Consider the following 72,089-nt stretch of genomic DNA (forward strand, 5'->3'; position numbering starts at 1 on the left):
CCAAGACAAAAGTAGAATGAAAGACGAAGGCGCGCCAAGAAAAATATGGAAACACAAGAACTGTAAAAAGTCCTAAATCAAGGAAAAAGATGCACAAGAAAAAATCCAAGTCAATACTTTTGTAAAAGAGCGCAAGGTGCATCATGATTTATTTTAAGAGTGCCGGTTTCTTACCGGTGCAATTTGTAAAGGTAGATGGGCTGTAGGAAGGAGGCTAGGAAGATAGGAGGATAATGGGGAAAATGGCCTAGGCCACGACTGGCCATGTAAAAAAGGGGATAAGGGGATGACCACCCAAAAGGGATTTAGGGTTTTGTTTATAGAGTTGAAAAGTGAATGAGAAGCTCATTCTTGTGTGTGGCCAAAAGTGGCTTGCTTCTTCTTCTTCTTCTTCTTCTTCTTCTTGCTTGCTTGCTTGCTTGAGCTTGTGCTTGAGAGAGGAAGCGTGAGAGTGTGAGGGAGTGAGTGTGTGAGGGTGAGGGACCATGGAGGAGAAGCTCTCCATCTTCTCCTCTCCTCTCCTCTCCTCTCCTCTCCTCTCCTCTCCTCTTCTCTTCTCTTCTCTTCTCTTCTCTTCTCTTCTCTTACTCGCGGCAATGGAGCTTGGAGTGTGGAGCTTGAGGATGGAGCTCGCTTGAAGCTTGCACTTGGATCATGGAGCTACCGAAGTGCTCGGGAGAGGAGGTAACTCAATCGGACATGGAGGTAAGCTCACTACACCCGTAGAGATGGATAGCACATCGGCTATGTGAGAGGTAGCCATTAGTGCTCGGCTTGGAAGGCTTGAAGCAATAAGTGGTCCATGGGTCTTGGAGGTTGATCACCTCTACAATTGTAAACCAATGCATTCACACAATAAAAATAGGCAATAAACTTACTTAAAGAAATCTGTGGAAAACACAGATCTAGAGCATGGCAACTATGGTGACTCATAGACCAACACTAGATTCACGAGTACTTAGACATTACAGGAATCCAGACTTGACTGGAAGTACAAACACAAGCAAACCAAGTACACTAAGCTGAAGAACAAAATGACAATGACATTGTATTCATCATATATGAAAGTGACATCCAAGTACAAGTACTTGTATGGTGGCACAATTTGTTGGTCTATCTCTCTAATTTGAATCCTATAATCAACATCAACACAATTGTCAGTGAATGATCACATCACCATCACCAAGTGTGAAAAAAAACGAGTACATGGTCTTATGCTTACCCAAAGCTCAATCTCTTGCTTGGGCATATCATCCAATGGGCACTCATGGCACTCCCATAGTGTTAGTCCCTACTCTAGCATTGTCTTCGAATACATGTAGCTATCATTGTGAAAATTCAACCACTCCCCTAATAGAGGAGATAGAACCGCACTGGATCCATGTGATAGGAGGCCTCTCAACTATCTACACCAAATAAACATCTACCCTGTTCAAATGTGCATGCACTCAACAACAAAAACAATAATCATACAACTACATAAATCAAAGTCAGCTTGTACACTAAACGTTTACTAGTTTGTGTAAACTGTGGCTTTTTATAAGATTTTGCAACATTCTTTATGTCCACTAATGAATGAGATAATGCCTTCAGAACACGATGGTGTCTCTGTATCTTAAAGAAAGCATCAAACCCATTTAGTAAAACAATGCCATCCACTTGCAATTCACTCGAAATTTATTTGGATTCACCATATGTGACATGGAAGGGTATTTCTCCTTCATGCATGACAAAGTCAATACAATCTCTTTTTTTCTATTTGGAAACATAGAACATTTAGTAATCAAGTTGGATATCACTCGATACATTAGGATTGTAACATATTTAAGCATTCAATGCACAAGTCTTTACCTTTCTAATGAAACATTCATACTACAAATGGCACATAATTTGTCCTTTGCGATTGCCATAATGTTTTTTCTTCCCACCTGACCTCATAAAGCACAACACTTCTAAGCTTCATCATTCTAGAAAAATCCCATCCATTAGTAGTGGTAAAAACACTTTACAAGGAAGTTGTCAAATAACCATAACTCTTTAGAAGATTTGCAAGCAATCTTCCTTAGTCTATGGTTACAATTTCTCCTAATGCCACATGTAACATGCATATTTAATGAATCCTTGATAGTATGATTATGTATCTAGGTAGACTCCCCATGCAAAACTCCCAAGAAATATCTAAACTTTGTGGCCTAGGATCTCTTTAGTCTACCCTCATAGGGGAAGCTCTGCCTTATCCCCATAAAAATTGATCTAAAAAAGGGACCCTAAAAGGCTTCTAAGATATCATACTAAAAGTTCTAGCATTAGTTTCAATTAGTTGTTTATACATGGCATCTCGGCTGAAGCAAGTTAGTATTGCACTTGGTTCAAAGAGAATGAGAAAGGAGGGGGACCTAAGTGCATCAACCCCTATATCCATAGGGCAAAGTCTCATGTCAATCCTCTAAGATGACATCAAGTTGAGTTCTAAGACAACACTCTAAGAAATCAACATTTAGCTATTTCTAAATCCCCTAATATAATGTTTCTCATTGTGGAAAACCTCTTAGTAGATCAAGATTACCCTAGCTTAGAATCCATCATCAAGATTTACCCATCCATGTTCCTCTGGTTGCTCTTGACATTCTTACATGTTCTAATGGCTCCTTTGTCTAGTTTTAAGAAGTAAGCCAATGTTTAAAGAAAAATATGTTATCTATGAATGTACTTTCTCAACATTCTTACATGATGTAATAGCTTCTTTCTCCAGTTGTATTCTATAAGTAAAGCAAATACATTCATACACAAAATTCACCATAATCCTAACAAAAATATGCAACAAAAATATAAACACAATCTAATGGAATGTTGAAGCTAGGCTTCCATATGGAATCTTATTTATCATGTGTTAGTGCAACACTTATGGCTCTTTACTAGTTCTTCTTTCCATCATTTTGTTCCACCCTCTCTATCAAAGTAGTTGAAATATTGTATTTGCACCATTATAGATTCCACACATGCATTTCAAAGATCTCAAGTGTCCTACAAGATTCCATTCAAGTAGGTATTTATCATACCCTTTGATTGAGAGCATCTCACCAAGTTCTTGGTAATCAATTACGTTTGGAATACTTGTGCATGTGAAGAAGAGTTTTAGCACTTCAAATGTTTTATTAAGTACTTCAAATATAGAAAGCCAACATACATGGTGGTGCTCTAATTGAACATTAAAGTTTCTTGGGTCCTTTACTTATCAAAGTAACACTAACTCTTTGGAGCTTTACCCCTTTGATGACCTCACTTCCATCTAATTTTATGACAAACTACAATTTACCACACATTCTTCTATAGCCATATTGTAATTATCACCATTGTTGACTTCACCTTGCATAGATCTAGATAGTGATTTTATTGAAATTTATAAACCTAACCTCATATGCATTTTACCCTCATATACATATTCCACTAAGTTTGTGATTCTAAAGAACATAGGAGGTTTATTGGCTAGGGGATCAATACGATAGATTCCCCCATCAACCCACAACTCCACATGCTTCAATTCCATCTGATTGTAGCTTTGTGGAACTTGAGGACTAATACTAGTATAATATATTCTATTGATTAAAGGAGAATATTTAAGTTATGTTTCAATGTGCAACTCCTTCTTACTTATATTCATTTTGCTTATTAATTGTGAGGTCAAGATTGAGATGTATGAATTGATTACATGATTTGGATTAATGTATTTTTAGACACAAAGAGATATTAATGGTATCAAGGTACTTGAGTCTATGGAGGTAAATTGCAAAGGCAAAGATAGACACACAAAGATGTTAATAGAAATAGGGGATTTGATGTCTATGGAGGTAGACTAAAGAGACACATGTAAATTGTAGTATCATTATCATTTCAAACATGCATTTATAAAACTCCCAAGACTTGATCATCAAACATGTCCCTCCAAGTATGCACCCTCTCCTGAACTTAGAAAGACTGAAGTATGGATATAAAGCATAAAGGTTAGTGTATGTGGAAGGGAGATTAGGCAAGAAAGTAAATGCCTTATAATAGAATAAGGTTTAGTTAAAGGAATCCAAACAAATAGTTTTGTTTAAATGTTTTCTTCTTCTCATCATTTCACCAACTAATCACCACGAGAGAGAGAGAGAGAGAGAGAGAGAGAGAGAGAGAGAGAGAGAGAGAGAGAGAGAGAGAGAGAGAGAGAGAGAGAGAGAGAGAGAGAGAGAGAGAGAGAGTCAAGGAGCCACTTTGATGATGAGAACAATGAAGAGAGAGGGAGACATTAAATTGAGGAGCCACTCTCATGATGAGAACAATCAAGAGAGAGAGTGGCTAAACTGGATCATCAACCACCATGCACACTGAGAGTCTTTCAAATGCATTGATTTAGCACTACTCTTACTCTCTATCATATCTAATAGGATGTCCCATGCCTCCTCCACACCTGTGCATATGTGATGTAGCCAATCATGTAGTCATTAACATTGATGTTATACATAGGACATGCGACTTTGACTAACTGAAAATTATTATATTACCTTAAAAGTATGAAGGAAGTCTTTGCTTGTAGACTTCTCTCTTAACCTTAATGTGATTTTTCTTCCTACATTTTTTGTTGCTTAATTATAGTGTTTGTTGTTATTAACAATTTCAATATGAAAACATATGGAAAGTTACTATCTATTTTTACATGCTTTACTCTTAATACCTTTGTAGAGTCTACATAGCATGCAAATTTCTAAGGATTAGTGATTGCAAAATTAATTCCTTGATTATCAAAGTATTCTTAAATTTAAATAGGATAATTTTATAAACACCTAACCACATTCGAATACAATGAAACTTAGCATGTGTATCCATTGGTAAACCAAGAGCACACAACATTTTTTTGAGTAGTGCCAAGAAGGCCTTGGTCTCAAGTCTTGTGTCTCGTGTCTTTTTTGGCTCAAAATAAAGCACGAGACACTAGACTTCAGACCAAGGCCTTCTTGGCACCTTTTTTGCTCAAAATTTTTTTAATGTGCTCTTGGCCACCTAATGGGTGCATTGTTAAGTTTCATTGCGTTCTAATAAAAGATGATGATTTTACCATCACATGATGGGTTGCGTGTATGACATTATATTTTTGTAGCTTTAGAATTTTAAAGGGTTAAAGTTTTAATCTTCTTCTCATTTTCACTCTTTCCTTAGCTTCCTCTTCTTCTCTATATTTCTTTCCTTGGGCTTACATGGTGCACATCACATAAGCCACTCCTATTACCCTACCAAGACCGTGCACATGGTAATCCCTAAATCAATAGATGCAACATCCTTTGGGATGACAAAAAATCCCCCTAAGGGATGGAGACCTCTACAAGAAAGAAAAAAAGATGGTGACTAGGTACCATGGGCCTATAAGAAATTAGAAGAATCCAATGTGGTTGTAAGCTCTTAATACCAAAGATATCATTCAAAAAGATGTTTTGGGAGATCTTGCAAGACTTGTAGCTCGCAACCATGGGGAGATTCTTGGACCGAGTGACTGATGGCCCAACATCATGGAAGTGGACAACTACAACTATGGAGGTCAATAGTGGAATGGTATCTCATTGTCCTCCGATGAGATGCAATTAGCTCCCATCCATGCAAAGTGAGTCATAGTGACTTACAAGGATATGAACTTTATGGTTTGCCTTGGTTAGGGCAAGGGACCCTACTTTGAGGATTCTTGCATACATGATGTTTGGTATGTATGGCCATGTGTTGTAAAAATCTTGAAAGCTAATGCATTGTCTAGTAAAATTATCAACAGTAAGCTATATATATATATATATATGCATGCATGCATGCATGTATGTATGTATATATATTTATAGTTATATACATATATGTCTTGTGTATTTGTATCTCGTGTATTTTTGTATTCATTGTCTTTAATTGTGTGCATGCACCACAAGTTGTCATTTATACACATACTATGTATAATCATATTAGATGTAACATGTGTATTTAATAAATTTAGGTTAGATTATCATATAAACAAGTAACACACATATATCTAATCAATTTAGAGTTGTGATAACTAAACATACCATGTGTTTATATAATTAAGCTGCATTACACTATTCCATGAAAGTGTATCGTGCGCTCTTGTGGAAATATACTGCACATTATCATATGTATTTGTATGGTGCATTATCATCACATCTATTTATCTCACACATTTTTTTAATACATTTGGAATGATTGAGTCAATGAAAAGTAGAATCTATTAACAAAAAAAGATACAACATGCTCAACTAATAGTGAATGATACAAAATGCATTTACAAAGACATGCAAACGAAGAAACTCATTAATGGTGGAGGCAAGGAGCCATCGATAAGAGTTCTTTGACTTGAATATGAGGCACTTGCCCTTCAACTCTTCTTGTAAAAGAAGTGGGTTGAACACCTTACTAAGTTCACCTAATGCAGCGAGTGTGTACATTGCTCTACCACATGATTTTGAGAGAAACCCTAGTACAAAAGCTTTTGAATTTCACAAGCATCACTTCTCCATGTTGGATGTTGTAGATATTGTACAGAAGGGTTCAAATTTCTTCAATGCTCAAATCCTCATTACTATCTCATCCCCCTCTAGTAGCAGAGCTGAGCACTTCTTGTGGAAGATGTAATCAATAGTAAGGTGGCAGATATGCTCCTTCAGAGTAGTCCTTGCACCCTTTGCATGCCTTGATCCTCCTTAACATGATATGAACTCATCAATGTAGAGTAAGTGGTAGATCACATTATCAAAATAAAAACATGATTACTCTAACTATAGTTATCAAAATGTGTCGAAACTTTATCGAAGGGTACGTCAGATCTAGATTGAGATTGTCAATGAAATTTTTGTGAAAAATGAATGCTAAAGGTCATGATTTGAAATCTAGCATTTGGGGTCATTTTCCCTGTAGCATTCATTTTCCACAAGATTTTATTGGCAACTTCATTGGAACTTGATGCACCCCAAGGTCACGTTTTGTTGTATAAAAATTTACAAAACTTAGAAAACTTACTTTTGCCAGCTCATCATGCAACTTCAATTGCTCAATTTTTATTAACGAAGCACCCTTTTGAGCCAAGGGATTGATGAATTCCCTTGTGATTGAAATTAAGGCCTTTGTCTAAATAGGTCATGCTACAAAACTTGGATCTTAGCCTTAGAAATGTTGTAATTTACTTGTGGTAATGTCCTCTTGGGAAACTATGATTGTATCCAAGCTTGTGCCATCATAACTTTTAGCCTCTCCTAATGCTAGGTGCACATCCATCTAATTGTACTCAATGATGTCATCTATTAAATCTCTAATGAGATTTGAGAATCTTCCTCCTTCATCTCCAAATACTCTAGTATATTAGACAATACCAAGTATTGTATGCCCTCTATCTCTATAGTAGGTTTCAAGGAGGCAAGAGTAAGTTTGTCTAGGATTGTTTCTTTTAAAGATGCAACCCTTGCTCTATCACCATCCAATACTCCTCAAGGAGGATAGGGTATTTGACATGAAAGGTGGAAGGGCTGAGTAAGACTGAGAGAAAAAGCGGAAGCAAGAAGCAAGAGCTATAGAAGTTAGAGAAAACCTTGCTCTATCACCATCCAATACTCCTCAAGGAGGATAGGCTCTTTGACATGAAAGGTGGAAGGGCTGAGTAAGACTAAGAGCAAAAGCAGAAGCAAGAAGCAAGAGCTATGGAAGTTAGAGCAAGATGGTACCCTGGAACTCCAACAGTCACGTTGTGTGACCTGCCTTCCCTTATTCTATTATCATAGAAAGAATAAAGAACAAACTGGCAATGATGGTGGACAACTGTCCACCTAGTGTAAAGGTGTACATGCAATAAATACAAGATAAATGTAAGTGGCTAGGCATAGGCAACCTTTAACCTCCAACAATATTCCACTTTTAAAGGTGAATATTCCTAAGTGAGGAGAAAATAAGAAAAGAGTGACAAACTATAAAGTGTACATGTAAGTACAACTAGATGAGGAATAGATATCATCTCATCCTATACCCATCATCTTCCTAAGAAAGATATAACATTCCACTAGGAGACTTTTAGTGAGTGGATCTGTAGGATTCTCATACGTAGAAATCTTGATAAGCTCTAGCCACTTCATCTCAACCACCTCTTTGATAAAGTGATAACAAACCTTAATATGCTTGGTTTGCACCTAAAAGACCAGATTACATGGCAACTGGATGGCAATCATAGAGTCTGATGCAATGTAGGAGTCACATCCATGATATCAAGGTCTGAGTGGCCCTAACCATAGGGTATCCTTGTAGACTTCAGTGTGGTTGCAATGGACTTAGCCTTGACAATGGGTTTCTACACCCTAGACATCTAAGAAACAACACCTCCAACAAAGATAAAGAGATAGTGAAAGGTGGACTTCCTACTATCTATATGTCTTACATAGTCAAAGTTTGGTCTAACCCATAACTCTAGTGCCATGGTTGCCATAGAAAAGGTACAAGTCTGTAGTGTCCTTAGGGTATCTCATGATACCCAGTGTCCCAATGTCACCTTCCAAGTGTTTTCATATAGGAAGCCACAAATCCCGCTATAAAAACTATGCTAGATCTAGTGGCTATCATGGCATACATCAGGATAGCCACCATAGATGCATATGGGATGTCGGCTATCTCATCCCTCTCATCATTTAATTGGGGAAAATCTACCTAACTAACTTTCACATGAGAAGGTAAAGGGTTTTCAATCAGCTTACCACCTAGTATATGAAATTACTCAAGTACTTTGTGAATATACTCCTTTTGTGATAAATATAGGAGTCCGTTAGAGTGATTGCATGTAATACATATACCAAGTATGTGAGAAGCATGCCCCATATCCTTCATTTGAAAGCTCTTCTTGAAGGAATTGAGCTTAGCATAAGCAGTCCCAACAATCAACATGTCATCAATATATAGTACCAAAATGATAAGGCTACCATTGCGGGCCTTCTTCATGTAAAGACACAGGTCCATATCATTGTAGGAATTACCTTGTGAATGCATAAATGCATCAAAATTAGGATACCATTCCATGGATACCTACTTAAGTCCATAAAGACTCTTCCTCAACTTGCACACAAGGTGTTCCCTATCCTTTTCCATAAAGCCCTTAGACTTGTATATATATATATCCTCATGTAGGCCCTCGTGTAAGAAATGCATCTTAATATCCATCTAGTAAAAATCCAGATTGACCTGTGCAATCCATGCCAAAACCAAGCAAAGGGCTATCAACTTGGCCACAAGAGAGAATATCTCATCAAAGTCAACTCTCTTTTTCTGTTTAATATCCTTAGCAACTAAATGTGCCTTGTATGCTAGCCTAGGGTGACCAAGGGTGCTTTTCAACTACACCCACTTGCATGGCAATGCATGTTTTCAATTGGATAATGGAACCAAATCTCACATATGATTCTTATGTGGTGAATCAAACTCAAATTGTATGGCCCTCTCCCAGGAGCGACTATCATCTCTATGCATAGCCTCCTCATAAGTAAGAGGCTCACTAGAATCTATCACAATGATGTAATGCATAGAGGACTCATAATGATCAAGAGAATGTGAAGATCTAGTAGAGCATCTCAAAAATGGTTGGGGAGTCTATACATCCTATCCCCTCTGTCTAACATCATAGTTCTACACAACATGTGAATCCTAGACCACTACATCATCATCGTCCAATAGCTATAATTGGGGTTGGTTGTACTATAGCAAGAGGCTTCTCCTAAAAGATCACCATGTACATACCTCAATCACTAGCTCTAATTTCTCATGCATATTTCCATCATGAAAGACAACCTCATGATTGCGGATAACCTTCTAAGCCAGTGGATCCCAAAGGCTATTAATAGCCCATCTCACCTATATCACTATATCCAAGAAAGATGCATTTGAGAGATTTCGAATCTAACTTGTTGCAATTGTCTTTAGGAATATAAAGGAATGCCTCACATCCAAAGACTCGCAAATAGGTATATATGGAAAGTTTTCCAAACGAATACCTCTTTTGCAACTGTACCACTATGAAGACAATGCACATGGATCTATTAATCAAGTGAATGATAGTAGTAAGTGCCTTAGCCCAAAATATATGTGGCAAGCCTATATGACTAAGCATACTATGGACTCTTTCCTAAATAATCCTATTTATGTGCTTTACATCATTATTCTAGGATGGAGTGTAAGGGGTGGTCAACTGACGATTAATACCCCTCTCATCACAAAACTGCTCAAATACCTCAAAGACATATTCATCCCCATTATTAGATTGTAGGCATTTTTTCCTATGTCCAAACTGTTCTTAACCATAGCAGAAAAACACTAGAAAGTAGGTAAAACTTCTAGCATTTGGTTTATGGGATAGGCCCATAACTTATGCGAATCATCATCAATGAATGTAGTGAAATACTTTGCATCACCTAAGGACTAATAGGATATGAGACCACAAACATTTGATGGAACTAGATCCAAAGGCTCACCCCTATGAACAGTGTGGCACTTTTTATGTGTGTTATGAGTCTGCCTACCATATAAACAATGATCGCATGAATCAAAACATGAAAAGTCTAGGGATGAGAGATACTAAAAATGAGTCAAGACTTTCATTCCTTTTAGGGACATATGCCCAAGACAGTGATACCAAAGAGATGCATGTGGAAAATGAGTCATAGTCAAAGTATGATCACTAGTACTAGATACAAGTAAGGGGTAAGGACTGCTATGTCTTGGCACCTCTAGCCAAAATGACGTTTCCATAAGTGATTTTTCATACAAAATCAGAAAAAGAAACATGAAATCCAACATCATCTAACTGTCCTACAAAGATAGGGCTTTTAATAAAAAATGGTACATGGCATATATCATGAAACACAAATGAAGTACCAATGGAAAACTACAAATGAATAGCCTTGATGCCAACAATATCACAAATATGATCATCTCCTAGTATCACAGAATCTAGATGGGTATAGAACTAAGTAATGATGCAAGGTCACATGAAAGGAAGCCCCCAAATCAAGCAACCAATAATGAGAGAAAGGTGATTGAGGATCAGTCAAGTAGATTTTAGAATTACAATGCAACTAGTAGCATCAAGAAAAATAATAAACCACCAAGGTACAAATGCCATTAGAAATCCAAAAATGTCAGCTACATAGATACAATCCCAAGCAAAAGAATAGCATGTACTTAAGCCAACTATTCGTAAGAGATTTCCAAAAGCAATAGAGATCCACCAATCTATAACTAACTCACTGCATATGGACAATGAAGCTCAAGTACATAACCAAGCATGCATCCAAAGTTGACAAACCCATCTAACAAGAGGAAGTATAGGGTGTACAAATTAAAGGTAAATCAAATCATAGTCATCAATATCTACAAGGACAATGTATGTTGAAACCAATCGAGCATGGGCGTGCATGCGCTCACTCGCATGCGTGCGTGCGCATGCGCACACACACACACACACACACACACACACAAGAAACTCCCACTATTTCTAATAAATCAAGCTCTATGATTCTATGATGAAATATGAGACTACAACTGGAACAAAATCTAGAATGGCAAAGAGCAATGCAAGCTCAAGGCATAAGTATCATAGCATTTTGGAATCCAAGTGAAACCAAATGTACATCTAATAGCATATCCATAACATAAGTATCATAACATTTTGAAATCCAGGCTACACCAAATGTACAAGTAGCATATGCATAACATAACCTCAAGACATAAGTATCATAACATTTCAGAATCCAAGCAACACTAGATGTACATCTAGTAGCATATGCATAACATAAGTGACCCAAGCCCCTTAATTGATGAAGCTCCAAAGCAAATAGTCACTGCAAGTATGTAAATACCCAAGCTCAAGTTCAAAGCTCAAAAGTTAATGAGAGAATAACTAAGCATGTACATTAGTGGGGCAAGCATCCATAAGTCCATATAACATCCTTGAATATAATATAGGCATCAAATACATCAAGTACATAAGCCTTCACTATGTATGCTTTATTTCCACAATGTATTATAGTAAAGAACCTTCCAAATGTTGAGCTAAACAAAATCTAATTGATTTAAAAAGCTTTCTTGAGCATCACAAAGTTAACCCATAAGCATCGATAGAGTATTAAACAATCGAATATATGTTGTCCCAAAGTAGTGCCAAATGGTGCTTAAGATAAAGGTACTTGAGAGTAAGTGCCAAGATCTACCAAAATTGAACAATGTTTGGAGCTTAAATGGAGCTAGAAATGATTAAATAGCCTAGACAATAGGCATAATTAGCATGAAATATCTAGGAGATGTTGATACTCAATGAACACTTTCTAAATCTTAAACCATATAGGGAAAGGTCTAGATGATCAAGGCTAGAAGGTATGTGACTGATCTGAGAAGTAATGGGACTGATGCATACCTCAATGAGTGGCTACCATGACATTTGAGAATGAAGCTCTATTCCTAGGTTGAAGTGAAGGTTGATGAAACTTCTCAAATGCCCGATCCAATATGAGTTGAAAGATGGAAGGGTTGAGCAATAGCAAGAGAAAAAGCTCAGCAAGAAGCAAGAGCTATGGAGGTTGGAGCAAGAAGAGAGAGAACGATGGTATGCAAAAACTCCAACAATTACAATATGTGACCTACCTTCCCTTATTCTATTGTCATAGAAATGGTAAAGAATAAAGTGACAATGATGGGTGGCTACCACTTGCAGTATGTTAGTATGTGGGTAGTAAGCACAATAAATGTAGGTAGCTAGGCACAAGCAGCCTTTAACCCCCCAACACGATAGGCTCTTCTCTCTTGTAAGTGATAATAGGAGCCATCAAACTTTCATCTTCATCGCTCTCCTCTATGGGTACATCTAATGCAAGAAAGTAGTGCAAGGCAATGTCATGCCCCATGAGCTCAAAGTATGTCATACTTAGTACATTGTCTATAGGTATAATGCACACTCTATGCCATGAAGCCACATGGGCTAAGAACATATTGACCACTTTTTATTGGTTCTTTCCATGTTTCATACCCATTATCTGGTCCAAAGTACCTAGGCATGTCGTCGGATCTATTGATGAAGTATGAGTAAGTGACGAAGGTACTCAAAGAATCTTCCATGACTTGGAGATCAAAATCTAGCATTAAGAGAACTTGCTCTAAGTTGAAGACCTTCAAGAATACCTCAAAGATCTCATCATACCGGCTAGCAAACCACATGTTCTAGATCCACTTGTCAAAGTATGTGCGAGCATCCTAGCAGGTAGGAGGGATGTGTTGGATATGAAGAGGTGAACAAAGAGTTTTTGAAATGAAACAATGAAACAAAAAGTAAACTAGTTCTATCTTTAAAATATTAACTTTTAAGCCATTAAGGGACTATTCACACATGATATTAACCTCTCTAATGTCTTTAAAATAGCATGTCCCTTACACCAAAATGTCTACTCATGATAGGTTCGCAAGCTCTCTGCTAGTAGAAGCTCTATTGAGTGCACATACATCACTGCCAATAAGATGACATCTCCTACATAAACATTCAAATCTTCTTCATTAGAGATCTGAAAATGGCCTATAAGATGCATGAAAGATAGTAATCTGGACCTCATGGGAAATCAACTCATCCACAAAGCGATAAAAAACAGCTCTCAAGAGATCTGCAGGCCAGAGACTTGACCATCCATCCTCTGGAGGCTCCAAATCCGCATTGCTTAAGGATATATATAAAGCAAATCTCTACTGGTTATACTTCACCCAAAAGGAAGGAGGAGGTGACACGAATTCAGTATAACAGACAAAATCATTCTACATGCAATCCATACGCTGCTGAAGGCGTTCGATCTTAGCTAAGAACCCATCACATAGTTTAGCTTTTTATTGCAACTGATCAAGCTCCTCTTTGGAAAACAAAGCAGAAGATACATAAGTGAGAGTAGAAACAGAAAGAACAACCACTCTTTGGTTAAGTTCTTCAATAAGTTTCTTTTAGGACTCTACAGTTTCCTGAGAGTGCTGCAACTATTCCTCACTAATAGCAACTTTACTAGCCAAAGTGACCATTTCCTCAAGGGCAGAATTTTTCTCAATCATCAGAGATGCATTCTCCTCCTCGAATTTAACAATCTGAGATTCCATCTCTTGAATAGTTACCTTCTGTGAATCCATTAAGGGTGTGGCAGTAGTTATTTGGTTATGGATATCACTGAGTGTAGCCCTTTTGGAAGATAGATCCTCCAATGCCTTACTCAACTGACTGGTTAAGGAATCCACCTTGTCTTGCATAGAAGTGTAAACACTTGTGTACAATGTCTGAAGACAAGAAGTGAGGGAGGTTTCCAGAGTAGACTGGACATTTGAAACCATCTGGGAAAGCATGGGTCTAGATAATATGGTTTGTAAAGATGAAGGAATCTACAAATCTAACTATCCTTCCTTTTGGGATGCAAATAGATTGTTACAAGAGAGGAATGAAGGAAGAGCACTGCAAGAAACAGTAGGAGTGGATGTTTGTACGAGGGAATCTAGTACAGGAGGATTAGAAGGACCCTTTGTGCGAAGGCATTTCTTGCGAAAAAACACAACAAGGGACTCTTCATCTTTTGAATTGGGTTGCATAGGCCGAGGAGAAGGAACTGAAGATGTAGGCTGCATTGGTAAAGAAGCAGGATCGGGCACTGGAACACCACCAGGAGGAGGTGCAAAAGTGAGAATTCTCTGTAATAAGGCACCATAGGAGACATTACTGTTTTGACCCTTTCGTACTCACTGGAAGAGTTGATCCATCTTGGATAGTAGGAAACCTTTCCAATTGAACTTAGCACCCTCTAGAATCTTCGTAGAAGCTGTGAACAGTTCCTTGGACAGATACTTGGATACAGACTTGCTTGACATAAACTGGTCCTGGAGAAACTAACATAGCTGATTCCATATGGGAGAAGAGATATGGGCAACAGATACCCTTGAACTATTAATGAGATGGTTAAGAAGCAAGGGGGTAGAAGTTTTCTTCTTCATCAACGTAACAATCTCTTGAGTAGTGAGTAGCTGGTTACTATTGGGCACAAATGAAGTAGAAATGGGAAAACACAATGCTTCATTGATATTAGCTACAGATAAACAAAAGGTGCGGTTATAAACCAGACCAAACTGGTTTTTGTAAGAAGACAAGAAGGAGTAACAAAGTTTCTCATCCACAGACAGCAATGTGAGAGCAACAAATGGGTAGAGGCCTGCACGTCAGATGCAATCCGCCTCTAAAAGGAGGGAATAATCATGAATTGCGAGGGGAACATGATGTACCACAATCGGAGGGGTAGAAGTAGGTGCCATTCAGGCTATAGTAAAAAAACCCACACACACAAAACTAGGATGACAAAGATAAAACTTGCAAAACCCACAAACAAAACCTCTCCACTGAGACCATTGATAGGAAATAGATTAACTAGACCAAACCACCCCAAACAAACCACATTCTACGAAAAATTCGACATGACCTACGTACATATGCAACTGAAAGCTTCATGTTATGCAACAAACATGCACCCGAGACCCCATATCAAGCATGCAAAATTTTAAAAAAATGGCACACATACCGTAGCCTAGACACGAACTCAACAAATCATGATTGAACCAAATATTCTGACTAAAAATAGAATAGACACCATATGGATCAAAGTCAGATTAATAATCCCAAATCCCACGTAACGTTCAGCATCCTACAGTGCAGTGAAGTGGGTGGGTGAAACTAATGAATCATTTTTTATTAGATAATCCATTAAACACAATTCATTGTCAAGTTAATCCGTTAATGCATGGTGAGTCAGAAATGTAGCCCAACCCCTCTCAGACTCGACTTGACTTTGTGGGTGGACACGCGCAAGGTCTGAAACCATGTCCTCCAAAATGGAATGCGCAGTCCACGCAAATCCCCAAAAACAGACAAAAGGTCGACTAACAATAGTCATCTTGGTAAATTTAAAAAAACGAAAACTAACTAACACCTTAACTAAACAAAAACAATGATACACAGGATCAAAATAAAGGAGAAGATGTGGATTGGAATTTTAGTGGGATAGTTTGATTTGTGTGGTTTTCTTGTTTTTATTATTTATTTATTTTTTTAATCTTATTTTAGTTGTGTTTTTTATATTTTATTTTTTATTAAAAATAGTAAATGAAAAGGAGGGTTTATTTCTGTTTGTTTTGTTGGTTTGGTTTGTGTTGTTTTTGTGTATTTTGTTTTGGTTTTTTTTAAAAACAAGAAACCAATTTGTCCCAGCATGAGGGTTGAAAACCATTCTATTTCAATGTGATGGAAATGGTCTTATAATGTTTGGGAGTTTCAAAGGATGTGTTTATGGCCAACCATTAGGGGAAGCGAGCACGACCCCTTGCTCCTTATACAAGAGCGGCTCTGGGCCAATTATATTGTCATAAATTTTCATTCCAAAAAATATCCAAAATGGGAAAGAAAGTGAATGTGTTTTTTTGGAAATTTGTTTCTAATTTTTAGGTGTTTTTTTTGGATTTTTTTCAATTTTCATCCTTTTGTGAATAATTTTAGGCAATTTGGAATTTTCACTAATTAAAAAATGGCATTTTTCATGAAGAAAATTTTTTGAAATGTGGGAACAAGTTTCAACGTTTTTTGTAATTTTGTAAATTTTTTAAGCTTTATTTTTTTTAATTATGCTTTTTTTATTTTTGGAATTATTTTCGGGATTTCAAAAATGAATACCCCGACGTGCATGTGAACAATTGTGTGTGAACAACAGCAACTACGCACGCCCACGAACGAGTCCTCGCACGTCCTCGCACGTGAACGCACGCAAAGATCACGGACTCCACGACCACGCATAGTTGCGTGTGAACAACCACGACGAAGACTCGCAACTTGCACACAAAAAAAAACGCTGTTGCGCATGAAGGGGAGCTTAACAGGGGGTGGGGAAAGGGGGGCCTAACAGGGGGTGGGGAAAAAGGGGGTTGGGTAGGGGGTTGGGAAAGGGGGCTTGGGAAGGGGGGTGAAGAGGGGAAGGTGGTGGAGGAGGAGAAGGTGGAGGTGGTGGACGAAGAGGGGAAGGTGGTGGAGGAAGAGGAGGAGGAGGCATAAGGAGGTGCAGGTGGGACAGAAGGAGGCACATGACATGGAGGTGTAGGGTGGCGAGGACAGAAGGTGGAAGAGGAGGAGGAGGCCGAAGGGTGGGAGAGGATGAGGGGAGCTACAAGAGGTGGAGGAGGCGCAGGTGGTGGGAGAGGACGAGGGGCGGCGGGCGACTCCAACGGCAGCGGCGGGCACAGAAGAAGAAGAAGAAGAAGAAGAAGAAGAAGAAGAAGAAGAAGAAGAAGAAGAAGAAGAAGAAGAAGAAAGAGAGGAGGAGGAGGCCGAAGGAGAATGGTTGGCCACGTGGGGGGGGGGGGGGGGGAACCGTTTTTTTTTTGTGGTTTTTTAATTAATTTTTAATTTTTTTGTTGTTTTGTTGTTGTTGTTGTTGTTTTGTATTTGTATTTGTTTTTTTGTGTTTTTTGTTTTTTTTGTTTATTTAGTTTTTTTTAATGAATGTTGGTTTTTTGTTTTTTGGGGGGGGGGGGGGGGGGGGAGAATTAATAGAAAAAAAGGGGGGAAATGAAATGAAAATAATAAAATAAAAGGCTTTGAGGGAAGTGTGCCCCCGTCCCATGATGGGATTGAACAAGGTCAAGATGTTGGTACAAAAGGGTGCAAGGGTGACGGGGCGTCGCGAGATGCGTAAATTAAAAAATGTGCGTGTTCACGCGCGAGGCAAGGCATGTGGGAACACGACAAACAAAGAAAAATTAATAACTCGCAAACTGTTCATCAGAACGTAGTGCCGTAAAAAGGAAAAATGTGTTAGGTGACGAGGGGGAGACTACAAAAAAGTACAATGGTGTGTTCGAGATCAAGTCAGGGTGTTCCCATGGGAAAAAGGCAAAAAGTAGACCCGAAAACCCAGATGACAATTAATATCAAAAAATCCATTCATCGAAATGAAACATAGGAAAAATGAAAATTGAGAGAAAAGTATACCGGACATGCCTATCATATCAGAACATAGTTTTGACAGAGATAAACCCGTTGACATGGAAAAAGCCCAAAAATATACCCCGAAACGGGATGTAGAAATTAATATAAAAATATCTGGTCACCGAAACGAAGGGTAGTACAAATAAAAAATGTTCGTAGGAAGGGGATTCATAGGGTTGTCACATCAGCACATAGTTCTAGAGGAATTAGGAGGGGTTCACATGCAAAAAACAAAAAAAATACATCCGAAAACACATGGAAAATTTAATAACTAAAAACCCGGTGGTCGGAATAGGGGGGAGAAAAAAGGAAAAAGGGGGGGCGGAGGGGGGGAAGATTGGATGGACACTGTTGTCAAGTGAAACTGGAAGTCCGATGCAAATAGGGCATGTATACATGGGAAAAATGTGGAAATTATGCACGAAAATGTCCCGAAAACCTACAAAAATTAATATCAGACCAACTATGCATCGAATGACACGGAGTAAAAACAAAAAATGTCAAGGGTAAGGTGGTTGCTAGTGCTACTATGTTAAATCATGGTTCCGAAGCAATAAAGGCGCATTCACATGGAAAACCGTCTAATTTACGCGAAATGCATCAAAAATTAATATCTCAAGAATTGTGTGTTGAAACATGGGTTGGTAAAAAGGAAAAATGGGCAATTCAAAGGGATGAACATGGCTGTAAGGCTGGATTTGGATTCTGGTAAACATAGGATACGTTCACATGCAAAACGTGAAAACAAGGGTTAAAAGAAAATAGTGAAGGAACGGCCCCAAGGGTGGGGTAAAGTTACACGGGTGGGTGGAAAATGGACCCCATGAGGGTAAATATAGGCTATGGCATACATGCATGATCAACTTGAGGCATATGCAGGGGGCATAGATCATAGACGCGCAAGGATGCGTTCCCACACTTAAAACCTTAACGGACAGAGTAAAATGTATCATGATAACCTAAGACTCGTCAACCAACTAGACTCTAACATCCCCACACCTAAAACATTACATACACTTGCAATCATAAAGATAGGGTTAGTGTAATGAAAGCAATCAACCATGGAATGAAATCTAACTGAAATTGAAAAATTAACTAAGCTACAACAAAGAATTAACAAATCTATTGCACCAAGACATCCTCATCATGTATTAATGGTTGGGGATTCAAGAATACATGACGGCCATGGCTGAGTGCTTCATAGGCTAAGAAGAAGCTAACTCCAAGAAAATGGTAAAGCCAAGATTATTGAATGATCAAAAGATGTTTTGCCTTTGGCCTCTAGTCCCTTTTATTCTAACCCTCTTCCAAACTTAAGGGCTGTTCACACATATACACATAGGCTAGGGCTAAATTAACAAAGGCTGGAATTAATCCAAGGTGCAAATATTAATGTTGTATTTTCCTTCATGACAAACCATCCCGTCTTGAAGATGGTTTTGTCCTCAAAACCAAGAAGTAATGGACTAAATCCAAGTCAAGGATGATAGTAATCATGCCCATTCATCTTCCCAATGATAAGAAAGCACTGTCCATGAAAAGAAGACCTTTTTGCATGCCAAACTGTGAGAAAACTGGCTGCTGTCCAAACAGGGCTGATTCACTAAAACTGCCATAACTTTTGATATATTGGTCCAAATAAGGCGTATGAGGTGTAGAAACGAAGTATACACTCCCAAGCATCACCCCATAACATCAAAATCAAATTTTGATGAAGTTAGGACAGTTTTATTGTCTGCAGAAATTTCATACAGCAAACTGTCTCTGCACAGTCACTGCATACTGCATCATATATCATCCTGTAATAACCAAGGAAAGTTACTGACATAAGTGGATGGTTGCCAAGAAGAATCTTCAATGGGCAAATTCTTCCACTTAATGAGATACTCAATGAGAGTACGATTTCTGAGAACTTTCTCTCTCTTTCCAATAATGCTTTCAGGTTCATATATGATCAGTCCTGCCTCATCCAATGGTGGTAACTCTTCCAATACTTGTACATCAGGCCCAACATACTTCTTCAGCTGTGAAATATGGAATACATCATGTATTCTAGTGGAAGATGGTAGCTGAAGTTTATAAGCAAGCTCTCCAATTTTGTCCAAAGTCAAGTATGGCCCATAAAACCTATGAGCAAGCTTGTTGTTCCCACCCTTTAATGAAGCATAATGCGTCTTGGGCACTTTGAGAAATACCCAATCTCCAACCTTGAAGTCTAAATGTCTTCTTTTCTCATCAGCATAGACCTTCATTACGTATTGTGCTTTCCTTATGCTGTCCTTGCATTGCCTCATGACCAACTCCATTCTTTTCAACTCTTCCTTCGCTTGTGGGTTGATGTCTTCATGGAATAAAACTGATGGAAGTTGGACTTTATACCCATAAAGAGCTTCAAATGGAGACATCCCAATGCTCATGTGATGCGTGTTATTATAGCAAAATTCAGCAAGGTGGATCCAACGATCCCATGAAGCTTGTGTGTCATGACAATAATGCCTAAGGTACACTTCCACCCAATGATTGACTCTCTCCGTTTGCCCATCAGTCTGAGGGTGATAGGCCGTGCTAGGAGTGAGGAAAGTACCCATAGAGGAGAATAGACTTTTCCAAAAGTTGCCCATAAACTTCGAATCACGGTCTGATACTATTCTCATAGGCATACCATGTAGTTTGAATACACCTTCCATAAATTGCTCGGCGACTTGCCTTGCTGAATATTGGACTTTAGTTGGGATAAAGTGGGCTGATTTGGTCAATCTATCAACTACCACATAAATTTTGTTCCATCCATGACTGGTAGTAGGCAATCCCGTTATGAAATCCATGGAAATATCTGTCCATTTGCCCGTAGGTATGGGTAAAGGCTGAAGTAAGCCAACTGGTAATAGAGTGGAATCCTTATTTTGCTGACACTCCAAGCACTGAGATACATACTCTTTAACATCTTTCCATAGACCTTTCCAATAGAAGCTTTGATGAACTCTATCAAACGTCTTGAAAAGGCCCAAGTGACCAGCCATTGGCGATGAATGCATTTCTTGAAGCACCTTCAGCTTGAATTTACTGCTGGGAATCAAGTACACTTTACCCTTAAACCATAAGAGGCCATTATACACTTTAAAATTAGGAAATTCAGCATCACACCCTTGCTGTAATTTCTGTAAAATATGGGCAGCATGCTCATCAAGCACATATTCCTCTTGAATGTCTTCAATCCAATCCTTATAGATGGTAGACACAGTAGATAGACTGCATGCCCACATTCTTGATAACGCATCAGCCACCACATTATCCTTGCCAGCCATGTATGATATTTCAAAATCAAATGATTGCAAAGTGGCCAACCATCTCTTTTGCTTGGGAGAAAGATTGGGCTGCGAGAGAAAATATCTCAAGACCCTATGATCGCTTTTGACTTTGAAGTGTGTCCCATAGAGGTAGTGGTGCCATTTCTTGATTGCATATAAGATAGCAAGCATCTCCTGCTCATAAACATGCATCTCTCTCTCTTTGTCATCAAGTTTTCTGCTCTCAAATGCAATGACACCATGCTCATGTACCAAAACTGCTCCCAAACCTCTACCACTGGCATCTGCATAAATGGTAAAAGTCTTGGAGAAGTTAGGGCAAACTAGTATGGGTGCTGAAACAAGCAATTCTTTCAGCTCATTAAAGCTCTTGTCAGCGATCTCATCCCAAAAGAAGGCCTCCTTTTTCAGCCGATCGGTAAGAGGAGCTGCAACATGAGCATAGTTCTTCATAAACCGTCGGTAAAAGGATGACAAACCAAGGAAACCTCTTAATGAAGTGGCATTGGTTGGTGTAGGCCATTCTTTGACGCACTGAACCTTCTTAGGATCCACTTTGATTCCATCTTCTCCCACTATATGACCCAAGTACTCCACTTCCTTTGTCATAAAAGAGCATTTAGTGGCCTTGGCAAACAGTTTGTGTATCCTCAATATGTCAAAGACCTCTTTTACATGCTGTAAATGGTCTTCTTTATTCTTGCTATAGATCAAAATGTCATCAAAGAATACCAAAACTGTTTTAAAGAGCAATGGCTGAAGTATCTTATTCATGAGAGACTGGAATGTGGCTGGAGCATTTAATAATCCAAAAGGCATAACCATAAACTGATAAAGACCCCTCTCCGTCCTAAAGGCTGTTTTGAATTCATCCCCTTCCTTCATGTGTATTTGATGATATCCCGATCTCAAGTCAATTTTGGAGAACACCTTGGCATCCTTCAATTCATCTAAGAGATCATCTATTCTAGGTATTGGATACCTATTCTTGATAGTGACCTTGTTGAGATCGCGGTAATCAATGCACATTCAAAAGGAGCCATCTTTCTTCTTCACAAGAAGGACTGGAGAAGCAAAAGGTGATTGGCTTGCCTTAATGAGACCCATTTCCAAAAGCTCTTTGACTTGGCGTTCTACCTCTTCTCTTTCCACTTTGGAGAGGCGATATGGTGGTTTGTTGATGGGCTTTGTATTGGGCAGCAAGTCAATGGGATGATCCACTTCTCTTTTGGGAGGAAGAGAGGTAGGTGACTGAAAAATATCATCATATTCTCTCAGTAATTTACAAAGACATGGGTCCATATTGTTGGTAGGAGAAGAGGGCTAATCCTCTTCAATCTTGGAAAGAAGAATGGTGAACATACATGCCTTTGCATTTATCTCTTTCTTAACCTTCTTGGGGCTGATCATCTCCATTCTTTTCTTTTCAGCTCCATGTAGTGTTACTTGTTGTCCACACCATTTAAACTCCATTTCCATGTTGTTGAGATCCATGGTAAATCTGCCCAAAGATTTCAGCCAGTTGCAGCCAAGTATTATATCAATGGGACCCATTTCTAATGCAATTATGCTCACTGATGTAGTGCACAATGGGGAAAGGGTGATAAGTACATTTGGACAGCATTGATTGCTCATCTCAGAATTTCCATTTGCCACTTGGATTTTGAGTGATGCAGGCATTTCATGCGTATTCAATTTCAGCCCATTAAGTGACTTAGCATTAATGAAGCTATGTGTACTTCCCGTATCTATGAGTATATGAGCGGTCCTTACCTTGATTTGACCTTTAAGGCGTAGGGTATTATCCCCTCTTGAACCACTCCATGCATCACTTGATATGGCACATAGCGATGGATGTAAATCAGTCCATGAATCATCCAAATAATGACCGCCCGGGTCGAAAGGAAACCCATCCATCGGATCATAGAACTCATCATGAACATTCTCTTCATTTTCATGCGCCTCTTCTTGAGTTGTTGTGACATCAAGCTGAGCCAAGCTTCCTTCAATAGATTCAACATCGGAATCATCCTCGATGATCATGCTAATCTTCATATTTTTGGCCTTGCATTTGGACTTATGATCGGGTGACCATTTCTCTCCACATTTGTAGCATAGACCTTTAGCATACATATCTTTGAGCTTGTCATTCGATACATGTTTGCCTTGATTAGGGGCTGAAGTTTTGGCACTTATATTAGTCCTCTTTCCATCAAATCTATTTTCAGCATTAGGTTTGAAATTACTGCTTTGTTTTGACCCAAAAACAGTAGGAAAAGTGGGTATCTTGTTGTAGGTATTAATGAAAGTATTTGATGGCTTCCCAATATGCTGAAAATCAGTTTTAGCATGCCCATAATGGCCTGATGTCCTTGGGAACTACGTAGGCTGAAAAGTTTCCCCTGTTTTTGGCTGAAAACCCTTGTATTTCTGCCCATAACGTTCAGCCAATTGAATGGCAGCTTGTAGGGATGTAGGATTCATGGCTCCAACTTCAAAAGAAAGAATAGGTTCCAAACCAAATATGTATTTATTCAACTTGGCACTATCGGAGACCCCATGAACATACATCGAGAGGTTCAAAAACTGATTTGAGTAACCGAGAGACCACGTTGCTCAAGTGCATACCACTTTTTCTCTAACCACTATTTTTCAATAGGGGAAACAAAGACTTCAATCATAGCATTTTTCAATGCATCCCAAGACAAGAAGTCATGTCCCATCCTCGCCATATATCTCCACCAAGTGTGAGCATAGCCTTCTAGATGAAGGGCTGCAAATTTTACTTTGGCATTCTCGGGCCTTGGGTAAAGGGAAAAATACATCTCTAACTTGTCAAACCACTCCTCCAACTCCGTGGGTGAAGGGTTCTCTCCCTTAAAGTTTGAGATAATTATTTTCTCATTGTACTCTCTCTCGTATTGAGGAGGTTGTCCATTAGGGTGCTGCTGCCCACTATGGTGTTGTGGCCCAAAAGAATTGCCAAAAGGTCCTTGCTTAGGATATTCATTATTTCCATGCCCTTGTGCATAAGGAGTTTGCTGTCCATAATGCATACCATGACTTTGTGGCTGGAAACAATGTCCTTGAGGCTGAAAGTATGTGTTGCTCACATTGGGAGGTTGTCCATGCATCGGTGAGTTGAAAGGTGGTTGCTGCCCATTATTTTGTTGATTCCAACCATGATTTAACATGGGACTTGGCCTATTGGGCTGCACTTGAGTAGAGAAATTATGTTGTGGCTGTCCAAAAGCATTTGGGGCTAAATTCACATGTCCATGTGGCTGCCCATAAGAGTTTGGGGCTGAATTAACATGCCCTTGCTCATAGCCACCAACATTTGCTTGAGGGTAAAATTGCTTGTAGAAAGAGTTGCACCCATGGATGTCTTCATCATGCTTTGAGTTTGTTTGCACTCTTTCTTGAAGATCCTGCCCATGTGGCTGAAAGTGACCCTTTTGTTGATGGAATTGTGGCTGAAGTGAAGTAGGATGAACAAAATCCTTAGCTTTAGATGACTCTCCAACTTCAAATTGACCTACCACCTTAGGAGTAGGTGGTTTAGGTGGTTCTTCAGCCCTATGAGGATGTGGGATATTAAGACCAGCTGTAGGCAACATTTTCTCACCAAGAAGTGCTACAAGCTTGTCAATACCCAACCTCATACCCTCGAAACCTGATTTCATATCCTTTATGTCATTTGACAATTGTTGAAAACTGTTTGAATTCATTGAGATATGAGACGTCTCTATGGGTTGATTGGTAGGGGAGTGGGTAGAACTTGCATCGACCTCATAGTTCTCATAATGCATTCGGTAAATGGCATCTTGAGAAGTGTCATGTTCACCCCTTTCCTGTTGATGTTCATCCCTTCCCTGTTGATATTCCTTCAATTCTTCATTGATAGTATCCAAAACAGGGTCTCTCTTCTTATTCCTAGCCATGGGTTGATTTCTGTCCTGAATTTCTTGCAATAGAAAAACTTGATTATCTTCACTTCTAGAGCTCCAAATTACGAGGTCTTTGGCTCTGTGCAAAGCTTGAAGAACCCTCTATCCAACGATCTATCAAATGCAGAAAATGGATGAGTACAGAAATTTCTGTAAGGGGTTTTCTGTTGCTGTCTGAAAATTCCTACAGGCAGTGAATACCCTGTTCTAGTCAATTAATGGCTTGTACCATCAATACCAAGCATGTACCAACTTCATAACCCTGTAGGAGAGTCTCATACATCTGCCCATACTGAAAATGACCTCTGTAACCAGTAAAATGGCTGTCTAACCCAATGTAGACTGCAATCTTTAATGAGGGTATGTATATATACTCTGTTCCATACTTTAATGCTGAACCATAGTGTCTTTACCATAGGATGCATACATTTTACTGTAGCCATATGTCTTCATACATTTGCCATACATTCATGAGTACCATACATTTGCCAATATCTCAAGAACTCACTGCCCATAACTCATGCTGTAGGCTGATTTCAAGTGCCTTTGAGATTTGTACCTGCACCTAAACTTGAAAATACGTGGACTCCGAGACCCGAGGGGTTTGCAAAGTTCCCTCTCGGGCCAGGTTGCGCTCCCCTTCAGGGTCCTCGTCGGTAGGGGAGGGTCACCTCTCTTTTGTCCTACCGACTCGCCCGGCATCCACTTTTCCTCGTGGGCAAGTACATGGCAAGTGAATTCTAGCTCTAAAAATCAGTATGATATGAATGGAATAGGAAGGAAATACAATTGCCTTTCATTTGCCCTTTTCATGATATACAAGATTGGAATTGAAAAGGCTGAAATGTAAATGAGAAATGGAGAGGTATTTACCTCAGCAGTGACTCACTGCTTACAAAGCTTTTCTCACTTACCAATTGGGTAATGATTTTCTTATGATCAAGAGGCAAAATAGGCAATCAATTTCATGTCAGGGTTAGGCAATAAAGATTGAGTAATGAAGTTCAAGAAATTTCTGATTTCAGTGAATGAAAGTAGATGGGTAATGCTCATTCATTATGGAAGAGTTTGAGACATTTAGAGATGGCCATTTCAGTAAATTAAAGAGGTTTAGTAAAGACAATGACTGACATAACCTATAGGCTTCAAGTAATGCATTAGGCTATGAATGAAAGCTTCATTAATCCTCTTATTTCTCTTCAACAATTGGAAATGAGATCAGCAATTGGATGTAAAGAGAAATTAAGAGTGATTAGAGTACCTCATTTAATTGATTGGAGAAGAGCATTGTTGATGGAATGACCTTCAATCCATAATGCTTGATATAGGTGAGTTGAGCTTGATAATCCTTCTAAAATCAGTCCAAGAGATCTTCAATCTTCAAGAATAATCCCTTCCTTGATAAGCTTCAGTTTCATTAATCCCATGAAAGCTCCATAACTCCATGAATGCTCCAAATGAGGGTTGATGAAGACCGATTACCTTCTCTACTTGAAGTAGGTTGCAATAGGTAATAGAGAGGGCTTCAATGTGTCCAAGAGATCCCGAAATTCGAGAGGGAATGCCAAAATTTAATGGCATAAAAGCTTCATGCTGTCCATTGAACACCTAGACCTCCATTGGCTTCAATCTCCTTCAATGTCGGTCCAATGTTGATGGATTCTTGAGGGGAAATGGTTGAGGAAGCTTCAGAGATGCTTTGCCCACAAAAGCCCCATGATTTGCTTTAAAAATTTCAGAAATCTTTAATGCTGTCCCAAACTGTTATACATAGAGTTTGCAATCTCCATATCCATGCTCCATCAAAGCTTCAAGCTTCAAGATCAATCAATGTTGGTACTAGGATGTATGTAGAAGCCTCAGGGAGTATAATAGAGCAAAAGCCCTTTGATCTTGATGAAGAAATTTGAGAAATTTTAGTGCTGTCCAAAACTATCATAAAACTCCATACCTAGGGTTTGAGAAAGCTCCCATCTTCCAAAAGGAGTGAAAGATCAAGTAGAAGATGATGTATACTCATAGTTGCACTCCATTTGATCATCCCATGAAGAGTATAAGCTCAGATTGCCTCACGTTTGCTGATCAAGAAGGGGGGGGCTGTAAAAATAGCGCAAACTCCTGCTGGACATCCTCTTACATCACGTGATGAAAACGTGGTGGATATGAAGCATGTAGGTACTCAATAGGTAGCTTAAGACCCATACTACATTCTTACATAAGCCATTTGAGCATTAGAGGTCATGAGAAGAAGATCTGAGAAGAAATGTCCATGGCAGTTTGTATGGTAGCTTGAAGGAATGAGGAAAGAGAAGAAGAAACCCTTCCTTCTCAAAAGTAACCACAGTTAAAGTATCCTGTAACCATTAGTTTGTCCACTTACCCCAATTTTTGGCTCAAATCTTGATCACGTCCTGCTATTTTGGCTGGAGCCCTCCATTTCTTCCATTATTAATGCCAAGAATCACCATCTTCATCCCTGTTTGTAGCAGACTTTCACATGTAACTCCGGTTTGAAGCCTTCATGTCCTATCAAGTCCTGTCACTCGAATTTCTAACTATGGTTTGCTCTCTCTAGCCTAGGAAACTGAATCTAGTACTTGAAAATGACTTCTGCAAGGATCTAAGCTACAGCTCTAATACCAATGTAATGAAAGCAATCAACCATGGAATGAAATCTAACTGAAATTGAAAAATTAACTAAGCTACAACAAAGAATTAACAAATCTATTGCACCAAGACATCCTCATCATGTATTAATGGTTGGGGATTCAAGAATACATGACAGCCATGGCTGAGTGCTTCATAGGCTAAGAAGAAGCTAACTCCAAGAAAATGGTAAAGCCAAGATTATTGAATGATCAAAAGATGTCTTGCCTTTGGCCTCTAGTCCCTTTTATTCTAACCCTCTTCCAAACTTAAGGGCTGTTCACACATGTACACATAGGCTAGGGCTAAATTTACAAAGGCTGGAATTAATCCAAGGTGCAAATATTAATGTTGTATTTTCCTTCATGACAGTTAGAAAAACTTGGCCCGTTTTGTTGAGCAACATTGCAGTTGATGGTTGATGTCACGATAGCCTGTGTTGCAATTGGCTCTGCAGGAGGTACCAAGGTGTCTTCACAGCATACATCCAATGCGACAGAGACCATGTAACAACACCTAGGGAGGTAATTGATTGAAAAAGCCTATCTGGTAGGTGTCGTGGACGAAGGATAGTCTCTCAGCTCGCATCACTCAAATGGGAAGGAACGAGCAGTCACTCACCCCATTACTGGCATCATTCGAGATAGTATTGATGGTAACTCATATCTCACACCCGGTTTAGAAATCGACAAGGGGAATGGTGTAGAGGAAGTATGCCAAGGTGCACAGTTGATGGTGCATTAGTGCGTCTAACCCTGTCTGGCGGCATTGGTGCAAGTAGGAAGGCCAGGGAGCCTTGTAGTGCAGTGTACAGAATAGGGTGACGTGTCTTGTGATGGCGGCAGAGACCCATCCCATGTGTGCATAAGGAAACAGAAACATACATGACTCCAATTTTCGTAACGTCCCTCAATCTCACATCTCAGAATTGATTGAGGAGAAACACCAGTCACACTCAGCCCACCCTCTATCTCACACTCTGTTGAAAGATATAGAGGGTAGCCCATTTCTGAAACCCATTGGTGTAATCATCACATTCACTTGTGTAGAGGTTGTATGCCTTGTGCGCATTTGATGGTGCAACAATGCATTCCACCCTGTGCCAGCATACAATGCAAGAAGGAAGGCCAGGGAGCCTTATGGTGCAGTGCACAAGAACAGATCGTGTGTTGTGCATTGAGAAACCCAACCCATGCATGCAACACTCCATTCACGCATCTCACCTCTCATTTTGATTTGAAGGGAAAGACTAGTCATTCACCCCACCCTCTCTCACACTCTTTTGATAGATACAGAGGGTAGCCCATGCTCACGTCCCCATCCTGTTAGGATGAAAGCTTGCATCATTCAAGGGGTTGGTGATGACGATCGTGTCAGCTGTTGTTGTCACCGAGGTGCTGAAGATTATGCATACCCAAGGAGGTAGCTGACACGTTTGGTACTTCAATGATTTGTATGAAAGATCGTATGTTAAGGAGGGCATATGAACTAATATTGCAGAGACAGTGCACTAAGGGAGGTGGCTTCAAATTGTTTCTGGAAAGGTTCTGTTGTGAATCAGCTATCCTGAACTGCTGGGTGTTACCACCTTTTCCACAGTCAGCTTCCCGCCCAAGGGTGTTTCCACATTTTCTTGGAACGAGTCCTGCTATGAAAAATTTCTTCCTTTTCTTCCATAACAGTTTTCTTTTTTTTTCTTATTTTTTTCTTTCTTTCAGAAGGAAAATGGTAGAAACACCATTTGTCAAAACCATCCTCTCCATTGTGGCTAGTTGAAAATAGAGGTTAAGAGATCAGGGGCAGGAGGTGAGCCAGAGGGGACAGAGGGTTGCATGCACCTCTTCAGGAGTGGTAGAAGAATGGCTATCAGAGTAACATCACAAGAATTACAGTGCCATGCCAATGGGGGAAAGGATGGGGTGATTGTGATTGTCAGGATCCCCAAGGAGAGAAGTACTTCTTCAAGAGATAGCCATTCATTAGGAAGGGATCATTAGAGGCATCAATGTTCTGCATCTGAACAAAGCCATTAGGGTTTACAGCAAGTACCTTGTATGGGCCCATCCACCGTTGTTGAAGCTTGCCAAGAAACTTGCCAAATCTCAAATCATAGGCCAAAACTAGATCACCTTCGTTGAACTCCTTATGTTTGATGAAGCTATCATGGTAAGCCTTACATTGGGCTTGTGTGGCTTCCATGCATTGTAGAGCTATCATGCGAGTCTCATCCAAACATTCCAAATGCAGTAGGCAGCGCTGGAGGGACTCATCATCTCCGAGGTGTTCTTTAACTGCCACTCGCAAAGAGGACAACTCCAGCTCAACAAGAAAGACAACTTCTGTACCATACACCAATTGGAAAGGAGTTTGTCATGTAGCTACCTTATAAGAGGTTTTGTATGCCTTGAGGGCCTCTGTAAGTTGATCGTGCCAATCATGACGATGTGCAGCAAACGTTCTTGTCAAGATCGAGCAGAGGATGCGGTTGGTGACTTCAACTTGTCCATTGGCTCTGGGGCAGTAAGGAGTGGACTTGTGATGGCGGATTTTATACAATTCTGTCAACTCTTCCATGATCTTGTTAAGGAAATGAGTACCTCTGTCACTGACTAGCTTGAGGGAACTGCCAAAAACAGGTGATAATATTCTTGTACATGAACAGGGCTACGCTGTTACCATCATCCCTCTTTAAAGCTTTAGCTTCACACCACTTGGTGATATAATCTATACATACCAAGATGTATCTGTTCTGCTTCCATCTGGTGGGTGGATCAATCGGACCCAAGAAATCAATCCCCCACTTCTCGAATGGCTTCAAGGAAAGAATAGGTTGCAGTGGCATGGCACTTGTTTTGGTGGGTTTTCCCATTCTCGCTGACAAGCATCACATCTTTTGCAGTAGTCATATGCATCCTTGTGGAGGGTCGGTCACCAGTATTCCGCTAACAGAGCCTTCCTGGCTGTTGTTTCTCTTGCGAAGTATCCACCACATAGTTTGTCATGGCATGTTTTCAATACTATGCTGATTTCGTCTCCTACAACACATCTTTGCAATACTCCGTCTTTGCCTTTCTTGTACAGTGCACAGCCTATCATGGTATAGGGGGCTGATTCTAACATAAGCTTGTTATTCTCACAGCTTGAGATGCCAGGAGGATACTGTTGAGTTGCGAGGAGGTTGGCTATGTCTGCATACCAGGGAGTAACTATTTCGACTAGAAACAAGGAAGCATCAGGAAGGTCTGGATCATCATGTTCCTCTTCTACAGTTTGAGGGATCCGTGATAGATGATCGGCTAGGACATGGGAACGGCCATGCTTAGTGACCACTTCAAAGTCAAACTCATGGAACAGGAGCAACCATCTCATCAGTTGTCCTTTGACCTATGCTTTGTTCATCAGAAAGGATAGGGCTTTATGATCCACGTAGAACTTGAAATGCATTGACAGTAGATAGTGTCAAAACTTCTCTAATGCAAACACCATTGCTAAGCACTCAAGCTCTGTCACTGTGTAGTTCCACTCTTGAGTCAGTTACTTTTTTACTTGTATAATAGATTGGTTGATCTAATTTAGAGGGGCCCTTTTGACATATGACAGCACCTAGCCCTTCAATTGATGCATCTATGTGCACATGGAACTCCTTCATCCAGTCAGGAGGCTGCAAGATAGTGCTTGGATGAGGCATTGTTTTAGGGTATTAAAGGCTTCTTCGCAATCATCAGTCCAAAGCAAATCCGGATATTTCCTTAGGAGCTTGTGCAAAGGGGCTGTCTTGGTTGCAAAATGTGCAATAAATCTTTTGTAGTAGCCCACATGGCCAAGAAATCCTCTCAATTGCTTGAGGTTTGTTGGTGCTGTCAAGGCGGCAATCTTCTCAAGGTCTATTGCAATCCCTTGTGTAGAGACATTATGGTCCAAAAGAACTCCTGATGAAATGCCAAAGACACATTTGTCAAGGTTGAGAGAGATTCCATACTCTCGGCATCGGTCAAAACATTGCTCTAGGTGTCCCCAATGCTCACGAATTAGACTATAGACACAGAAGTCATTGAGATACACCTCAATGAAATCATGCAAATGGTTTTAGAAGGCAGCCATCATTACTCATTGGAAGGTGGCAGGAGCCTTACAGAGCCCAAACGGCATCACTCTGTAAGCATAGGTTCCCCATTTTGTTGTGAAGGTTGTTTTGGATTGGTCCTCTTCTGCGATTTGGACTTGGTTATATCCGCTAAATCCATCGAAGAGGGAATAGAGCTCATGGCCTGCCACTGTGTCCAATAGTTGGTCTATGAAAGGGATGGGGAAGTGATCCTTCTTTGTCTTCGAGTTGAGCTTTCGAAAGTCCACACATATTCCGAGTTTCCAGTTCTTCTTAGGTACAACCACAATGGGCGAAACCCATTCATTGTTAGCCATGGGATAAATGAACTTGGCTTCAAGAAGCTTCAATAATTCAACCTTTACCATAGCTAAATAATTAGGATTTATACGCTATTGTCTTTGCCTCAGAGGTTTAACATCAAGCTCTAGATCGATGTGGTGTCGACAAACTGTAGGGTCAATCCCCCTTAGGTCTTTATATGACTAAGAAAACATGTCTAAGTTCTCCTTTAGTAAGTCTCGCAGGACCACTAGTTCTTCTTTTGGAAGATTGAGACCCACTTTCAGGTGACATTCAGTACCATAAGTATCCAAGAATGTCACTTGCCTTTCACCTTCCACTTCACGGATAAATGTCCCACGGATTGCTTCTGGATAAAGGTATGAATCCTTCAAGGGAGTAGTGTCATCGTCTGATGCTCCACTAGAACCAGTGTCCTTCTTTTGAACAGATGACTCATTTGTTAGTTGAGATTGCTGGAAGGGTATTAGAGCTTTGTTTGTTTCTGTGTGAGTGGTGATTTCTTTTGGACTTAGGGATTCATCTTCAGAGGGTCGTCTAGGAATGTCCCATAGCACGGACCTTCTATAAGCTGTGGCTCTGATGGCTTTGGCTTCTATTGACAAGGGGCATCATCATCATCTTTTCTCCAGAATGAATGGTCAAGGTCACAGGAGCCACTAGTGAACTTAATTTTTATACCTTTGATCCATTTCTTATGTAGATTCTGCATACTTTGTGGTCCATTGGTCAACCCAAATGGAACCATAGTCATTCCATCCAACACCCTGAGATCTTCGGCCTCTAAGGTCTCTGTAGGGATATCAACACGATCGTCCACTATCACAGATACTTCTTCATCTGCACTTTCATAACCTGCTTCATTTTCTTCCTCATCATTTTCATCCTTTTTCTCTGGAGGCTCTGTCTTTGTTTCTACAGAGGCTCTGTAGGAGAAGAACAGATCCTCCGCCTCTGTGTCTGCTTCTACTTCTGCCTCTATCTCTGGCTTCTGTCTTTGGCTCTGTCTCTGCATCTGTCTCTACTTCTAACTCTATGATTACCATGTAAGAGGGAGAATAATACATCCATGTTTCTATTTCGCTATCAGAGGTGATTTCAAAAGTCAGTTCTAGTTGAGGCAAGAGGTATTTTCCCATGGACAAAGACTTTGCTTCCTTCAGTAGTTGGCTTACAGTGCCCATTGTTAGGAACCGTGCCTCTGTTTGCTTGGAAAAGATTTGTTTGAAAACCTCTTCATCTCTTGATGTACCATTTGTTACTTTGTTAGAGGAGTCTGTTATGATTTCAATGGATGTGGATCCATTGTCTTTTTGTGATCCATACAATTTAAACACCACTTTATTGTTGGGTCCTCTACTTAGGGTTGGGGTGCCTTTGAACCATTCCGTCCTGGATCTTGCTTCAAAAATCCAAGGTCTTCCCAAAAGCAAAGAATATGAGGTCCCATAGGAATTTGGTTTGACCACCAAATATGTTAGTCGATAGTCTCTTCCTGCTATAGTGTTTTTTATGTATGGGAGGATGCCCAATGGTTTGATTCTACTTTGGTCTGCCAATCTGATAAGTCATTGTGTACGTTGAATTCTTTGCAAACCTATATCCTTCATTGTCACATCCATCATTATGTTTACCGATGAGCCTCCATCAATCAAGCATCTGAAATAAAGCATCCTTCTATCCATACACTAATCTCTGGGGTTCCAGGATCTAGGAAGGCGTTAGCCACATCTACTTCCTTCACAAGTTTTGAGGCTTTGTTGGACTTTGTTGTTGTTGGGGGAGAAATCCTTAGGCCATGTCTTCTTGTCAACATACTTTTAAATCTCTTTCGGCAACTAGGAGACAGCATCAGCAACTGTCGAAATGTTAGGTTTGGTTTAAAGGTGTCTAGGTCTTTGACCAAGTCATAATCTTTGATAGGATCCATTGGCTTTTCCAATCGACTGGGAAATGGAGCCACACCCACTTTTATCTTCCCTTCTTCCAGGAGCGGCAATATATGTGCTTCGTCTTCATGAGGAGGGACTTCTGCATCCTCTATTTCTTGGACCATTGGTCCTGCCTCTACAAATGTCTCTGTAGCTCTTTGTGGCTCTGTGGTGCTCTGTACCTCCTTATTTTGGATTGCATTGTTCTGTTTTTCCCAAGGGAGGTTGAACTTCACAGTCTTGGCAGAAGGAATGTTCTCTTTTAGAACTACGGGTTCTCCTTTCTTTGCTTACGTTATTGCAGCCACTTCCAATTCCACCAAACTGAAAGTAGGTTCTTCGCTCTTCTATTGGGTATCAGAAGTAGATTTCACAGGGGGTGGACTTGGACAATCTTTTGTACTATGGCCTTCTCCTTTGCATTGGTTGCATAAGGACTTGTAATCCATAGATCTTCTAGGATTTGCACAATTCGGGGAGACATAACCCTTTTCTCCACATTTGTAACATTCCACCTCAGATCTCTGACCACTAGTAGATTGTCATCCTTTGAGAGGGAAACCTCCTTGGACCAAAATTAGGACCAAACTCCCTAGGATTTGGTCCAATGTCCTGCGTTGTCATTTTGGATTCTAGTAAGTTGAATCTTGCATTTTTATCTTTCTATCTTCCTTCCTGCATCTCTTTCAAAGAGCAAATATCCTCTGTATGGTTCTTCCTCAAACAGTAGGAATAGAAGGCTCCAGGAATGGTTGTTATTCGAGTACATTCAATGGCTAAATGTCCCGCTTGATGGCACTTTCTACACCATGTATTAGAACACATCACATCTCTCTCACCTCTCGCAGGAGTGGATATATTGGCAATATTCACCTTCAGCGTCTGTAGCTGCTCTGTAATCACATCCTTAAGCTCTTTTTTGATACTTGCGACTGAGTTGGATAAGTATTCTTTCATATTTTCACTTCCTAGAGCACTTGTAGTAGGGTTTTGATTATTACTACATACACTGGTTGGGTTGATCCAAAGGTTCCTCTGTTCTGGTTCTGATTTAGAGCTCTTGTTGATACTTGGGGTTGTTGATTCCAGTTGGTAGGGTTCAACTATTGTTGAGTCACCATTGGAGGAACTGTTTGAGGCCACTGTTGTTGTGGTTGAACTATCATTTGAGGCATTGTTATTTGTGGCCACTGTGGATTAGGTGCATTGTACTGCGGCATTGTTTGCATCTAGGAATAGGGGTAGAGAACTGTCCCTAGGACTACATTTGATGGGTATACCATTCTTGGCATGGGTGGAGGTAAAACTCCTCTTCCTGGAGTCATTGACAACCTTGCTTCAACTTCGTCATACAATCTTGCACCTTCCACTGCAGCTTGCAAATTGACTGGTCTTCTCAATTCCACAAACTTGCAAACTTCTAGCTATAGGCCTTTGAGGAACACTCCTTTCTGGATGCCTTCATCCAAATGATGGTTAGTCCATCTCTTCAGGATAGATTCTATTCGTGAGACATAAGCTTCTACTCTTTCTCTAGAGGACTTAAAACTCCTCTCGCATCCGCTCTTCAAAACCTTCACGCCTGAATTTAGTGAGGAAGGCCAACTTTGTGTCGTCCAATGTGTTCCTGTTGCTTGTCTCTCATACCATTGAAATGCCACACCCTTGAAAGTGGCGGGGAATATCGCTAACCAATGCTCAGGCATTGTTAGCCACACATGCTGCCATAAATTCTGCTACATGAAGATCAAGGTCTTCATTGTACTCTCCCTTAATAATTGGCAATGGGACTACATTTGCTGGCCTTCCATCAATATTTCCAAGACAAATCTGACTAGGAAGGGGACCTTGAGTCGCCATAGGGACTTCTGTAAAGAGTGCTTTTAGGGAGTCAAAAGAGGCTTTTGCTGCAAGCTCGTTGTCACTCTTGATTCTTGCTTTCTCTCTTCTCATGTACCTCTGGACTCGTTCTAGCACTTGCCTCTTGATTGCGTCCTTCATCAAGGGTTGGCTCCAATCAGTTGGTCTGTACTCAACAAAATAGAATAAGAGGGGGACTTCAGTCTCTGGAGGACTCTTTGGCCAACATCTCTTCTACTTTCTTCTTTTCAACATCTCTAAATTCATCTTTCAAACCACTACAGAGGGGGAGATGTTCTTCATCAGCTACTTCTTCACTTCAATTAGCTTGAATAGAGCTTCCATTCATCCTTTCCTAAAATAAAAACACTTCCCAAAACATCCATACATCCAATATAACACACAACAGAAACAAACATAACAGACCATAGAGTAACAGGACAACAGAACCACAAAACCTTACAGAAGATCAACAGAGACCATAAAAACCATAAAAACCAAACCAAAACCAATTCAATATTTCATAAACCTTTCAACACAACCTCAACCATCTCTCAAAACATTCATTCAATCATCTCAACTACCAAAACAGAAACAAAATAGAAGAAAACAAAAGAGAATCAGACCTTATAGAACCAAACATAAAAAATTATAGAACTCTATAGAACAACATATCCTCATAAAAAACCATCATAAACCCTTCAAACATATTCAAACCATTCCAAACACTTCAAAACATCTTCAAATTCAAATAATCCATCACCAAAAACAACCATTCAGCAACAAAAACAACAAAAAATCGGCCCAAAAAAACATATAATTTCTGCACTCAACACAGCCACTCCTCATGGTAGTTTTGTATGACAAGCTTTCCAATTGGAAAAGGCCTCTATGGGTTTGTTTCAAGTGAAGAGACTGTGGAAACTTTAGATATAGGGGAAGATCTAGAGAAAGAGATGGATGGTAGAATAGAGGTTTTGGCAATTTTGGTATTGTTTGTCATTATTATAGAAAAATAGGCCATATTACAGTCCATTGTTATGCTACGAAAGATGATATTTACAGTGGTAAATTGTAGTAAGGAAACAATGCATCGTCTTCATGACAGAATGAAGACAAAAATGAGTATTTGTTTGTTATGGAACATATGATGAATGTTGTTATAGGAAAGGAGACACATGATGATGTATGGTATATTGATTTAGGTGCATCTAATTATATGACTAGTCATACAGAATGGTTTAGAGAGATGTGAGATTTACAAAATCGAGGTTATGTGTAGATTGATGATGATTCATACCACCCAATTTCACACATTGGAAAAGTTCCCTTATCCTTACATGATGGCCGAACAAAGAGTTTGTCAGATGTATTACATGTGCCATCTTATGTCAAGGTATGTAGCAGATCTTGACCTTAGCACCAATTCTAGCATACTATGCTATTGGATAAGGGGTGAACAAAAAATAACTAGGACAACAATTACTTCATAGTTAATGGAGCACACCCTAGGAATCAAAAGAGCAAGACAAGAAAATATAAAAAGCCATCATGAATACCAATTATCTCAGACAAAATGGAAAAAAGTTGTAGCCAATCAAGATGAACTCTTGTTCATGCCATCTCTAAGGAGGACTTTCAAGTCTTCCATCACATGTTCACGTATAACAAAAGAACCTCTTTTGCAGCTATGATTCCAAAAAGTCTTACGGAGGACATGCTAATTAAGAAAATAAGTAATAGGAACTTGAATGACTTATGGCCAGAGATAGTAAATGAATCCATAAACTGAGCTCATAAAGTCCTCATGCAAGATCATGAGGTGAGTATCACGAAGATGAAAGTAGGTGACCTCACCAAAGTAATTGATGTAGCACTAGGAATCCCTAGTGAGACACCACCCATTGAGGAGCAGTTACTCTAGCATGCACACCTTCTCCACCAAAAGTTACCACATCATTTAGAGTGGGGCAAAACCCACTACATGTAGAAGGAACATGAAGGACAAGCTAGTGAAAGGAACAAGAGATAGAAGACAAGGATGAGAGAAGCTCATCCTCAAGAGGAAAACAAAGTAGCCAAAAGAGGGAGAAGAGACAAAGAGAATAAGGTGAGACAATATCATATTTGAAAACTCTAGTGACAGGAAGACCCAACAAAAACAAGTTGCAATTAGTGCATCTAAGAGGGAGTGGAGCCTAAAGAATTAAAGAGGATAGAGGCTACTCTCAGAAAAGAGAAGGGCAATTTTGAAAGAGCCATATGACAATCTCATAAAGAGGATATGAAAAAAAGAGATGCAACTCTTTCACAACATGTAGAAGAGGTATTAGTTCAAAGAGGAAAAGCTCCATCAAAGGAAATGAGAAAATTGCTATGGGACTTCCTTTGGAGGTCCAAGGTGGTCTTTCACAATTAATGGAGATAAAACACAACATGAAATTCTGGAGCTAGAAATGGGAAGAACTATAGAGGACATAGTGCAAAAAGAAAAGCAAAGGCCTTCCAAGCCTGCTAGTTGGGAAACTAGATTAAGAAAGGAGCATACACCAAGTCCACTAGCAACTAGGAAACTAGATTAAGAAAGAAGCACATATCAAGAGTTCATAGAACAATCTAATCAATAGTTGCACGACCTAGGAATCCAAATTAGAATAGCAAGGAAATGGAAGAGTTAAAGATGAAATTGCAAGACGTGGAAAAGTGAAATATAAAACCATGGCAGTTGAAGTCCAAATTGTAGATCTCATAGTCTACATATAGAACAAAAAAAGGCCAAGACAACTCTCATAGCAAGGAAACTTCAAGCAAACTAGTAGATTTAAAGACAACTAAAGGCAACCTGTAAATATTTGCAAGACACTATCAATATGAGCCTAATAAGGATTGTCAACAAGGTGGAAGCAGAGGCTAAGAGAGTATATGAAGCAACACTATTGAATTCCACTACAAACTTGGTAATACCACTACTAACTAGGAAACTAGACTAAGAAAGAAGCACACACCAAGTCTATTACTAGCTAGGAAACTAGATTAAGAAAGGAGCACACACCAAGTCTACTACTAACTAGGAAACTAGATTAAGAAAGAAGCACACACTAAGAATTCCTATGACAATCTAATCAATAGTTGCATGACCTCTAAATCCAACTTGCTAAGAATAGTAAGGAAATGGAAGAGTTAAAGATGCAATTACAAGAGGTGGAGAAGGGAAAGATAAAAACGTGGTAGTTCCAGTGCAAGTTGTAGATCTTATAGTCTACTTAGAACAAGAAAAGGCCAAGACAACTCTCATAGCAAGGGAACTTCAAGAAAACTAGTAGCTTCAAAGACAACTAAAGGTAGCCTATAAATTTTTGCAAGACACCATCAATATGAGCCTAACAGGGATTGTCAACCAAGTGGAAGAAGAGGCTAAAAGAGTATACAAAGCAACACTATTGAAATCGGCTACGAACTTGTAATGTCATTACATAGAGAAAGCCAGTTCAAGGCACATGCAAACATCTACAAATATGTAATTGGACTTGTTAACCCTCAAACGAACAAGGTGGAAAAGCTAGAAAATCTAAAGCAAAAGACAAGGAAAAAGTGAAACAGAAGACGAAGGCACACTAAGAAGAATGTGGAAACATAAGAAGTGCAGAAAAGTCCTAAAGCAAGGAGAAAGGTGGACGAGAAAAAGTGCAAGTCAATACTTTTGTAAAAAGGTACAGGGTGCACCATGATTTATTTTAAGAGTGCCGAGCTCTCACTGTGCAATTTGTAAAGGTAGATGGGCGGTAGGAAGGAAGCTAGGAAGATAGGAGGACAATGGGAAAAAGCTCCTAGGCCACGGCCGACCATGCAAAAAAGGGGATAAGGGGATGACCGCCCAAAAGGGATTTAGGATTTTGTATATTAAGTTGAAAAGTGAATGAGAAGCCCATTCTTGTGTGTGGCCAAAAGTGGCTCTCCTTTTCTTCTTCTTCTTCTTGTTCTTGCTTGCTTGAGCTTGTGCTTGAGAGAGAGAGTGTGAGAGTATGAGGGTGTGCGTGTGTGAGGGTGAGGGACCGAGGAGGAGAAGCTCTCCATCTTCTCCTCTCTTCTTCTCTTCTCTTGTCTTGTCTTGCTTGTGGCAATGGAGCTTGGAGTGTGGAGCTTGAGGATGGAGCTTTCTTAAAGCTTGCACTTGGATCATGGAGCTATCGGAGTACTCGGGAGAGGAGGTAACTCGATCGGGCATGGAGGTAAGCTCACTACACCTGTAGAGATTAATAGCACGTCGACTATGTAAGAGGTAGCCATTAGTGCTCGGCTTGGAACATTTGAAACAATAAGCAGTCCGTGGGTCTTGGCAGTTGAGCGAGAGCTCCTACATTTTGGCTATGTTGCCAAGACAAACGGATTCAAGCCTTGAGCACTTGCGCACTTCGAATCGAGCATTGAAGTAGGGTTTTCCCCGAACTAGTGCTTGAGGTAGATAGGTAGGAAGTGAGGGAGTTTGAAGAGGTATTCGATCTCCTTAGCAAGTAGGTTGTTGGTTTTTGGACTTGGAAAAGCATGTTGGAGTAGTGTAGGTATTTCCCTTATGATTTTTTCTTGTATTTAGGAAGGATAGGAGCAAAACATTAGAGCACGTAGTAGGGTTTTCTGTTGCTGTATAACAAGTTGAAACAGGGAAAAGAAGGGCAAAAAAATCAAATTTTGGGTTAAATATTGGTGAGGGGATCAAGACTAAGATGAGTACAGGCCTGGCCAGGGTGATAAGGAGCCAGGAGTGACAAGAAAGACCACATTTTGCATTGCAGGGTTTCAGGAGAGTTGGAGAGAGGGAGAGAAAGCTTCATTGCATGGACCTACTTTGATCTTGCCATTGAGGAGTTCTTTGCCCACCATAGGTAATTCCACACCTTTCTTCACATGAGTAGCTTGGATCTGGAGGTGCTCGACCAGTAGGAAAACCTCGATCGCTCCGCATGATGAATTCTATGGAGTCCGACGAAAAACGCATTGCACTTGGCTCGTCCGAGTGACGGTGATTCTAGGCCGTCTTAGAATCATCCCTCGCCCCTTCTTGTATTCGACTGTGGGCCCACTCAACTCGGACATCGACCATTCGGCCCATTCGAATCGACCACTCGGTCAAACTTAATATTCGGCCCAACTTGGTATTCGGTCCTCGGCCATGCGAACCCGGCCCAACCCCTCACTCGAACAAGTGGACATTCGGCCTGGTGGAATTTACCACTTGGCCCACTTGATGCAGCCCTTGGCCAGTCGGCCACTTGGCCCTTGGAAAACCACATTTGAACTAGTCGAATTTGACATTCAGCCCAGTTACATTTGGCCCTTTCTCATTCGGCCCTCGGCCATTTGAATGGGCCGAATTAGACATTTAGCCCCTGCAATTTGGACATGTTGGGCCGAATTCAGATTTCTTCAAAATTTTAATATCTAATCCTTGAAACCGACCCAAAAACCATATAGAGTCGAAAGCACATCATAGATTCATCACTAGGCAGAAATCTAGAGCAAAATAGTTCAAAATTTGGCTACGAATGGTCTTGTAAATCGCTCATGGTGTTTAGTGTAACGGCCCTGCGAATCGAGGGAGATCGCCCCCCCTTGGATCCCCGCAGAGGGTTCTCTACCCCCTCTGCACCTCCCCCAAGTAGGTTGGAGAGAAAACGCGTGCCATGATAGGTCCTCCAAATTAGATAATAGTGTAGTAAGGGCTCTGCACAAGCATAGATCCTCACTTACAAAACAACAACCAAAAGCCCATACTCGAACAAAGACAAACAGAGACCTTAGAACCTCAATGGGCCAATCTAGCCAAGGGCACAAAGGCCATACCACAAAAACATGTATAGATTGCGTCCGGACTGCATCTAGTCAAAGGGAATGAAACAACATCAAGCTACAACTGCGAGGATGACTAGACATGACAGTCTTAATGATAGATGCATCTTGAACAGCACTACACAGATGACCCAAGATATCAGTGGAGAATCCACATCTGGTCATGTAATTGGGGACTCAAGGGCATGTATCAGAAGGCTTGAATTTACAAGCTAAGACTCGGAAGATGAAGACATAGTACCACCTGTTTACCTTAGGGTCAAACTCATTGCAAAAAGGGAGCACTGTGTCAACGCTCTCATCGATGAAGGAGCTGATTTTAATATCTTGACCTATGAAGCATGGACCCTACTAGGCCAACCAGAGCTCACACCAACTAATGCAACTCTTTGTCCTTATGGGAGACACTCCTAAGCACTTGTGGGGAAGTTCAAAATCCTTGTAACCATTGAAATGAAAAGCTTGCCTATCCTATTCCATGTTCCTCCAAATAGTGCTAATTATGGAAAGGAAACCCTCCTCGGATGACCTTTCAAAAGCGTGACGAAGTGTGAGGCTGATTACGTAGCATAGAGGATACACTTGACACTATTAGGTGTGAGGATAATCACAACCTTTAGCAAGGGTGACCTCATCAAACCTCAAAGGAAAGACAAGGAACACTCTAACATACTAGGCAAGCCTAGTAATGAGAGTAAGGACTTGTTGAAAGAGTTGATACAAGCACATCTTGAACATAGAGAACCAGTGAGCGAGGCCATGCTTGAAACAAGAAGGTCAAGAGACAATGCCAAGGATAGGCTTTGGACTTACAAATATCGTAGAAGACCAAAAAGAAGCCCAAGCCTTATAGATGAAGGTATAGATGGAGAGCTAGCACAACGCCGCAATGGATATCCAAAGCATTGCTATGTGCACGAGGGTATTACACAGGTAACCAATGGATTTGGATACTAAAACCCCCTGTTAAACCTCCTCTATCAACTAAATACCAGGACGTATCAAGAGCAAAGAGGTGCAGGAGGAAGTCTAAATGAAAAACCAAGTCTCGAGTCAAACACATTGGAGTGACCGAGCCCCTCATGATTGAAAGCAAGAAACCAAATGAGACTATTTGAAGGGTAGATCCTTAACTGCCTAGCATTCTTAACAAGAAAAAAGTAGATGTAATCGTTGAGGGTACACAAAAGCCACTAGTGCCCAAGGAGCCTTTGATTTCCCAAGAGGATAACAAGCATCATAGGCACAACATTGCTCATGGTAAGGTTAATTGCTCAACAAAGCAAATGGCAGAATCATCTAACAACCACAAGCAAATCTTCCAGCCAGTGTCAAAGCCACTTAGGAGTCCCAAGTTCCTATGCCCTCTTTTCCTAAACGAACACATGACACACAACAATAGTCGTCAAGTCCGGCTACTCAATTCTAATCTCTATCTCCATCTAAGCTTCCAAATGTCCAAGAGGTGGGACATGACACCACCCTTAGTTCTCAGCCTAAGGGTATGCTTGTGCAACCCACTGTGACTAGCTCAACTGATGCTCCGATCTACACAAGTGAATGCTCAAAGGGCAACAAAAGACACGACCACTTCTGATCTACCTAAGGACTTGGCATCGCAATCCACCAACAATAGCAAGTCCACTGAACTAGGGACTAGTGGTTCCAATAAGGAATCGGAGGAGGAGCTAAAAAAAGGAGAATTGACTAAGGAGCTAGACTCCCCAAGAGGAGCAGCAATTGTACCATCACAACCTCAAGAGGTTGTTCAACTAGCCGCAGCTATGTTCCATAAGGACACACTAGAGAAAGAGAATGTTGATGCCCAACCAAGCACATCAACGGTGACCCAGTTCAAGGTCCTGAGTCTTAAAAGGATACAACTCAATGACCTAAGAAAAAGAGGAGAGAACAACGAAAACAACAATGACAATTGCAAGTGGTTGTAGACACTAAGAAGATTGAGACTAATAGTCATGGAGAGCTGAGGAATAGAGCATCGAGCCCACCCACCAAGGAACCCATTGCCATCTCTCCTAACAACAGTGAAACCTCAGATACACCTGTGTGTTCTGAAAATTCAAAGCAACCATTACCATCAACGGTTGCTTGCAACACTCAATCCACCGACAATAGAACTTGCATTGACCAATCAAGAGTGGATACAACATTATCACAACAGGCTGACAAGACTATACCAGTCACATCCGAGGAAAACCATGACACAATAATAGCAAAACCTCAGGAAAAACACAAAAACCCAGGAATATAAGCAATCCTAGCATTGACCAATCTTGCTCGTCTAGGCCCAACCTCCCAGCTATGCTTAAGCCTAGAAAAACTCTCAGAACCTTGCAGGAGATAGCAATCGAGTAGGCCTTCATAGAACATAGAAGTGTCATAGAGTGTTTGACTGAGATGAATGCTAAACTCAAAGTGTTCGCATGGGTCTACGTCCTTGCAGACATGGGCGCATTCCCTAGGGAGTAGCTTGAAGAATACTTGCCATTTCGCCTATGTTGGGAAGAGCAAGAACATCTTGACGAGCACTATGACAAGCTCGTGCATGTTCAACAAACACTGCATGCCTCACTGCACCCCTCGTCATATGCGCTTGATAATCCATTGTTTAATCCCTTCCATGCGAATAATTCTATCATGCCTCAGGGCCTAACCCTTGGTTCACATTTTGTAGGTTCCCCCACAGTATCCATCATGGAGCACCCAGTGCAGCTGGCCTACAAGGAAGCTATCTGCCATTGGAGGGAGCATACGGCACAAGCTCCTCTGCCAGAGCGCTATGTGCCTACCCTTAAGAGGTACTCACCGAAAAGAGGCTCTAAGCAACACCGCCTTGGACACAGGCAAAAAAATTTCAAGGCCAGGAAAACGAAGGCTCAAGGGAAAGCCCGGGGGGTGGCAACCCCGGTTGTGTAGGCCCTCACCAAACGCTCAGGAACTAGGTGCTCAAAAGAGGAGAAGACAACTAGAAACAATAGGGAATTTGATGAATTATTTAAAATAATTCTTGAAATAGCTGCGGCCAGGGACTACACCATTCGGATCCTGGCCAATATCTTCCCTGCCTAACTTGATGGGAGCCCCTCACCGGCACAGCCCCAGTCGCCCGACCACCCAAACTCACCCTGTCTCATACAAATAGAATAGCCCCTATGTTGTATAAGCTTCTTAACAAGGGCCATCTTACCATAACTTTTTTTCCTTAAGTGGTTAAAGGGGCAAGCTCCCCTGACTGTACAAACGTCCCTTACTACTAATACATGGCATGTCTTTAACAAGCGCCAATGAGATCTATTGCAGTCACACCATAGGATTTAGATGAAGTAATATCTTTTCGTGTTGCATCTATTCGTCGTAATTGATGCATGTGATTTGCATATACTCTCACAAAGTGTCAAGTGGATGCAAGACAACACAAGTCTTTGTACGAAAGTGTTTAGGGCCCAAGTCACCGTAAGATCACCAACCTCACAAAGAGCCATGACAAAATCCTCATTGCCGAAAGCAAGAATCACCCTTGCCAATCGTCTATATTGCATGACCCAAAGCAAGATCAGGGGGCCACTCTCTCTTTCTGGGTTAAACTCTACACTTGGCACTCACAACAGTTGTTACCTCAATTGTACCAACATCACATGGTATAAAGAGGTTTTGCAAAATCTCCAGTGTATCTCCCCATCTCAATAATAGTTTCTCTAGCAAGGAGGCTAGGGCACAATCATCGCTGTAATATCCATTTCTAGAGCCTTCGAATCTTGACATTTTCCAACCCATTGAAAGGTTGATAGCCTCAACGTATTGCAATGGTTCTACTCAGGTTATTCTCCAAAAAAAAACAGCACTCACAATCACAACATGACACCTAGGGGTCCTCTAATTCGGTATGCCTAGTGACCTTGGTCAGCTAGATCCGTCCCTAGTCCCCTAGCCCTCTACACATCCCCCACAATTGTTCAGGACACATCAAGGATAGGACATACCTAGGGCGCTTGTCTTGCCTATGGTTAGAACTATCACCTTGACCCACTTGCACGATTCCTTTTTGCACTCCGCCTTAGTATCATTGCAATCGATTGTGGTAAGCACCGCACGACTGGCCATGAAAATTACACCATACTCGTCGAGTAAGTCCAATAGCTACCAGCTACCAAAAGTTCGGTGTCCCTGTGTTCAATTATGCTACATCGTACTGTCACAACACAAAGGATGTCCCATACACCTTCTTGTGTACTTCTCCTCAACATTGACAACTTTGCTTCAGCCACATGACGTTATGAGGAACGAGATCCCCGGTCTTCTAACTACATAATATCTAAGTATGCACGAGCACTCACATAATATCTGCACCAAAATATATACACAGTTTGGGTCCTCATGTACCGGGCAATACTCTCATATTGCTTATAGTTTGACATGTCTCCCAAACTAATCAAATTACGTCTTGTGCACGATAAGAAGACTAGCACTACCCCCAGGGAGAGATCACATATCAGAGGTTTTCAATTGCAAGTATTGAACATTCCAACGTAAGGATCGTTCACCCTTCATCAACACTCAACTTTGAATTCTTATCCTTTATCATCATGTAACCCCACCAAGAATCATCGGCCCCCACAGAATACCCATAACACCAACACCTGTGCCAACATAACACTGCAACTCCCCCAACAACAACCAGCCCTATCACCAACTTCACCAACCCTACCACCAACCCTACCACCAACCCTATCACCAACCACATGCCCCAAACGACCTTTATCCGCCCCACCACCAAAACTCCTCCACCACAAACCACAATTGTTACTTCCACCCACGTCTTCGGTGCATGCCAAAGCCTACTACCTACAACAGTGAGTGCCATGGGACTGGCACTTGTCTAGGAGGGGGGTAATGTTAACCCTCAAATGAACAAGGTGGAAAAGCCAAAAAATCTAAAGCAGAAGACAAGGCCAAGGAAAAAGTGAAACAAAAGATAAAGGCGTGCCAAGAAGAATGTGAAAACACAAGAAGTGTAAAAAAGTCCTAAAGCAAGGAGAAAGGTGCACGAGAAAAAGTGCAAGTCAATACTTTTGTAAAAAGGGGTAGGGTGAACCATGATTTATTTTAAGATTGCCAGGCTCTCACCCATGCAATTTGTAAAGGTAGATGGGCGGTAGGAAGGAAGCTAGGAAGATAGGAGAACAATGGGAAAAAGGGCCTAGGCCACGGCTGGCCATGTAAAAAAGGGGATAAGGGGATGACCGCCCAAAAGGGATTTAGGGTTTTGTATATAAAGTTGAAAAGTGAATGAGAAGCTCATTCTTGTGTGTGGCCAAAAGTGGCTCTCCTTTTCTTCTTCTTCTTCTTCTTCTTCTTCTTCTTGCTTGCTTGAGCTTGTGCTTGAGAGAGCGAGTGTGAGAGTGTGAGGGAGTGAGTGTGTGAGGGTGAGGGACTGGGGAGGAGAAGCTCTCCATCTTCTCCTCTCTTCTTCTCTTCTCTTCTCTTCTGTTGTCTTGCTCGCGGCAATGGAGCTTGGAGTGTGGAGCTTGAGGATGCAGCTTGCTTGAAGCTTGCACTTGGATCGTGGAGCTACCGGAGTGCTCGGGCGAGGAGGTAACTCAATCGGGCATGGAGGTAAGCTCACTACACCCATAGAGATGAATAGCGCGTCGGCTATATGAGAGGCAGCCATTAGTGCTTAGCTTGGAATGCTTGAAACAATAAGCGGTCCGTGGGTCTTGGTGGTTGAGCAAGAGCTCCTACAGGAATATACTAAGAGCTCAACCCTAATAGCCCCCATACACAGTATAGAGGATGTGGAAAAACTAAATTCTCAATTTGACATTTTCATTGTTGTAGTAGAAAATGAGATCATGGCCAAGAACATAGTTTCCTAACTCTTGAGCCAATAAAAGAGGCATCGATACATCACCTACCTGGCATTTGATCGTCAATTGGAAGTAGTAGGACAGTGGTAATAAGATCTACTTGAGGGATTGCAATTATAGAAGGAATGTCAATTGAAATGGAACCAAAGATTATGCTAACCTTGTGGAATTTGATGAGCTCGAGAAAAGAGCACAAGGGATATCTCAAGGATCTCAACAAGTAGCTAAAATGACACCAAGCATTCAAGAATGCTACAATGCATCTAATTTAGACCTTACAAACCCCCACATAAAGTGTACTTAGTCACTCAAAAGAATTCCCAAGGAAGAAGAACAATATGAAGATCTAGAGGAGACCTTATGGGAATAGTAAGAAAAGAAAGGTAACTTAGCCACCATTGCTTTTGACTTTTATATCTACCAAGAAATTGGATTCCATAGCTTTACTATTAAAGACATGCTACGAACCATACAACCCAAAAAGAAGTAGAGGAAGACCAAGGAAGCCCAAGTCAAAAAGTAAATAGAGAAGCTCATTTTTCCCAGGCGAGAAAAGTAGAGGAGAAGGCAAGCTCAGAAAAAATGTTGGAGAGCACTGAATATTCTAGCAAGATGCATAGAATGTCCTAGCAAGGAAAGTGTAGAGTGCAATGTAATTCATTTTATAAAAGAGTGCCAGGCTCCTTCATGTGCAAATTGTAAAGTCCAAATGGGCATAGGTGAAGGGATAACGCAACTAGAAGGGAGTAGGGAAAGAGGACCTTGGCAAGATGCCCGGTCATGTAAAAAAGGGGATGGGTGCCCAATGGATTTAGGGCTTGTATATAAACTCAAAAAGTGAATGAGAAGCTCATTCTTTAGTGTGTGGAAAAAGTGGTATCTTCTTCTTCTCTTCTTCTCTCCTTCTTGCTTGCTTGTGTGTGCTTGAGAGAGGGAGTGTGAGAGTGTGAGGGAGTGTGAGGGAGTAAGTGGCGAGGGCGAGGGACCTTGGAGAAGAAGCTCTTGATCATCTTCTCTCTTCTTCTTCTCTTTTCTTCTATTGTCTCACGCACGGCTATGGAGGATGGAGCTTGGAGGTGGAGAGCCAATTCTATGCCAAACAATGTATCTACATATGAGAGATTGTGAGAGAAAGCTATGGAATCTTTGAAGATAAATCATATGTATATCTTTCTATTCAAAGTGGTGTATTCTTTTGTGTTTTTTTTTGTCTATCAAAGGATTCTATGAAAAATATGAAGAGTATGATGGATTTTGTTAAAGTTAAAGTAGTGGGAGAATTGTTTCCATGAAGTTGCGTGAAGATTTTTTGTTCGTGGTGCTCTTTTCTTTGTTGAGATCATATCAAATATGAAAAAGATGGTTGTTGATAGTACAAAATGGATTTTCTTGCAGTAGAAACCCTGTTTCTTTGGTGTTCCTTTTGGGGCTCCATGTTTTTTGTGCACAACAGCTGGGGAAAACTGCCATCACAACAAGCATCAGAAGAGGTTGAAAATGAAGGAAATGGCATTGCCAAGAAGAGAAGATTTCAATGGATGCTTGTAAAGTTCCTTCTACTAGTAAGAATTGGAGATTATCATTGCCAAAGACACTTTCTACAAGAGGTTCAATCCACAATGGCGGAAACATATTACCATCATGATGCAGGCTCTATTTGGTGGACTATTTCCTCTCCCTGTTGAAGCAATAGAGACTTGCATCTTGGTAGCAAACTGTTTGGGAGCAAACTGAAGTGCAAAAATAGGGAGATGATTATCCATGGGAGATTTGACATTCATTGAGAAGTTTCAAAATATTATCAAGTGGGAGATAGTGAAAAAGCTTCACGAGTCATGGTCAGTGGAGGTTCACGAAAACAAAAAAGAAAAGAGTTAGAATTTGTTCGTGGATACTCAACAGCGGGACATGTGGGATGCATGGTGCATTGACAATCTTCTATTTATCCAATTAGCAACCCACTGGAAGTTGGTGGATAAACTGTTCTTCACAACATACACTATTGAAACCATCAGAAGTTGGCATTACTATGACAATGGCACCACAATGATCCTCATAAGAATGAGTTTTGACACTTTCAGAATGGAATATCTTCCCCTCTGTAGTAGATTGAAAGCTGAATTTAGAGAGGTAGAAAAGAAGAAAGTAGAAGAAATGTTGGCAAGAGGGTCATCCAGAGACTCAAGCTCCCTCTGATTTTGTTCTGATTGAGTACAAACCAATTGGGTGGAGCTAACTTCCTGATGAATGACACAATCAAGAGGCAACCACTAGAACAAGTCTAGAGGTACGTGAGAATAGAGAATGTAAAAATCAAAGCCCAAAAACAAGCTAGCAGTAGAGCAGAAGTCTCCTTTGATGCCCTAGCGGCACTCTTTACAAAAGTCCCCATGGCAACTCAAGGTCCCCTTCCTAGTTAGATCTGTCATGGAAATATTGATGATAGGCCAGTGAATGTAATCCTATTACCCATCTTTAAGGGAGAGTACAATGAAGACCCTGATCTTCATGTAGCAGAGTTTATGGTAGCATCTGTGACTAGCAAAGCCAGAACCCTCAAGCATTGGTTGGCAATATTCCCTGCCACTTTCAAAGGCGTGGCATTTCAGTGGTATGAGAGACAAGCAACATGAAGTTTTGGCACATGGAACAACCTAAAGTTGGCCTTCCTCATCACTAAATTTAGGCATTAAGGTTTTGAAGAGCGAATCCAAGAGGAGTTCATGAACCTAAGTCAATCCTCTAGTGAATGAGTAGAAGCCTATGTCTTGTGAATGGAATCCATACTGAAGAGATGGACCAACCATCATTTGGATGTGAGAGGAGTTCATGAATCTAAGTTAGTCCTTTGGTGAATGAGTAGAAGCCTATGTATCACGAATGGAAACCATACTGAAGAGATGGGCCAATCATCATCTGGATGAGAGCATCCAGAAGGGAGCTTCCCTTAGAGGCCTACAACTAGAAGTTCGTAAGTTTGTGGAATTGAGAGGATTAGGAACTTGTAAGCTGTAGTGGAAGGTGCAAGACTGTATGATGAAGTTGAAGCAAGCTTGTCAATGACCTTAAGAAGAGGAGTCCTACCTCCTCCCATGCTAGGAATGGCATACCCAACAAATGCAGTCCTAGGGATAGTTCCCTACCCCTACCCCTAGATGCAAACAATGTTACAATACAATGCACTGAATTCATAGTGGCCGTAGATGACAATGCCTCAAATGATGGTTCAACCACAACAGTAGTGGCCTTAGATAGTTACCCCAATGGTGACTCAACAATAGTGGAGTCCTACCAACTGGAACCAACAATCCCCAGTCTCAACAGGAGCTTTGAATCAGAACTAGAACAGAGGACCCTCTAGATCAACCCAACTAGTGCATGCACTAATTATAGAAGCTTCCTAAAACCCTACTACAAGTACTCCAAGAGGTGAAAATATGAAGGACTAATTGTCCAATTCAGTCACAAGCATAAAGAAGGAGCTTATGGATGTGATTACAAAAGAGCTACAGATGTTGAAGGTGAATACTGCCAATATATCCACTCCTGCGAGAGATTGAAGAGATGTGATGAGTTCTAATACATGGTGTGGAAATGCCATCAAGAGGGACATTTAGCCACTGAATGTACCCAAAAACCAACCATTCCTAGAGCCTTTTGTTCATATTGTTTGAGGAAGAACCATACAAAGGATATCTGCTCTCTGAAAAGGAGATGCATGATAGAAGAAAGAAAGATGAAGAAGCAAGATTCAACTTGATGGAATCCAAGATGACCACCTAGGACATTGGACCAAAGGCTATGGATTAGGTCCTAATTTTGATCCAAGGAGGTTTCCCTCTCAAAGTTATAAAGGATGACAATTTATTGGCGAAGGCTAGAGATCAAAGATGGAGTGCTACAGATGTGGAGAAAAGGGGCATATCTCACCGAACTATCCAAACCCTAGAAGGTCCATGGACTATAAGCCCTTATGCATTCGATACAAAGGAGAAGGCCACACTGCCAAAGACTATCTAAGTCCAGCTTCTGTGAAAGCTACTTCTGATACTCAATAGAAGATTCAAGAACTTGCTTCCAATTTGGTGGAATTGGAAGTTGCCGCAATAACATGTGCTAAGAAAGGAGAACCCACAATTCCAAAAGAGAATGTTCCCTTTGCCAAGACAGTGAAGTTCAACCTTCCTAGGGAAAAACAGAACAGTGCAGCACAGAACAATGTAGTATAGAGCACTATAGAGCCACAGAGAACCATAGAGATAGTTGCAAAGACATGACCAAAGCTCCAAGAGATAGAGGATACTAAAATACCTCATGAAGGAGAGGAAGCATATATGTTGTCACTCCTAGAAGAAAAAGGAAAGATAAAAGTATGTGTGACCCCATTCCCTAGTCGATTGGAGAAGCCTATGGATCCTATCAAATAATATGATTTGGTCAAAGACCTAGACACTTTTAAACTAAACCTAACATTCTAATAGTTTGCTGATGTTGTCTCCTAGCTGTCAAAAGAAATTCAAAAGCATATTGACAAGAAGAAGATGCCTACGGATTGCTCCCTCAACAGCAACCAAGTCCAACAAAGCCTGTGAAGGAAGTGGATGTGGCTAATGCCTTCTTAGATCCTAGAACCCCAAAGATTGGCATGTGGATTGAAGGATACTTTATAGCAAACACATTGATTGATGGAGGCTCATCAATGACATAATGATGGATGTGACAATGAAGTATCTAAGCTTGCAAGGAATGCAATCTACATAGTGGCTTAGTAGATTGGTGGACCAAAGCAGAATCAAGCCTTTGGGTATTCTTCCATACGTGAAGACAATCCTCACAGGAAGAGATTATTGGCTGACATATCTAGTGGTCAAATCAAATTCCTACAGAACCTCATACCCTCTGTTGCTAGGAAGACCTTGGCTTTTTGAAGCAAGAGCAAGGAAGGATTGGTTCAAAGGAACCCTAACCCTAGGCAGAGGAGCCAAAAAAGTGGTGTTGAAGTTGTATGGATCGCAAAAAGGCAATAGATCCATTTCCATCGAAGTCATAACAAACTCTTCCAATGAAGGAACAGATGGTACATCAGGAGATGAAGAAGCCATCAAACATATCTTTCCTAAGAAAATAGAGGCACAGTCCCTAATAGTGGGCATTGTGAGTCAACTTTCAAAAGAAGCAAAGTCTTTGTCAACGAATGAATACCTCCTACCTGAACCAAAATTGACATCTGAAATCACCTCTAACAGTGAGATAGAAGCATGGATGTATTGTTCTCCCTGTTACATGGCCGTAGCAGAGCTAGAGACAAGCACAAAGACAAACATAGAAGTAGAAGCAAAGAACATAACAAAGAGTATGTTCTTCTCTTACAGAGCCCCCACAAAGACAGAAATAGAATCTAAAGAGGACGAAGATGATAATGCAGAGGAAGACTATGAAAGTGAGCTAGAAGAGTCTATCCTCCTCACAAAAGGCAGAGATGAAGAAGAAGTTCCAGAAGTTCATGAAGCTTTAGAAGCAAAAGATCCATTGCTATTTGACAGAATGACTATGGTACCATTTGGACTGATTAATGAGTCACGTCATAAGCAAAACCTCCATAAGAAATGGATTAAGAAGAATAAGCCTTCTTTTAGCAGTGGCTCTTGCTGCCCTAATCCACCTTTCTTACGAGAAGATGATGATGATGATGATGTACCGTGCTAACAACCCCCAATTCAACAGCTTAAATAGAACTCCGAAGGTTCATGTTATGTGACGTTCTTGGATGCATCCTCGGAAGATGAGTCCTCAAGTCAAGAAGTAACTTATCCTCAAACTAAATCTGAAACTACTTTGATACCCTTTCAGCATCCCAAGGAGCAAGCTAAGCCTCCACTGGAAGAGGAAGTTCGTTCCAAAGAATCATCAGAAGAGGAGACTACTCCCTTGAAGGAGTTAGATTTGTACCCAAAAGCCATCCGTGGGACATTGATCCGCAAAGTGGAAGGAGAAAAGTAATTAACATTCGTGGTGGATCCAAAAGGTACTGAACATCACCTAAAGGTGGGTATAAATCTTTCAAAAGAAGCAAGACCTACTGAAGGAGAACTTGGATAGGTTCGCATGATTGTACAAAGATTTGAAAGGGATTGATCCTACAGTGTGTCAACATCATATTGATCTAGAGCCTCATGCCAAACCTATGAGACAAAGACAGAGGCACATGAATCCAAATTACTCTCCCTTAGTGAAAGCCGAATTATTGAAGCTCCTTGAAGCTAGATTTCTCTATCCAATGGCTAATAGTGAATGGGTTTCACCCACTGTGATAGTATCCAAGAAGAATGGAAAGTTGCCAATATGTGTGGACTTCCGAAACAACTGAATTCCAAGGTGAAGAAGGATCATTTACCTATTCCTTTTATAGACCAATTGTTGGACACAATGGTAGGCCATGAGCTCTATTCCCTCTTGGATGGATTCAACAAATACAATCAACTCCCAATCGTAGAAGAATATCAATCTAAAACGACCTTCACAATATAATGGGGAACCTATGCTTACAAAGTGATGCCATTTGGGCTCTGTAACGCCCCTACTACATTCCAACAAGTGATGATGCCTGCATTCCAAAACCATCTGCATAATGTCATTGAGGTGTACCTAGACGATTTCTGTGTCTACAACCTAATCTGTGAGCATTGGGGACACTTAGAGGAGTGTTTTGATAGATGTTGAGAGTATGGGATTTCTCTCAACCCCGACAAATGCACCTTTGGCATCTTGTCAGGAGTTATTTTGGGCCACATTGTCTTTGCACAGGGGATAGCAACAAATCTTGCCAAGATTGAGAAGATTGCAGCCTTAACATCACCAACCAACCTCAAATAATTGAGGGGATTCCTTGGACATGTGGGCTATTACATAAGGTTTATTACACACTTTGCGACAAAGACATCCCCTTTGCATAAGCTCTTGAGAAAAGATGCAGAGTTCATGTGGACCATTGACTATGACGAGGTGTCAACACTTTAAAATAGTGCCTGATTGAGGCACCCATCCTACAGCCTCCTGATTGGATGAAAGAGTTCGATGTGCACACTGATGCATCAGTCGAAGTCCTAGGTGCAGTCTTATGCCAAAAGGGCCCCTCAAAGTTAGATCAACCTATCTATTATGCCAGTCGAAAAGTAATTGATAGAGAATGAAACTACACAGTGACAGAGCTTGAGTGCCTATCAATGGTGTTTGCCTTGGAGAGCACTACTTGTTGTCTCAACGCACTTCAAATTCTATGTGGATCATGAGGCCCTGTCCTTTCTAATGAACAAGGCAAATGTGAAGGGAAAAATGATGAGATGTCTCCTTCTGTTTCAGGAGTTTGACTTTGAAGTGGTCACCAAACCTGATCGCTCCCATGTCCGAGTTGATCATATTTCATGGATCCCTCAGAGCGATGATGAAGAGGAGTAAGATGATCCAAACCTTCTTGATGCTTCCTTATTTCTTGTCAAAATCGTTACCCCATGGTACACAAATATAGCCAACCTCTTGGCAACCCAATAGTATCCCCATGGTATCTCGAGTCATGAGAAGAAGAAGCTTCTGTTGGGATCAACCCCCCTACACCCTGTTTGTAATGAAAGCAATCAACCATGGAATGAAATCTAACTGAAATTGAAAATTAACTAAGCTACAACAAAGAATTAACAAATCTATTGCACCAAGACATCCTCATCATGTATTAATGGTTGGGTATTCAAGAATACATGACGGCCATGGCTGAGTGCTTCATAGGCTAAGAAGAAGCTAACTCCAAGAAATGGTAAAGCCAAGATTATTGAATGATCAAAAGATGTCTTGCCTTTGGCCTCTAGTCCCTTTTTATTCTAACCCTCTTTCCAAAATTAAGGGATGTTCACACATGTACACATAGGCTAGGTTTAAATTTACAAAGGCTGGAATTAATCCAAGGTGCAAATATTAATGTTGTATTTTCCTTCATGACAAACCATCCCGTCCTGAAGATGGTTTTGTCCTCAAAACCAAGAAGTAATGGACTAAATCCAAGTCAAGGATGATAGTAATCATGCCCATTCATCTTCCAAGTGATAGGAAAGAACTGTCCATGAGAAGAAGACCTTTTTGCTTGCCAAACTGTGAGAAAACTGGCTGCTGTCCAAACAGGGCTAATTCACTAAAACTGCCATAACTTTTGATATATTGGTCCAAATGAGGTGTATGAGGTGTAGAAACGAAGTATACACTCCCAAGCATCACCCCATAACATTAAAATCAAATTTTAATGAAGTCAAGACAGTTTTATTGTCTGCAGAAATTTCATACAGCAAGCTGTCTCTGCACAGTCACTGCATACTGCATCATATATCATCCTGTAATAACCAAGGAAAGTTACTGACATAACTGGATGGTTGCCAAGAAGACTCTTCAATGGGCAAATTCTTCCACTTAATGAGATACTCAATGAGAGTACGATTTCTGAGAACTTTCTCTCTCTTTCCAATAATGCTTTCAGGTTCATATATGATCAGTCCTGCCTCATCCAATGGTGGTAACTCTTCCAATACTTGTACATCGGGCCCAACATACTTCTTCAGCTGTGAAACATGGAATACATCATGTATTCTAGTAGAAGATGGTAGCTGAAGTTTATAAGCAAGCCCTCCAATTTTGTCCAAGATCAAGTATGGCCCATAAAACCTATGAGCAAGCTTATTGTTCCCATCCTTTAACGAAGCATAATGCATCTTGGGCACTTTGAGAAATACCCAATCTCCAACCTTGAAGTCTAAATGTCTTCTTTTCTCATCTGCATAGACCTTCATTACCTCTTGTGCTTTCCTTATGCTGTCCTTGCATTGCCTCATGAGCAACTCCATTCTTTCCAACTCTTCCTTTGCTTGTGGGTTGATGTCTTCATGGAATAAAACTTATGGAAGTTGGACTTTATACCCATAAAGAGCTTCAAACGGAGACATCCCAATTCTCATGTGATGCGTGTTATTATAGCAAAATTCAGCAAGGTGGATCCAACGATCCCATGAAGCTTGTGTGTCATGACAATAATGCCTAAGGTATACTTCCACCCAATGATTGACTCTCTCCGTTTGCCCATCAGTCTGAGGGTGATAGGCCGTGTTAGGAGTGAGGAAAGTACCCATAGATGAGAATAGACTTTTCCAGAAGCTGCCCATAAACTTCGAATCACGGTCTGATACTATTCTCATAGGCATACCATGTAGTTTGAACACACCTTCCATAAATTGCTCGGCGACTTGCCTTGCTGAATATTGGAATTTAGTTGGGATAAAGTGGGCTGATTTGGTCAATCTATCAACTATCACATAGATATTGTTCCATCCATGACTGGTAGTAGGCAATCCCGTTATGAAATCCATGGAAATATCTGTCCATTTGCCCATAGGTATGGGTAAAGGCTGAAGTAAGCCGGCTGGTAATAGAGTGGAATCCTTATTTTGCTGACACTCCAAGCACTGAGATACATACTCTTTAACATCTTTCCATAGACCTTTCCAATAGAAGCTTTGATGAACTCTACCAAATGTCTTGAAAAGGCCCAAGTGACCAGCCATTGGCGATGAATGCATCTCTTGAAGCACCTTCAGCTTGAATTTACTACTGGGAATCAAACACACTTTACCCTTAAACCATAAGAGGCCATTTTGCACTTTAAAATTAGGAAATTCAGCATCACACCCTTGCTGTAATTTCTGTAAAATATGGGCAGCATGCTCATCAAGCACATATTCCTCTTGAATGTCTTCAATCCAATCCTTATAGATGGTAGACACAGTAGATAGACTGCATGCCCACATTCTTGATAACGCATCAGCCACCACATTATCCTTGCCAGCCATGTATGATATTTCAAAATCATATGATTGCAAAGTGGCCAACCATCTCTTTTGCTTGGGAGAAAGATTGGGCTGTGAGAGAAAATATCTCAAGACCCTATGATCGCTTTTGACTTTGAAGTGTGTCCCATAGAGGTAGTGGTGCCATTTCTTGATTGCATGTAAGATAGCAAGCATCTCCTGCTCATAAACATGCATCTCTCTCTCTTTGTCATCAAATTTTCTGCTCTCAAATGCAATGACACCATGCTCCTGTACCAAAATTGCTCCCAAACCTCTACCACTGGCATCTGCATAAATGGTAAAAGTCTTGGAGAAGTCAGGGCAAAATAGTATGGGTGCTAAAACAAGCAATTGCTTCAGCTCATTAAAGCTCTTGTCAGTGATCTCATCCCAGAAGAAGGCCTCCTTTTTCAGCCGATCGGTAAGAGGAGCCGCAACATGAGCATAGTTCTTCATAAACCATCGGTAAAAGGATGACAAACCAAGGAAACCTCTTAATGAAGTGGCATTGGTTGGCGTAGGCCATTCTTTGACGCACTGAACCTTCTTAGGATCCACTTTGATTCCATCTTCTCCCACTATATGACCCAAGTACTCAACTTCCTTTGTCATAAAAGAGCATTTAGTGGCTTTGGCAAACAGTTTGTGTATCCTCAATATGTCAAAGACCTCTTTTACATGCTGTAAATGGTCTTCTTTATTCTTGCTATAGATCAAAATGTCATCAAAGAATACCAAAATTGTTTTAAAGAGCAATGGCTGAAGTATCTTATTCATGAGAGACTGGAATGTGGCTGGAGCATTTGATAACCCAAAAGGCATAACCATAAACTAGTAAAGACGCCTCTCCGTCCTGAAGGCTATTTTAAATTCATCCCCTTCCTTTATGCGTATTTGATGATATCCCGATCTCAAGTCAATTTTGGAGAACACCTTGGCATCCTTCAATTCATCTAAGAGATCATCTATTCTAGGTATTGGATACCTATTCTTGATAGTGACCTTGTTGAGATCGCGGTAATCAATGCACATTCGAAAGGAGCCATCTTTCTTCTTCACAAGAAGGACTGGAGAAGCAAAAGGTGATTGGCTTGCCTTAATGAGACCCATTTCCAAAAGCTCTTTGACTTGGCATTCTACCTCTTCTCTTTCCACTTTGGAGAGGCGATATGGTGGTTTGTTGATGGGCTTTGTATTGGGCAGCAAGTCAATGGGATGATCCACTTCTCTTTTGGGAGGAAGAGAGGTAGGTGGCTGAAAAATATCATCATATTCTTTCAGCAATTTACAAAGACATGGATCCATATTGTTGGTAGGAGAAGAGGGTTGATCCTCTTCAATCTTGGAAAGAAGAATGGTGAACATACATGCCTTTGCATTTATCTCTTTCTTAACCTTCTTAGGGCTGATCATCTCCATTCTTTTCTTTTCAACTCCATGTAGTATTACTTGTTGTCCACACCATTTAAACTCCATTTCCATGTTGTTGAGATCCATGGTAAATCTACCCAAAGATTTCAGCCAGTTGCAGCCAAGTATTATATCAATGGGACCCATTTCTAATGCAATTAGGCTCACCGATCTAGTGCACAATGGGGAAAGGGTGATAGGTACATTTGGACAGAATTGATTGCTCTTCTCAAAATTTCCATTTGCCACTTGGATTTTGAGTGATGTAGGCATTTCATGCGTATTCAATTTCAGCCCATTGAGTGACTTAGCATTAATGAAGCTATGTGTACTTCCCGTATCAATGAGTATATGAGCGGTCCTTCCCTTGATTTGACCTTTAAGGCGTAGGGTATTATCCCCTCTTGAACCACTCCATGCATCACTTGATATGGCACATAGCGATGGATGTAAATCAGTCCATGAATCATCCAAATAATGACCGCCCGGGTCAAAAGGAAACCCATCCATCGGATCATAGAACTCATCATGGACATTCTCTTCATTTTCATGTGCCTCTTCTTGTGTTGTTGTGACATCAAGCTAAGCCAAGCTTCCTTCAATAGATTCAACATTGGAATCATCCTCGATGATCATGCTAATCTTCATATTTTTGGCCTTGCATTTGGACTTATGATCGGGTGACCATTTCTCTCCACATTTGTAGCATAGCCCTTTAGCATACATATCTTTGAGCTTGTCATTTGATACATGTTTGCCTTGAGTAGGGGCTGAAGTTTTGGCACTTATATCAGTCCTCTTTCCATCAAATCTATTTTCAGCATTAGGTCTAAAATTACTACTTTGTTTTGACCCAAAAACAGTAGGAAAAGTGGGTATCTTGCTGTAGGTATTGCTGAAAGTATTTGATGGCTTCCCAATATGCTGAAAATCAGTTTTAGCATGCCCATAATAGCCTGATATCCTTGGGAACTGCGTAGGCTGAAAAGAATGCCCTGTTTTTGGCTGAAAACCCTTGTATTTCTGCCCATAACGTTCAGCCAATTGAATGGCAGCTTGTAGGGATGTAGGATTCATGGCTCCAACTTCAGAAGAAAGAATAGGTTCCAAACCAAATATGTATTTATTCAACTTGGCACTATCGGAGACCCCATGAACATACATCGAAAGGTTCAAAAGCTGATTTGAGTACTCTCTAACCGAGAGACCACGTTGCTCAAGTGCATACCACTTCTTCTCTAACCGCTCTTTTTCAATAGGGGAAACAAAGACTTCAATCATAGCATTTTTCAATGCATCCCAAGACAAGAAGTCATGTCCCATCCTCGCCATATATCTCCACCAAGTGTGAGCATAGCCTTCTAGATGAATGGCTGCAAATTTTATTTTGGCATTCTCGGGCCTTGGGTAAAGGGAAAAATACATCTCTAACTTGTCAAACCACTCCTCCAACTCCGTGGGTGAAGGGTTCTCTCCCTTGAAGTTTGATATAATTATTTTCTCCTTGTACTCTCTCTCGTATTGAGGAGGTTTTCCATTATAGTGCTGCTACCCACTATGGTGTTGTGGCCCAAAAGAATTGCCAAAAGGTCCTTGCCTAGGATATTCATTATTTCCACGCCCTTGTGCATAAGGAGTTTGCTGTCCATAATGCATACCATGACTTTGTGGCTGGAAATAATGTCCTTGAGGCTGAAAGTATGTGTTGCTCACATTGGGAGGTTGTCCATGGTTCCCTTGAGGTTGTCCATGCATAGGTGAGTTGAAAGGTGGTTGCTGCCCATTATTTTGCTGATTCCAACCATGATTTGACATGGGACTTGGCCTATTAGGCTGCACTTGAGTAGAGAAATTATGTTGTGGCTGTCCAAAAGTATTTGGGGCTGAATTCACATGTCCATGTGGCTGCCCATAAGAGTTTGGGGCTGAATTAACATGCCCTTGCTCATAGCCACCAACATTTGCTTGAGGGTAAAATTGCTTGTAGAAAGAGTTGCACTCATGGATGTCTTCATCATGCTTTGAGTTTGTTTGCACTCTCTCTTGAGGATCCTGCCCATGTGGCTGAAAGTGACCCTTTTGTTGATGGAATTGTGGCTGAAGTGAAGTGGGCTGAACAAAATCCTTAGCTTTAGATGACTCTCCAACTTCAAATTGACCTACCACCTTAGGAGTAGGTGGTTTAGGTGGTTCTTCAACCCTATGAGGATATGGGACATTAAAACCAGCTGTAGGCAACATTTTCTCACCAAGAAGTGCTACAAGCTTGTCAATACCCAACCTCATACCCTCGAAACCTGATTTCATATCCTTTATGTCATTTGACAATTGTTGAAAACTGTTTGAATTCATTGAGATATGAGACATCTCTATGGGTTGATTGGTAGGGGAGTGGGTGGAACTTGCATCGACCTTTTCGTTCTCATAATGCATTTGGTAAATGGCATCTTGAGAAGTGTCAAGTTCACCCCTTTCTTGTTGATATTCCTTCAATTCTTCATTGATAGTATCCAAAACAGGGTCTCTCTTCTTATTCCTAGCCATGGGTTGATTTCTGTCCTGAATTTCTTGCAGTAGAAAAACTTGATTATCTTCACTTCTAGAGCTCCAAATTACGAGGTCTTTGGCTCTATTTGAAGCTTGAAGAGCCCTCTATCCAACGATCTATCAAGTGCAGAAAATGGATGAGTACAGAAATTTCTGTAAGGGATTTTCTATTGCTATCTGAAAGTTCCTGCAGGCAGTGAATACCCTGTTCTAGTCAATTAATGGCTTGTACCATCAATACCAAGCATGTACCAACTTCATAACCCTGTAGGAGAGTCTCATACATCTGCCCATACTGAAAAATGACCTCTGTAACCAGTAAAATGGCTGTCTAACTCAATGTAGATTGCAATTTTTAATGAGGGTATGCATACATACTCTGTCCCAAACTTTAATACTGAACCATAGTGTCTTTACCATAGGATGCATACATTTACTGTAGCCATATGTCTTCATATATTTTCCATGCATTCATGAGTACCATACATTTGCCAATATCTCAAGAATTCACTGCCCATAAACTCATGCTGTAGGACTGATTTCAAGTGCCTTTGAGATTTGTACCTGCACCTAAACTTGAAAATACGTGGGATCCGAGACCCGAGGGGTTTGCAAAGTTCCCTCTCGGGCCGGGTTGCGCTCCCCTTCAGGGTCCTCGTCGATAGGGGAGGGTCACCTCTCTTTGGTCCTACTGACTCGCCCGGCATCCACTTTTCCTCGTGGGCAAGTACATGGCAAGTGAATTCTAGCTCTAAAAATCAATATGATATGCATGGAATAGGAAGGAAATACAATTGCCTTTCATTTGCCCTTTTCATGATATGCAAGATTGGAATTGAAAAGGCTGAAATGTAAATGAGAAATGGAGAGGTATTTACCTCAGCAGTGACTCACTGCTTACAAAGTTTTTCTCACTTACCAATTGGGTAATGATTTTCTTATGATCAAGAGGCAAAATAGGCAATCAATTTCATGTCAGGGTTAGGCAATAAAGATTGAGTAATGAAGCTCAAGAAATTACTGATGTCAGTGAATGAAAATAGATGGGTAATGCTCATTCATTATGGAAGAGTTTGAGACATTTAGAGATGGCCATTTCAGTAAATTAAAGAGGTTTAGTAAAGACAATGACTGACATAACCTATAGGCTTCATGTAATGCATTAAGCTATGAATGAAAGCTTCATTAATCCTCTTATTTCTCTTCAACAATTGGAAATGAGATCAGCAATTGGATGTAAAGAGAAATTAAGAGTGATTAGAGTACCTCATTTGATTGATTGGAGAAGAGTATTGTTGATTGAATGACCTTCAATCCATAATGCTTAACATAGATGAGTTGAGCTTGATAATCCTTCTAAAATCAGTCCAAGAGATCTTCAATCTTCAAGAATAATGCCTTCCTTGGTAAGCTTCAGCTTCATTAATCCCATGAAAGCTCCATGACTCCATGAATGCTCCAAATGAGGGTTGATGAAGACCAATTACCTTCTCTACTTGAAGTAGGTTGCAATAGGTAATAGAGAAGGCTTCAATGTGTCCAAGAGATCCCGAAATTTGAGAGGGAATGCCAAAATTTAATGGCATAAAAGCTTCATGCTGTCCATTGAATACCTAGACCTCCATTGGCTTCAATCTCCTTCAATGTCGGTCCAATGTTGATGGATTCTTGAGGGGAAATGGTTGAGGAAGCTTCAGAGATGCTTTGCCCACAAAAGCCCCATGATTTGCTTCAAAAATTTCAGAAATCTTTGATGTTGTCCCAAACTGTTATGCATAGGATTTGCAATCTCCATATCCATGCTCCATCAAAGCTTCAAGCTTCAAGATCAATCAATGTTGGTACTAGGATGTATGTAGAAGCCTCATGGAGTATAATAGAGCAAAACCCCTTTGATCTTGATGAAGAAATTTGAGAATTTTTATTGCTGTCCAAAACTGTCATAAAGCTCCATACCTAGGGTTTGAGAAAGCTCCCATCTTCAAAAAGGGTGAAAGATCAAGTAGAAGATGATGTATACTCCATAGTTGCACTCCATTTGATCATCCTATGAAGAGTATAACCTCCCATTGCCTCACATTTTGTTGATCAAGAGGGGGGAGGCTGTAAAAACAGCGCAAACTGCTGCAACACATCCTCTTACAGCACGTGATGAAAACGAGGTGAATATGAAGCATATAGGTATTCAATAGGTAGCTCAAGACCCATACAACATTCTTACATAAGCCATTTGAACACTAGAGGTCATGGGAAAAAGATCTGAGAAGAAATGTCCATGGCAGTTTGTAGGGAAGCTTGAAGGAATGAGGAAAGAGAAGAAGAAACCCTTCCTTCTCAAAAGTAACCACAGTTAAAGTGTCCTGTAACCATTAGTTTGTCCACTTACCCCAATTTTTGGCTCAAATCTTGATCACGTCCTGCTATTTTGGCTGGATCCCTCCATTTCTTCCATTATTAATGCCAAGAATCACCATCTTCATCCGTGTTTGTAGCAGACCTTCACATGTAACTCCGGTTTGAAGCCTTTATGTCCTGTCAAGTCCTGTCACTCAAATTCCTAACTATGGTTTGCTCTCCCTAGCCTAGGAAACTGAATCTAGTACTTGAAAATGACTTCTGCAAGGATCTAAGCTATTGTTCTGATACCAATGTAATGAAAGCAATCAACCATGGACTGAAATCTAACTGAAATTGAAAATTGATGACACCAAAAGAAGCATAAAAACAAGGCACAAAAATGTCCATGCATATATCATAATTTCATCTTTTGTAAAAAAGATAACAAGTATATGGTTACAAAATCACTAAAATACACACCTATATGAGGGGGCCACATCCACATCCACATACACCATCATAAATAAATGGTATACACAAAAGTGTTACGTGCATGCATTGGTGAAGGGTAGGAATACTCAAAATTAAAGGTCAAAGGTCTTATAATATCAAATGTATCAAAGTTTCAAAGAAATAATAAAAATATGAAGGGGTGTGCTTTTTGGGGAAGAGGTGGGATGGAGTGCACGAGTGGTTATGTGCCTCTTTCCCTTCCCTCTCTTGTCCAATTAGCACATTCTCTTTTTGGTGGTGCAAAAAGTTGTTCTCTCTCCTCTCTCCTCTGTCTTTTGTGCAGAAATTCCTCTTTTCCCTTTTGTTCTTGTATAATGGTTGAAGCTATGGATGAAGATGATGAAGATAACGAATCAATTCATTATTAAGTGGAAGATTTATGGTTTCTTTTCAGTTTTGAGATTAATGGCTCAGCCATGTGCATAGATTTTGCATGCTTCTACCTTAGTTTCATGTTCATTTTCTACCGTGGGAGGGTTGCTGTCATTTTGGTGCGCAGCCGGGGAAGAAGCTGATCTCAACAACTATTTGATTGGGATTATACATTAACAAGTAATGTTAATGCAACCCTGGAATGAGAAGCCGGTGGAGAAGAAATCCTCTTGTCATAACTGACTATTTCTCAGATTTGATGGAAGAAGAAGAAAACGATTCAAGTTTTTTGGAGGGGGAGGAGCAGGAGTAGGAGGAGAGGCTGGTAACATCTGATGGCGTAGTGGTTGCCGGTAACGATGATGGTTATTTGATCCATTAAAAATGAAGCTGTGGCTTCTTGAGGCCAATATTAAAACACGATCATTTGTCAGTTGAATCTCAATGGGAGTCCAAGTATAGAAAATTTATAGATCATCACAATGCAGCCACCGATTCTTGGTCCTTCAAGGCTTTTGCCAGACAGAGAAGACACGGGGACAGCTTGCTATGGAGAGTACCCCTACCTGTGCAAGTCTGTACAAGTTGGACAAATGCACAGGTTGCTGACACTGCCAAGGACATACCACACATTAAAGAAACATCCCACCACAAAGATTCTCTCAGAAGAAAAGAATGGCTATGGCTTTTATGGGGAAGAATGATTGGATGAAACACCAGGGAAGAAGGCGGGGGAGGAGGGTCGGCTGCTGGTGCAGAGTCCAATTCGACGTCAATGAAATAGTCTGCCATCATCCTCTACTCTGTGTCATATGCATTAATACGAAGTGGAGAAGCTTCCCTGCAAGTGTTCATACAATCTGCAGATTCAGAGAGACAAGAAAGAAACAAGCCTACTTGATTGGGAATCTATTGTGTTGATAGGAAGGCATCCAATTGGCCATTATCTATCATACACAACATTTACAGGAAGGGTTACTTCACTGGTCATTCATCTGTTTGCAGTGCAGACGTCCTTGGAGGAAGAAGAAAACGCGGATGATAAAGAAGAAGAAGAAAAACAAAAAGAAGGCCGCCCACACCTTCTCCTTCCTCTTCTTACGCAACGTCCTACGGTTCTTCCCAGGAGCATTCCCAATGCTAGAAGCACGACGATTCAGGGATAGAAGAACAGAAGACAGAGAGAGGCAGTCGCGGCAGAAGAGATTTTTTATTAACTATAAGCTGTCAGCACAAAGCACAATGGTTTTAGATGCAAGCAAGAAGAAGGCCGCTCAGAAGAAGGCAGTTGCAGCTGCTAAACGTGGATCTAAGACTGTTCCTTCTGTAGCAACATCTTCTTTTTCTCTCGCGGCATGTGTTGGCGAAGGGGGAGGTTTTTGCTCGCATCACAATTCTTTGCTTTCCCATCCCTGGGAGAGGCCGTCTCCACCCAAATTCCCAAGAAGAAAAAGGGCCAAACCCTAAGCATGTCTGAGTTCATCATCGGTGTCTATGTGGGCAGATGCAGTGGCGATGTCAGTAGCAGTGATGACTCAATAGCGAACCAAATGAGTGATGGAGAGAGAGAGAGAGCACAATGGAGGAAGAAGCCACGGAAACGCTAAATTGGAGCCAGTTTTGCTAGCTCTGTATGCAGGCATTCTTGTCCCATCCTGGACGCCGCTGCAAGAGAAACTCTGTGTTTGGTCCAACAAGGGGTGGGAATCACCTTCGATGATGCTCCCCTTCAACATCCTGGTATCTTATACGTCACAACCAGTTCCTCATGGAGGTATCTATCTTGCCAACAAAATGATGAAGAAGGGAGGCAAGATTGGCAAGAGAGAGAGAGAGGGATGGATGGAGATGGGTCCTCCATACTCTGGATCGAGGCAGCACAGATGCCTTAGATCATCAGGCAAGTCATGTTCTGGAAGGTATGGAAACCTTAACAAGCCAACCTGCACAGGCAAAGGACCGTGCCCCTCGGTAGAAAACCCTACCACGCAGTCCCCCTACACAGAAATGCGAATTCAACCGTTCATTTCAGCATGCCGTGTCTGTACACGATTGGGCCTTGGCTGAACAACTGCTCTGTATGACCACCAACGGCTTAACGATGGCCTGTGTGTGGCCCTTGACTCCATATAGTTCTTTGATTCGCAGCAGAAGAAGCCGTTCAATGAGCCTGGTGGAGTCATAGCACCAGAGAGAGAAAGAAATCGAAGGAAATGCATCAAATCAGAAGAAGAAGAAGAAGAAGAAGAAGAAGAAGAAGAAGAAGTAACATGTAGGCTGCCACAGATCTTCTATAGCCCTCTTACCAAAAACAATGTGGCGGATCTTCTCCATCCCTCAGCAAAAATAATGGCACTCTACCACTATCGAACATGCATCACAAGGCTATATGCATTAAATCCAAGGCACACTTGCCCTACTTCAAGCTCACAAGGCCTGAGGGTTTAGCAGAGACAAGGGGGAGGAAGAAGAAGTAGAAGCACATGGTCGAAGAGAGGAAGAAGATGGAAGGGGATAGAGATCCTCCCTCTTCATCATCCTTATCTCTGTACAAGCCCACGGATTGCTCAAGATTCTGTCAATATTTTCCCTCTCATGGGGGAATCAACACTGCAAGAGAGAGTGCAATCAGATCTCTATTTGTAGAAGGAAGAATGGAAGAAGAAGATGTGTGGTTATCTGTGGAGGCCTCCCCTTCTCTACCAAACACCCAACCCCTTGATGCCTTCTAGCCTTGCTGGTTATCCTACTACAATCGACTCGTCTCCTCCAATGGCACCCCAGCTTCTATGCGGTCCTATCCCGTGCACCCTAGCACATCTCATTATGTCCTTTTCTTCCCTTATCCCTACCCCTAACGCAACATCTTATTTTCTTCTAACCCTTAGCCATTTTCATAAAAGAGCAATCCATTAAATTAAACATGAGCATTTAATTCAATAAACTACTCTTTAAGAAAATGAGGGATAAATTGAAAACACAACATCTAAAGAACTAGTATATACTATTTAAGTAAGGGATGTTTCCATGCTCTACTCTCTGCCTATATAACTTTGTCGGAAGCCCCCTATTACAAACCCTCATTAGCTTTACCTCCTCCTTAACTACCTCTCCCATAGACCTCAAGTATTCAACATCACCATTTCCTCAACACAACCTCAACTCCTCTTTCCCTTCTTGATCTTTATGTCCACATGGTCAACCCTCAATGTCCTTTTAAAGACAAAAATAATGACAACTTTAAAGGGAGACATAACACTATTGAAGAAACAAAAAGATAAAGACATAAAACCTAATCACACATTCTAAAGTGTTAAAACACACCCCTGTGATGTCTATCAATAGCAATCACAATGCAAACCCTTTTGCAAGGGGATAACTAGCTCAAACAATTTTATCCTCGTAGCTAAAAATGCTAGAAAAATATCAAGTGCCTTTATGGAAAGAATCATCTTTCTTTTCCCTATTGGGATGGGAAAAGTTGTGCTCATGATCCCTTATTGAAGATAGAACCCTATCTTTTGGAGATTATACAAGTTTTTCAGTGTGGGAGTAACCGAGGCAAGAGTTCCCTTACTCTGGTGGTCGTGGATTTGGAGTCCCATACCCTACCATGGCTAGGCCTCATCCTTGTGATCAAAGTTGTTTTACTAACAATTTTGGAAGTGTTTTGTGTTAGACAATGGTTCTTCTTTGACAAGGTTCACGAGGACGCTTCACATTTCAGTGTGGGAGGAATATGATGACACCAAAAGAAGCATAAAAACAAGGCACAAAAATGTCCATGCATATATCATAATTTCATCTTTTGTAAAAAAGATAACAAGTATATGGTTACAAAATCACTAAAATACACACCTATATGAGGGGGCCACATCCACATCCACATACACCATCATAAATAAATGGTATACACAAAAGTGTTATGTGCATGCATTGATGAAGGGTAGGAATACTCAAAATTAAAGGCCAAAGGTCTTATAATATCAAATGTGTCAAAGTTTCAAAGAAATAATAAAAATATGAAGGGGTGTGCTTTTTGGGGAAGAGGTGGGATGGAGTGCACGAGTGGTTATGTGCCTCTTTCCCTTCCCTCTCTTGCCCAATTAGCACATTCTCTTTTTGGTGGTGCAAAAAGTTGTTCTCTCTCCTCTCTCCTCTGTCTTTTGTGCAGAAATTCCTCTTTTCCCTTTTGTTCTTGTATAATGGTTGAAGCTATGGATGAAGATGATGAAGATAACGAATCAATTCATTATTAAGTGGAAGATTTATGGTTTCTTTTCAGTTTTGAGATTAATGGCTCAGCCATGTGCATAGATTTTGCATGCTTCTACCTTGGTTTCATGTTCATTTTCTACCGTGGGAGGGTTGCTGTCAAAAATTAACTAAGCTACAACAAAGAATTAACAAATCTATTGCACCAAGACATCCTCATCATGTATTAATGGTTGGGGGTTCAAGAATACATGACGGCCATGGCTGAGTGCTTCATAGGCTAAGAAGAAGCTAACTCCAAGAAATGGTAAAGCCAAGATTATTGAATGATCAAAATATGTCTTGCCTTTGGCCTCTAGTCCCTTTTTATTCTAACCCTCTTTCCAAACTTAAGGGCTATTCACACATGTACACATAGGCTAGGGTTAAATTTACAAAGGCTGGAATTAATCCAAGGTGCAAATATTAATGTTGTATTTTCCTTCATGACATTGTTAGGTGGTACTATGTACAAGAAAGGCAAAGACGAAGTATTGTGAAGATGTGTTGCAGGAGAAGAGATTGGCATAGTATTGAAAGCATGCCATGATGTGCCTTGTGGCAAACACTTGGTAGGAGAAGCAACAACCAGAAAGGTCTTGCTTATAGGATATTGGTGGCTGACTCTCCATAAGGATGCATATGACTACTGCAAACATTGTGATGCTTGTTAGAGAATGGGAAAGCCTACCAAATCCAACGCCATGCCCTTGCAATCCATTCTTCCCTTAAAGCCGTTCGAGAGGTGGGGAATCGACTTTGTGGGCCCCATTGATCCGCCAAAAACCAGAAGGAAACAGAACATATACATCTTGGTCAATACATATTACATGACAAAGTGGTGTAAAGCCAAAGCTCTGAAGCATGATGGTGGCAACAATGTGGCCCTATTCTTGTATGAGAATATCATCACCTGTTTTGGCAATCCCCTAGATCTTGTAAGTGATCAAGGTACTCACTTTCTCAACAAGATTATGGAAGAATTGACACACCTATACAAGATACGCCATCGTAAATCCACACCATATTACTCCAGAGCCAATGACCAAGTCAAAGTTACCAACTGCATCCTTTGCTCAATCCTGACAAGAACAATTGTTACACATCTTGTGATTGGGACGATGGACTTATAAAGGCCCTCTGGGCGTACAGAACCTCCCATAAGACTACTACAGGATAGACCCCTTTCCAGTTGGGTATATGGAATAGAAGTCATTTTTCCTATTAAACTCGAGCTATATGGATAGACCCTTTCCAGTTGGGTATATGGAATAGAAGTTGTTTTTCCTGTTGAACTCGAGCTACCCTCTCTACACATGGCTATCAAAGAACTCTTGGGAGTAGACAAGTCCCTGCAACACCATCTCTTACATTTAGAATGTCTAGATGAGACTCAGAAGATGGCCATATAGTGCATGGAAGCCACGTAAGCTCATAAAAAGGCCTATCATAATAGTTTCATCAAAGCAGAAGGAGTTCAAGGAAGGTGACTTAGTCTTAGCCTATGATTCACCATTTGGCAAGTTTCCAGGTAAGCTTCAACAAAGATGGATGGGTCCCTATAAGGTACTTGCTGTCAACCCTAATGTCTCTATCCAAATCCCAGATAGTTGATGCTTTGGATGATCCCTTCCTAATTAATGGCTATCGCCTCAAGAAGTATTACCCTCCCTAGGGATCCTGATAATTAGCATCGATAGCTTTCTCATTCCTTGCACAACGGACCATACAGCTTTACCTAATGCTCATGATAACCCTCTTGCTGATCCTGATGATGTGACTTTGTTTTGTTAGCTCCTCACAGCTACTTTCCCTGTGCAGTGGAGGTGGCGAGGATGGTTCTAATACATGGCATTCCTACCATTCTCCTATAATAATAATAATAATAATAATAATAATAATAATTGATCATGGGAGAAAATTACTTTGGTCCCTGTCATGCCGACCTATTCTTCAAGAAAAGGTGGAAACACCCTCGGGAGTAGGGCAAAAGAAAAGAAAAACAATACAAAAATAAAAACAAAAATGTTATGGGAGAAAATAAAGAAATTCCCTGTCATAACAGGCCTCGTTCTGAGACAAGGTGGTACACACCCTTGGATGGGAAGCTAGTTGTGGAAAAGGTGGTAACACCATGTAGCCCATGATAGCTGAATCTCTGGTAGAACTCTTGCAGCAGCACAACAACAGTTTCCAAGTTGCGTCCCTTGGTGCACTGAATCATGTAACCTCATCAAGTGATTTTGATTCCTCCAACATACACTGTTTCTCCTATGCAATCCAAGTACCAGACTTGTTGGCTACCTCCCTGAGTATGCCTCTTCATTAATCAATCCACATGGATATTATCAACCGGACGAAGCTGATCTTCATCGAGACAAACTTAGAGCAATGTGAGATTTCATCTTAATCGGATGGGGATGTGAGTATGGATTGCTTTCTATATTCATCAACAGAGCGTGAGACAGAGGGTGGGGTGAGTGACCAGTCTTAGCCCTTTGTATCCAATAGAGAGGTGAGATGTGTGAATGGAGCATTGCACGCATGGGATGGGCCTCTCAATGCACAAATCAAAACATTGTTTCAATGCACGGCACTATAAGGCTCCTTGGCCTTCCTTCTTGCACCGTATGCTGGCACAGGGCAGGTTGCACTATTGCACCATCAATTGCGTATAAGGCATACAATCTTCGTACAAGTGGCCATGAAGATTCAATCAACGGGATGTGAGAAACTTGTCTGCCCTCCTATATTCATCAAAGTGTGAGATAGAGAGGGGGTTGAGTGTGATTGATTTCCCTTTTATGGATCGAGGGATGTTTTGATACTTGGCGAGACATGTATGTTCTTGTTATGCA

This window comes from Lygodium microphyllum, chromosome 29 (assembly GCF_053477565.2).
Source record: "Lygodium microphyllum isolate KBCC chromosome 29, Lygodium_microphyllum_v1.1.10, whole genome shotgun sequence".
Lineage (NCBI taxonomy): Eukaryota > Viridiplantae > Streptophyta > Polypodiopsida > Schizaeales > Lygodiaceae > Lygodium > Lygodium microphyllum.